The following is a 72,089-nucleotide window of genomic DNA, read 5'->3' as shown; positions in this document are numbered from 1 at the left end:
TACCCAAAATCCCTCTAAGGACAATAAGAGCCCAGAGAGGAATAAGTCTGGCATTCAAACGCCAGAAAAGGGTGAAAAACTGGCGTTAAACTTCCAAGCGGAGCAGGATAAGCAATTTGCCAATTAATCAAAATAGGATCTCTTCGTTGCAAGTATAGTCTAGATCAACAACTAATTCCCAATCAAATTTAATTCCGAAAGATGTCACAATATAAAACAATTATTATTAACCGAGAGTATTTAACTCCCGGGTCGTCTTCCCTAGGAGTTACAAATGAATGTCATATTATTGAATATGAGAGGAGAGCATAGGGGTTGTGAATTCAAGAGAGAGCAAGGAATTAAAATGGCAAGAAATTAGAGTGCAAGAAGATAACTTAGCATGCAAGAAATTAAAGGTCAAAGCAATTAAAGGCAAGAAGGGAAAATTAAATGCTAAAAAGAATTCTTGGCAAGAAATGGGTAGTTAAGGATTCCTATTCTAGTTGTGGACCACAAACATGGTAATTGTGTGTGAATTAATCCCAACTAGTCAACCCTACATCGAGGATAAGTCAATTAGGCATAATTAACCTCAATCCCTAAGTCCTAAGTCAACATTAAAGGGGTCACATAGATTCTAGGGAAACCAAATTAATTAACAACCCTCACACAATGTGGAATGGACATCCACCACTCAAGTTCACCCAAACACCCAAATTCCCAACCAAGAGTGAGAAAGACTAAGCAAAATCCCAACCAAGCATTTTGTCAAACACTTGGTGGGTGTGAAAACAAAGCATGGTAAAATGACAAGAAATAATAAATGCTACAACTACTAAGCAAGGAAAATAAAGATAGCAACTCAATAAAGCAATAAATGACATGAAAACATAAATTGCATCAAATGTAAATTGAAATGACAAGAGTGTTCATAAGCATAAAAAGCAACAAAATGAGAAATTAACATGATAAACTAAAGAGATTAAGACAACAAGAAAAGAAAGGTAGAAGAAACTAGATCAAAACAAGGATTAAACATAGAAATTACAAGGAAGTTAAACTAAAAACCCTAGGTTCTAGAGAGAAGGGGGAGCTTCTCTCTCTAGAAAATGAACTACATGACTAAAATCTAACCCTAATTGCTTCCCCCTTCAAATGGAGTGAGGCCTTGTCTAATATAGGAAGAATCAGCTTCAGAAGGTCCAAAAATTGGGCTCTGGAGGCCCAGAAATCGCCCCCAGCGATTTGCATTAATGAGGTCACGCACTGGGACGTGTGCGGACGCACAGGTGTGTGCGTCCGCACACATGCTGATTTTCCGCTTGTGCGTACGCACACATGATTTTGCGGCTTTTGTGTGTACCCACAAGTGGTTGTGCGCACGCACACTCCAATGTGTGCTTCTCTTTTGTTTTCTTCATGTTTTCTCCCTTTGTGCATGCTTTTCCATCACTTCTTCCATCCATATTAGCCTTGTAATCCTGAAATCACTCATCAATCACATCAAGGCATCGATTGGAATAAAAGTGAAATAAAATTAGCTATTTTAAGGCCTAAAAAGCATGTTTTCACAATTAAGCACATATCCAGGTAGAATTCCAAAACTATGCTATTTAAAGGAATAAGTGTAGGAAAAGTTGATGAAATCCACCCAAATAGAGCAAATAAATATCATAAAATGTGGATTCATCACTCCTCAACATAGCTTTGAACCACCATACTCACAAGCCCCCTACTACCAAACACCCTCATATGATCTTAACCCATATCTACCATACCAACCATCTTATTAGCCATATGAACCATATATAGAACCACCCCAATTCCAACCCAATTACTCCCAAGAACCACCACCTCCATATACACCATTTTCATATCCATCAACCCAAGAGTCATATGATCCTAATCATGCAATCCGAGCGGAACAAGAATCAAATGATCATCTCAAGGAAATAATGGATCGATTTCAAGCAACCATTCATCAATTGGAGCGAGTGGTATGCCAAAGAGCACACGAAGCTCTTATGGTTAAAGAATCTCAACTTGAAAACAAGGAACTGAAGTGTGTTGTGCAACAAGTAGAAAAGATGGAGAGTGATGAACCACCACATCCTTATTATGATGAACCACCCTCTTATCATGAACCTTTCCTCCCAAGTAATGAGCCCTCATATCCACCTCAATCTTCAATGCATGACACTCTTAGTGTTCTTCTTCAAGGGCAAAGAGAGATGAAAAGGGAAGTACTAGAATTCACGGCTGCCTTAACCGAGGTAGTAAATCGATTAGCTTCCCAACATTTGGACACTCAAAGTACCCATGGCTACATGTAGAGAATCAATAGAAGAGCCTAGCATAAAGGAGACACTAGAAACTCCGGTGGACAATGAGAAATGTGGCTTTGTATTGGAACAAGTGGAGGAAGCCGTAATAGTTGAAGAGGAAGAAGTGGTTGAAGACTTAGGAGATGTTGAACCTTCATGGGAATCTAGAGTTGCGAAGTATTCTTCCAAGAAGATTGAAATTGATGTCAAGGAGGCCAGTGCACAACCTCTATGGCATATTCCTTATGAAGACTTGGATGGGATAGATCAAGAAGCAAGTTCCCTTGGTGATGAGGGTCATGAATCAAGTCCTCCTAGTGATGAATCTACATCCGCAAATGAACTCCTTGAATATGAAGACTCTTCTCTGATTGAGTCTGAGAATGATGTGGAAGCGGAAGTCCTTTGCAAGGGTCGGACGGGAGTTAAGTACGCTCTGTCAAGAACGTTGGAGACTTCTCCACTTAGGTTGCCATCTACTCCTTCATTTGAGTGGGTAAGGCTTGTCTCTATTCGCCTTACCGTTCCACTTGAATACGGTATTCTTGAAACGGATGGCCAACTTAGGAGGCTTTGTGGCATTAAGCGTAAGAGAAGGATGTTTAGTGGTTGGAGTTGCAAATCAAGACTCATCAAGGTCGATACTTCAAAATCTAGATGCAAGGGTGGAACTAGTGAATATTTGGTTGGATCTAAGAGAAGAGTTTGGTATTGCATAGAGAATTCAGACTGTCTGTCACTTGGTTGGAACAACGATGTTCAACTTACAGATGGGTGTAGAAAAAAGATTCGGGATCCAGAAAAATATGAGGATCAACTTTGGGAGCTCAAAGCATGTGAAGAACTCCATCAAAGCTTGGGGAATTTACTTGGAATAGATAGAGCTTATTGGAAGTCCAAGTACTGGTGGTAGTTTCAAGATGAGTTCAAGCACAAGTCACCATGACAAGGAGCCCACCAAATGTCCAACTTAAGGACAATAACTAAAAGTGCTAGGTGGGAGACAACCCACCATGGTACGATCTTTCATTTTTATTATTAGTTTTATTTTATTTTATTTTTATCAGTGTCCATTCATAATTTCTGCATCATCACCTGCATTTTGTGTAAAAAAAAAAAGGAGCAACCCACGCGTACGCGTACGCGACGCGTAGGCGTCGATGCAAATCTCACTCCCCCATCCAACGAACAGAAAGTTGTGATGGAATCGCGCGGCTGGTGTGCAAAAAGCATAATTTGACCCACGCGCAGGCGTCCACGACGCGTCCGTGTCATCTTCAATTCTAGCACACCACGCGTGGGCGTGCCTGACGCGTACGCGTCGCACGTAAATGCTGCCCCATTCAATCTGAACAGAGAGTTGCACAAAAACGACGCTGGAATTGTGCGTTTTGCACAAATTTGGCCGACGCGTATGCGTGCGTCACGCATACGCATCATCTTCATTAAGCTCTCTTCACGCGTTTGTGTCTATGACGCTTACGCGTCGATGCATTTTTATCTCGTCCACGCTCAAGCGTGATCCACGCGTATGCGTCGATTTGATTTCATTAACCCCAGACGCGAGAACCCTACCCCTTCGCGTGCCCTCTCTTCTCCTCTTCCCTCCAACGTCTCCTTCTATTCCCTCTCTTCCCTCCATTGCAACATTCACTACTCACCACCATCACCCCCACACCGCTGCTCAGTTCGGCAACCCCGAACCGCGGCCGACCACACATCCCTCTCCTTCCTCTCTTCTTCTCCTTCTTCTCTATTCTCTCGACCCTTCCCGCCTTCACCAAGCACTGCCGCAGACAGCCACTGTGCCACTGTGCCGCCGCCATCTCTAAGCAGCACTACCCTTTCCCTTCCTTTCCAATTCTGTTACTGCACCACCCAAGTTCCCCTGTCTTCCTTTGTATTTCTTTTCTTGCTTTATCATTCTGTTTAGGTAGTTTTGTTAGCTTTGTTTAAATTTTGCTTAGTTTAGTTAGATTAGAGATGCATGTTCTTATTTAATTTTAGGTGGTTAGGTAGCTAGGATGTGGTTAGTGGATTTAGGTCTGATAATTGCTCTGTTCTTGCTGTCTGGGAATGGTTAATTCTTCTTTGTTTGTGGTGCTGTTTAACCCTGTGCTTAATCGATTTATTGATGCTACTGGCTGCTCTTTGGAATACACAAAGTCTGAATTGTGTTTGCAGTAATGATGATGTTGATATTCTGTAATTCTTTCCATGCTGCATATGCTTGATTGGTTATGGAATAAATGCTTATTGCTGTCTTGTTGGCTCATTTGCTTAATTCTTATAAATTTACATATGGTTTTGATGTTTTTAATTGTTAATGAATTCATAGAAAATCCGAATTGTTTAATTGAGTTTGAGAAATAGCAAATTCGCTACTATGCTGATATGGGCTGTTCTATTCTGCTTGATGATGCTCGAGTCACATGAATTTCCTTGTTCTTCATGCTAATTGACATATATTAAAATTCATGCGTTTGAAATTGCTACTACTGATTGAAATTGCTAGCTTATTGAATGGTTCATGTTGCTGTTCTTCTGGAATTTACTTTGAATCATCAATTGCTCCATTTCAAATTCCATTTCAATTCTGCACTTAAGTGTTTGAACTCAACCGTACTTGCTGTTGATTAACTCAGTGTTTTGATGCTGTTTTGGTTTATAATCTACATTGAGTTTATGGATTGAAATTTCTGCTCATGTCTGAAAATACACCCTTTTGTTTATATGACATTATAGTTGCTGGTTTTGCACAAATTGTTCTGAGATTCATATGAGTTGCTGATTCTGTTTGAAATCAAGCCTGAATTGTTGATTTGCTGCTGTTTATTTACTCCGGGAACGCTCACATTACTGCCGGAATGCTGCCTAATTTTTCTGAAAACTGTTTTACTCAACTTCCACTCATGAATTGACTTTAGTACTTTTGAATTGTGATATTATTTGGTTTAAACCAAAGCCAATTCATGGGATGATGGGTTAGCATTTCCATTCCTTTTGGTTTCCTTTCTATTTGAAATGCATTGTTGATGATTTTAATTCTATTTATGCTTCTTTCATTACATGTTTTATCATCAATGACTTGCATTGTATGCTTGAATGTGAGCTTGCTTGTTCTTAAACCTTTTGAACTTATTTTAGTTAGGAACTACATTACCATGCCACTAATTCTAACCTACTTCTCTAACTTTTAACTAAATTGACTTTCTCACTTTTCTTTTTCATTTTCACCCTTTTTCAAACTAACTCTTTTAATTCCTTTCGAGGCATGATACCTGTTGTTTTTTAACAAACAAGCAATCTAGATTTCATTGTATAAATTATTGGATTGTGATTTCTGATTGACTTCTTTGAATCCTACCTTTCTTTCATTCCAAGGATTTATCTCTTTATGACTCACTGCTTGCTTTGGCTTTCACTCCTCTGTTGCCTATCGCCTGTTTGTTTTGCTTACATATTGCCTATCTTCATGCTTTAGCTTAATTTGATAATCTGTATCCTAAAAATTCTATTTTTCAGGATGTCTGATAGGAAAGGAAAAGGCAAGGCTAAGGCCAGCTCTGGTAAGAGGAAGAGAGGACAGTCATCCGTTGCTCTATCGGATGTTTTATCAGATGAATCTTGGCGTGAAAAGAACTTTACTGATCAAGAAAAAGCCGATCAACTTGTGCCTGCTACTGACCCAGTTAAATTTGCAAATCTTTACTCTGAACTCAAGTTTCCGGTCTTTGCGGAAAAAGGGCACCTCTATTTGGAAAGGACGCATAAAATACCAACCGAATTAAGGAAGTACACTGAATATCAGATCAAACAGAGAGGTTGGGTGTTTCTGGATAGAGATCTGACAGAGGTAAACGCATCATGGGTCCGTGAGTTCTATTGTAACTATTATAAGACGACCCTTGATGTAGTGCAGCTTAGGAGAAAGCAGATCTTAGTCACAGAGGAGGCGATAGAGGATATCCTCCACTTTCAGCCTAAAACAGATGATACAGATGGTTTTCAGAAGGCCGAGGAGTCTATTAGATTCATGAGTTTTGTTTGAGATGCTGTCCGACGTACCATAGCCATTGATCCTGATGTTCCGTGGGCTATGGGAAAGTCAAAGTTAACTCCACGGGGTATAAAGATTATTTATCTCAATGATGAGGCTAGGCTGTGGCAACAAATACTGAGTAATTATGTTATGCCTAGTACTCACGAGTCAGAAGTGCCAGCTGCCATGATCATCCTTATTTGGTGCGTCATGGAAGGAAAGGACCTATACCTTCCAAGACTCATCAGAAAGTACATGTCTAGAGTTCATGTCAGAGGCACCCTGCCATTTCCTTATTTAATCACCCAGATGAAATTGATGAAATTTCCAAGGAATGTATCTTTTTCTTAAAACAGGCATTTAAGATTCACATTGATTTGAGTTAAAACTTTTTTCTTAAAACTTTTTGTGGAATATGGTTTTTGAGCTAAGAACACACAACCCGTGAGTTTTTGAGCTTAATTGCATGGTTATATTATTTAACCATGATTTTTTTATTCTTGTGTGTTTCTTCTCTATGATTGCAATCTTTGGTTTGTTCCATTCTATATGTCCATTATTTAGTGTATGTTCATGCTTATATGTGATTGAGGCCATCATTTGATATTAGCTCACTTATCCCAAATAGCTTACCATTCCATTTATCTTTGTTTGCCACTTTGAGCCTTCTTAACCCCTTTTTGCTCTTTATATTACCACATCACTAGCCTTAAGCGAAAAAACAATTAATTAACCTATTTGAATCTTTGGTTAGCTTAAGATAGAGATTGTGTGTCAACTAAGTGTGGGAAAATATTGGACCTATGGTTAATGACAATGTGTTTTTGCTTATATTGACAAATATTGGGAATTTGGGTGCCTACTCATGTAAAATTAGAGAAACATATGCATTGATATATTATGCTTTCATAAAAAAAAGGAATAAATGAATAGGGGAATAAAATAACCCCAATGTTAAGTTCAATAAAAAGATCAATGCATATGTAATGAAATTAAAAAATTGATACATGAGTGTATGAAAATATGTAAAAGTGAGATTTTGGGTAGCTAAGCTTAATTTTAGAATTGTATAGAGTATGTGTATGTGTTAGGTGAGAACTTAGGTTAGTCAAAGATTCATATGATAGCTCACTTGGCCATATATATATATACACTCACCCTTACCTTAGCCCCATTACAACCTTGAAAAGCCCTCATGATATTTGCATTTGTACACTTGATAATTGTTGATTGGTTAGATGAAGAATAAAGTTCTAGAAAGCATGACTAGAGGATATTTGAGTTGTTTAACCCCAAACACTTGAGTGATTAGAGTGCACATACAAATTCAGTGAGGGTTCAATTGCTCATTTCAATATGTCCATATTTGATCATTGCTTGTCTTGCAAGTTTGTAAACTCTTCTGATTAACTCAACTCAATTGTGAATGTGACTTGATATGATTGACTTTAGTCCTTGATCGTGTATATATGAATTCTTGATAATTTAACTCACTTTGACCACTATATATATATATACATACAGATAGATAGTACTTAGAATAGCATGATGCATGTAGGTAGCTTGCATCTAAATAGGTTGTATTGCATAAGTTCCACCATTCTGCCTTCACTCTTTTGGTTCTCTTGAGCTTAGCATGAGGACATGCTAATGTGCAAGTGTGGGGAGATTGATAAAACCCAGGGTTTATCTTGTGCTTAATTTGTAGATTTTATCCATTACTCTCACACTTATGCATATAAATTGCGTGTTTTACATTTTCCTTCCTAATTCTGTGATATAGTTGAAAACATATTTCCTGGACTTTTAAACTGTCAATTTTAATTACCCTTTATTACCATTCGATGTCGTGATCTGTGTGTTAAGTGTTTTCAGGCTTTATAGGGCAGGAATGTCTTAGAGGATGGAAAGGAAACATGCAAAAGTGGAAGGAACGCGAGAAAATGAAGTTTTGAGAAGCTGACAGCGACGCGTACGCGTGACTGGCGCAGAAGGAGATTGACGCGTACGCGTGACCTATGCGTACGCATGACATGCGCCACGTGCAGAAATTGCAAAAAGCGCTGGGGCAATTTCTGGGCTACTTTTGGGCCCAGTTCCAATCCCGAGAACACAGAATAGAGGCTGCAAAGTGGGGGAAACATTCATTCATTCATACAACATTCATTCACATAATTTTAGGTTTGAGATGTAGTTTCTAGAGAGAGAGGCTCCTCTCTCTCTCTAGGTTTTAGGATTCTTAGGTTTAGCTATTCTCAATTTCAGATTTCTATCTTAATTTAATTAGTTTCTCTTCTACTTTTATTTGTCTTAGCATTCTAGTTTATTTATTTTCTTTGTTGATTACTTTATGTTGCCAATTCAGTTTATGAATTCTCATGTTAGATCTGATTTTCTATTTAATGCAATTTGAGGTATTTCATATTTATGATTGCTCTCTTCAATTTATGTTATTGATACTTTCAATTGGTTGTTTAGATTTTATATTCTCTTATTGTTTTTCTATGTTTTTATGTTATGCCTTCCAAGTATTTGATAAAATGCTTGGTTGGATTTTAGTGTAGATTCCTCTCCTTTTGGCCTTGGTTGAGTAATTAGAGACTCTTGAGTTATCAAACTCCTTTGTTGATTGATAATTGAAAGTTGCTAGTTGATTTGGATCCCTCTAAAGCTAGTCTTTCCTTAGGAGTTGACTAGGACTTAAGGAATCAATTTTTTTTTGTGACTACTTAAGGAATCAAATTGATTCATCCACTTGAATTTCCTTCATAGTTAGAGGTTAACTAAGTGGGAGCAATGGACATTTGATGTCACAATTGATAAGGATATCTAGGATAGGACTTCTAATTCTCATACCTTGCCAAGAGCTTTATTAGCTATTAGTTTAATTCTTGCAATTTACTTTTCTTGTTCCTTATTCAAGACCCCAAAAAGATACTTTTTCATAACCAATAATAACTACACTTCCCTGCAATTCTTTGAGAGACGACCCGAGGTTTGAATACTTCGGTTATTATTTTTATAGGGGTTTGTTACTTGTGACAACCAAATTTTTGCATGAAAGGATTATTTGTTGGTTTAGAAACTATACTTGCAACGAGAATTCATTGAGAAATTCTAAACCGTCAAAAATCCGTTCATCAGTGCCTATCCTACCTCTACCACTCCTGCGACCACGTCCGCGAGTCGACATCTGGTCCCTATATACACCAAACAAGTGATATTATGTTGATCAGTCTCAATATTGCAGGTCTAATGCTTTAAGTTCCAAATACATGCTCACAAATGTATATGCCATATATATCAGTCAGATATCCTAATAGCACATAAACACATATATAGAGAATGCACAAAAGCATAATCAGTCCGTCTTTTAGGCTCTATAGGAATGAACAGCTCTGATACCATAATGTAACACCCTATTACACTGAGCTTTACGCATAAGTCGTAAAATAGAGGTGGTGTGGTATTACGACCTCTAAAATAAAATGTGTACATATAATAGCAGAAAGATTGTAATATACTAGGAGCCTTGAAGAATAGGAGAAATAAAAATCGCGAAATAAAAGCGCAACGCTCAAGAAACGAGTTATCTTGCATGCTAAGAAAGCTATAACCATCAAACATAAGATTATAAAAGTAGGAATAGAGTGCCAAAGATATAAAATAACAAGCTCCTAACTCAGCCCGCGAAGTCAAGACTGGCCAGATAATATTTACACACATATATATACATATCAAAAATCCAAATGTACATAAACAAAATCTTGCCACTCCATAAACCTCTAAAAGGATAAAAAAGAATAAGTTATGCAGAGAGAAAGCTAAGTACATCTATATACATCACTGCACAACAAAATAACCCAGTAACAACTTCGTCTCAGGGGTCCAGACGCCTAACGAGATGCCTCTCGACCTGTATCTGAAAAAAAATAACAACATAGTATGGAATGAGAACCGGAGGTTCTTAGTATAGTAAAGGTGCCACACACATAAGATATAAGGTCTTGGAAATGCCTGAGGCAATCCTAGAATGCCGACACTCAGATTATATAGCTTAAAGTATTAAACAGAAGCCATAAAAGGTGGTTTTCTAAGAGTATCTAAACCTGACTTAACTTAACCTTAAATTTAAATCCCATATTACCATTCCTCCATACCTCCATCTCCATCAGTATTTCACAGACAGTTAAACAGATAAAGCAAGCACAAGAAGGTTACAAATACAGCAGGTAATAGTTATACATTTAGAATGGTAAATACACTTAGGCACACCCAGTTAATGCACAAACAAGTAATTCAAGTAGAGTGCATATGATGCATGCCTGTCCTATGGCTGATGAGGCTCATCTGTCGGTTATCCAGCCAACCCAACAAGTCCGAAAACCTTAAACTGTCCCTCGACGTGCATCCCCAAGAGTCTATGCATAGATTTTTCTCAAATAATCAATATTGCTCAATGGGGATTAACATTTCCGGGAATTTATAAGTGCCCGATCACCCTTACGTCGTAGGGTCAACAGAGTATCGAGATGTCAACCTGATACACATGGTGACAAGCCACTGTACTTTATCCAGGGAATCTCGTCTCTCAGATCATTTAATCATTCAAGCAAAGTATCATACATGATCATTCATTTAATTATCAAGTCAAGTATCATACATGATCATCTGTAACATTTCATTGTCATTTCATCACTTTTCAGCTTTACTTCAACTCCAAGTTAACCCCATTTCCTAACTTCATCCGAATATCAGGTTTAAGACCATTACTAATGACTAAAAGAATGAAAATAGAGGTTTAGAAGTTTGAAATACAGTTTAAAACATTGAAAATCATGTTTGCTGGAATCGGGGCCACGCGTACGCGTGGGAATGTACAAATGCAGCTTGCACGCGCGCGTCTTCTTATTACGCATATGCGTAGGTGGATACCTCATGTCAAGCGTACGCGTGGGCATGCTTGCTGGTCCATCACGCGTATGCATAGGGCTACTCGCGTCGCGCAACCAAAATTTCCATTCCATGCGTAAGCGTGGACGTACATTTTTCCAAAAACAATAGCAGATCAACCAGAGAGTTGCAAACCCATGAAATCCTGCTGCATAATCACATATTTTCATCCAAACTTCCGACGGCGATAACTCAATCGTTTTAAATCATTTTCCTTCTGTTCTTCGAACGGCATAAACTTCACGAATCCAATTTTCATTTAAACTAAGTTAGAATCAATTTGGAGTTTCAGAAACCAAGTTATAGCCCGCCAAAGTTCGGCCCAAAACCAAAGTTTTGCAAATTTTTCAAAACCCTATTTTCATTTAATATTTTCATTCCATACATTTCCAACCTATCAATATCAACTCAAAATGCCAACAACAATACTCAATATACTATACATCATTTCATCAACCACCATTCAATAGTATTACACAATTTCATATTTCAATAAATCCATCAAGCTTTCCTTTAATATACCTATAATCATATAACTAATAATTCAACCATGATTCTTTCCAAATTAACATAATAAAAATCTCCTTCCATAATCAATCACTTATTATCCAACAAACACCAACCAAATATATTCATCACAGATTGCTAAACATTAAACATGCACCTGCATTCCAACTTATCCTATGGTCATCTAGCCTAAGTTTTCATAGAACATTATATATTAAATGCAAGAAACCTAAACCATACCTTGACTGATTTCCACGTAGCGACCAAAGCAATTTATTTAAAACTAAGGCAGCCCCCTCAAAACTTAATAAACTATAGGCTCAGCTTCCTCCAAGTTCCAATATTCACAATTGCAAGCTCCAATTATTTATTCTCAACCTAATACACATTTATAACACATATATATCCAATTTAATACTCAAAGCTCAAGTTTAATGAAATTAAAATAGAATTATCGTATCTTTACCTTACCTAAGCTTCACATAAGCAAGAGTAAATATTTTTCTCAAGCTAATTGGATCCTAAAATATCAAAAAGCAAAGAAATTCAATACCCGTATCATACTTCCAAGAATTGGGGGAAAGGAGTGGCTGGGAGTAATTAATGGCTTACCTATGAAATTATTCCGGTAGAAACGTAGAGCTTGACGCGGTGTCGCATGGCCGCAAACGGTGCGGCGATGAGAGCTCGGACGGAGGAGTTACGACGGGTTGAAATTTGCCGGAAGGGTTTGGGAGTGTTTCTCTTCTCCCTGGAGCTTCAGCTGCGTTTCTGCTGAAATGAGGGAGAAGAAAGGCTTGGGTTCATTTAATAGGTTGGTCCGGTCGGACCGACGGCCCAGTTCGGTCCACTCGGTCTAATTTCAGACCGATTTCTTCGAAATTAGTGTCAAAATTCTCGTTTCGATGAGCTCTATCTTAATTTAATATAATATTCGCATTTCTAATCTTCCTTATTAAAAACTAATTTATTGACTAATTATTTACTAATTTAATAGGATTTACAACTGTCTCTACAAATGCACAAACATCAGCTAACAAGACATTCAGGTCAAATTCTGGGAAAAAAGATGGAGTGAAAATTGTGTAGTAGTTGTTTGGTGTTGAACTTTTTATTAACAAGTCTCTAATTTAATGTTATTAGGTGTTAGTGTGAAGTAGTGTAGTTTAGTCCTTAGAGATCATTATTAGTAGTTGAAAATATATATTTAAAGAAGATATACAATGCATGTAAGCATGTTCATGTACTACATAAACATATATATTAAAGCTTATTTTCCATGTCTACTATATTGTGTTGTACTGTAATGCTTTGCTTCCTATAAATTAATATAGGTTACTTATATTCAACTTGCTTTAAATTAATTTACTAGTGTTGTTAGTTGAAGTTTTTGACTTTTGGAAGAAAGTTAAGATGAAAGTGTATTAAAACTACAATTTTTTTTACTGAAATCCATGATTATTTGTTGAAATAAGTATTATTTAAATTGACCATATTCAAGGAACCATCATCTCTTTATAAGTTTAGCTCCTATGTACATTATGATAGATTATGCTTTTGATGTAAGGATGCTATACTATGCAAGTAATAATGCAATTCAGGGTTAATCAAATTATTTAACTTTGTGTATATCTGGTCACAAAACCACTATCAAAACTACATTTTATGGAAACCTGTTTTTGAATGGAGAATAAGTGACATCGCTGGACTAACATTATATATTGAGAATGGCTATAAAAGACTTTGGTGTTAATCTGTTAGGTTAGTTTTCTTCAATGTAGTTGGTTTCTTTGACATGTGTTTTATTTGTTCAACAAACAATATAACTTGCACGATTGACCGGCTAAACTGTTATTGATTTTATTTGAGAATAGTTTTACTGAATATTTTTTCATCCAAGCACATTTTCTTAATCAATTGACAAAATTAATTACAAATAAATTTAGAAACCAAAGTTTTATATGATGTCGTGATTTTATGATATAGAAAAGGTATGAAAAAAAGGCTTATCGGAAGATAGTGAATTTTAAGAAGAATAGATCTACAGATGTACCTGAACAAACTAATGTAAAAAATCATAGCTCAAATGAGTATCATTATGATACACATGTGAAGTGTGTTTTATATTGTTATCATAATTTTTTGAAGCATTCTCTAAATTATGCATTATTAAATAAAGGTTTAGTTACTCTGTTGATCCCTATAGTTTTATGAAAATTTTAATTAGGTCCATGTATTTTTTTTCTTTTTAATTGAATCCTTGCACCAATTTTTTTTTTAATTTGGTCCTTACACTTTTTTTTTCTTTTATTTGGATCCCTGCACTAATTTTTTTTTAGTTGGGTCCCTATAAAATTAAGCCAATTACTGCCAAAAGGGACTTGATTAAAAAAAAATTGGTACAGAGACCCAATTAAAAGAAAAAAAAAGTATAGGGACCTAATTAGAAATTTCGTGAAACTATAGGGACCAATAGAATAATTAAACCTTAAATAAATTCTCAATTGTTATTAATATAAATGCATCCATTAATCAGGATGCAAGGTATATATTCATCACAAATTTCTCATGTATGAGAATGGTGGAAATGGTAGCTTAATGACATATTTAAGAACATTTCATAGTTACTAATGAAACAACAAATAAATGTTTGGGTATAGCCAAATAAAATTCGCTCAGTGTTGTTAGTACATCATCAAGTCATACATAATTAGAATTATTAATAACAGTGAAAATCTAGGTACCCGAGACAAATTTTGCTACATAATACATTACAAGGACAAAGTAGTGGTTTGAAATACATAATAAAATTGTAACTATGCCGATGCATATGATTTGAAAGGTTGTTAATCCAAGGAGAAAAATACAACATCCCTTGAAATTATGGTAAGGTTGAGAGACTACTTTAAATAATTGAAGTAAATGGTTCTGAATGAAAACTTACAATTTGTTTCAAATTATCCTTGCATATAATTAGTATGGCTTAATCCATAAAGCCCTTTAATAGCACATTAAGCAGAAATTTTGTGCTTTAATATTAATCTATTAATTTAAGCCTCACGAAAGAAAACATTTTTATATTGAACAATTTTTTCTGCATCAAGGTAGAAGCCATCTCCTGCTAAATTTTTTTATGCAACATCAAATTATTTCACTTTGTTCATCCTTAAAAGGCTTCATTAATTAGTGTAAATAAGTTTCATTTTTGTTGTTTATATCAAGATGCAAACAAGATATGATTTGCATGCCATCCTTTAGAAAAGTAAATTTACATGATGTTGATTTTAAATATTTAATTCATGACTTCCAATATAAGTGGGCTCATATACATAAACTTTATTACGAATAATGTCATAATGGAAAGTCAAGAATTGTTTTAAGTTAATTTTACATATAATTAGTTTGGCTTAATCCTTGAAGCCCTGAGATAGCATGCTATGCAGAAATTTTGAATACTATATTAGTCTATCAATTTAAGCCTAATTAAAGCAAGTATTTTTGTATTGAAGAATTTTTAATGCATGAAAGTTGAAGCCACCTACTACATGAAGGAGTTAATCTATATTAACCATTACGGAATGATAAGTATTGTAAATAGGCAGATCAAATGTGTGACCCTCTTTAAAGAGTGCATACTTTGAACAATAAATAAGTCTTAACTAATAGCTTGATTTTTTTTGTAATACTCAAATAAAAAATTTATTACCGAAATTTATAATGCTTGATAAAAAAATATGGTAAGTAATTGTGAAACAAATCTTAGTCGTTGAGATTTATATTATCAATATTGAAATTCACCAACAACTAAATTCCTAAAGTTTTCTTGACATATAAATTTAGACTGAATTTTGAACCAACAAAAAATTATCTAAAAAAATAAACTAATTCTAAAATAAAGCAACTAAATAAGTGTCTGAAAATAAAGAAGTATGTCAACTTAGTAAAATAGAAGATATGTTACTATTTTAAATTACAAAATTTTAAGTGACATAGTGTAAAATATTACAAAAGATGAGGAATTATTTTAATCTAAAATGAATTTTACAATTGAATTATATATATTTACAAAAACATTCACCATCAATCTAGCATCGACAAGAAATACTAACACTGGCTAGGGTGAAATAACTACTTTGAAATAAACAACTATTGTTGGGATATTCTGTTTTTTGTTTGGAAAGCTAGAATCAACGATGAGCCAAAGACAATAACACTAGCTGTAGAAAAGCATAAAATAAAAATTAAATAAATTAGTTGCTGAAATTGTCTTATTTTTTCACCAGAATGTATCATATAACTGTAATAAATATGTAATGATAATTAAAGTAAAACAACAAGAACTTATTCTACATTATACCTTGATGAAAAAAATTATTAAAGTAAAAGAGTATGCCAAAATTTAGTCACACTGACTAGGTAAAATAGCTACCTACAACTAAAATACTGTTCCTGAAACATTTTAATGAATAGATATAGATAACATGTTATAGTTAATATTTTATATAAAATTTCTAATTACATAACATTAGTTACCCTATTATCTACTATCCAAGAATTTTATTCTATTGAAAAATTTTTAAATACATCTACTAATTATGTATCTATTAGTTACATAAATGATGTCAAATTTTTACTAAATTATTCTAACTTAGTGGATACATTTAGCTAGGTGGACAATATGATAGAGATATTTACATATTCTGACTTTTAAATTATGCTAACTAAAAGAAGGTATAAGAATAATGCAATCTTGATTTTTCAAATGTCTTAGTTGTGGTTTAAATATTGAGTTTCAATAATGACCTTGCATAGATAATCTAAATGAAGTTTGCTACAGAGTGACTGAACGAAAAATTCATACAAGTCATTTTAAATATATTGGTGTAGGAACTATAACTTACTTAACGGGTATATTGTAACTCACTTGAAGATGTTCATTTTACTACTACATTTTAGATTTTAGTAACATTTACCTGTAATATTTATTAAAATGTTAGTAATTATCATAAAATTAAATATTAAGTAACATTTATACTCAAATGTTAGTAAATACATTTAATTTTTTGAAAAACTTACAAAAAGTATTGCCTATTCTCAACTAGATCTCAAAATCCAAACACGGATTTTCATTCCCAGTTTCTAACTCTCGCTCTTAGTGCTCTGAAATAGTGAAACTATCTCTCCATCCTCCTCAATTTCTTGCTTTGCCTCTTCAATCTGTCGCTCCCCTCATCGATCTCATGGTTCGCAAATAGAAATCACAAATCACGTGCTCTACTCTGAATCCACCTCTTCATTCTCTCATTTGCTATTTTCATCGAAGTCGTCGCCATCGTCACCTCCATTGTGATTATAGGAAAGGATATATCGAATTCAATTTGAAATCTCTGCTCTAGAATCTAAATTGGAAACTCTCGAGATACATAGATCTTAACCTATTATTTCATAACAAATAGAAGAGAAATTATTGAAATTACTTCTCTTATCTTTTTCTGAAGTAGTAATTGCATGAAAAATGAAAATAGTATCTTGTGCAGATTGATAGTAACTAATTAATTGCATTTATCAGTCAAATGATTAAAACTTCTCATGATCGTAATTGAAATTACTCATTTCGATTTGAATTGTATGATGTTGAAGCTTCTTATTGCAGAATGAAGAAGAAAAACTTCAATTGCACAAGTAAGTTCTCTTATCTTTCACTGAATTTGTTTTTTCATTTGGCTTCTCAATTATAGCTAAAAAATTATACTTAAGGATTTTCATTGTTATGCGAATGAATATATATTTTGTGTTTGACAATGTATCCTAAAATTTTTTTAGTATAAATTTTTTTTATGAAAGTTCTTTGAGTTTTTGGGAATGCATTTAAGGTGTTTGAAGAAATATCTCAAAAAACTATTATTATATATCTTAGAGGAACATAGACATAGTACAATTTAAGGAAGTTTGCTTTACCTTAAAATTTAAGATCAAAGTATAGTACAATATTACTATCTTGATTTTACAGTCAGAGATTCTGATCAATATAATGCATATTTTTTATTTGGAAGGTGAGGATATAGATGCGTTAACAATCAATATTTGTATAATCTTCTATTAATAATAATATTTTTAAGTTTACTTTGCTCACCAAAATTGTGCATTTAAAGCGTGCTCACTTTTCTATATGTATTCATCTATTAATTTGCTACTCAAATCAAATTACTTGAGACTCAAATAATGGTTATTTTCATAAACTAAATAGAAAAGTTATCTATCTAGGAGCAATCAGAACATAGAAGAATAGGGCTCGGCTATGATGATCACTTTGATAGAAGTGAATACATATCTTTTGTTTGTAGCACTTATTACTGAATTGAATTGGAGCAGCAGAACCCAAAAATCATATCATAAAACTTATATATATATATAATAACATTTTTTTGGTTTGTTTAAATACCATATCAAGTAATCAATATAGATTAGTTTTTAGTTTGACATTGTTGTGGAGCACTAGTGATGAGATCAGTTGTAGCTCAGGAACAAAAGTATATTTGCAAGGCACTGCATACACTACAAGATTTTTACTATTTGGTGGAGGTTTTATCGTAGAAGTTTTTGAAAACCTCCCCAACATCATTTATTTGTAGCAATTTACAAAACCCCCCAAATAAATTTGCACATCTTAAAACAGCACACACCCAAGGTCTACCCAAACACTCAAAGCCCACACTAAAGATGCAAAATAGGGCTAGCTTTGAGTGAGAGGGGGAGTGAACAAGATCTACTTATCGAAACCCTAAATTATAGTCGACGATGTCGCCACCGCCGCTTTCATCGCCATCGCCACCGCCACAGCCATTCATCTCCTTGCCGCTAGCGCCAATGCCATCACGTGCTTCGACAATCTCTGTTCCTAGCCCGTTGTCTCTTCTATCGTCGCGTCACTTGAGGTCGCGTTACGGTATCTTTTGAGATTTTCTTCTGTATTCTTTTGTGCATTCCTATGGAAGCTTTTTTTTGTTAATTTTGTTATTTTCTCAACATTTATTTAGTTTGATTGATTATTCCTTTGATTTTGGATTTGGCTTGTTACTTTTACGATTATTCAATAACTTGATAGCGATACAATTAGTATTGATATTTTTTATAATGGTTTGAATCTCATATGAGTTGAACAGACCTTAATTGCGACATGCTCTCATGTTTAAATTGCTAATGCAATCTCCTGAAAAATGAAAACTGTATCCAATCCAAAGGGCTGAAATTTTCTAATTGGGTCACTGTCTGAAGTTATCAGTTTGAAAGATATGCCTTTGAAATTCAGAAAAATCAGTCGTTACATTGGTGTAGCCAATGCACTTAACCCACTTATTGTAGCTTAATATATGACAAAATGAAATTTAAGAAGAAATTTTTGTCTTATTGATTTGAATTAAGAAGCTAGCTTTAATGTAAGAGGAGAAGTAATAAAAAGCTATTNAACATAAGAAATTTATAATAAATAATCAATTAAATCTTTCTATATCAATACTAATTTTTAGCATTAAAACATTTCTATATAACACAGAAGTGTTATATGGCTTTTCTTTAATTCTTGCTCATTTTTTATGTTAGGAGTGATTATTAGTTATTTTGTTTTGGTTGGTTGATATGTATTTTGTATTTGTATTTTATGTTCTTATTTTTTAAGTTTGACTTATAAAATATGATTAAAATCAATTAACATTTTTTACTATGTATGCGACTTAGGCTTTTTTAGGTGAATGTTCATCTTCACAGAAAAATATTATAATTCTGCTATATTAGTTTATTTTTCAATGGAATATATTTCATTAAAAAACAAAAAAGTCATAATTTCAGCCTCTATAACTTTAATTTTCTGGATGTTTTCTTTTTCATGGTTCTCAATCAGAACTGCAACAACTATCAGATGACAATCCTCAAAAGTGAGTCTTTGTTCTTTAGATGATAACGCTTACCACTTTTTTTTATTAATGTGGATTTGGATTCGGATTGAGTCTTCAATAGATTAATGGTGATGTTGTGTTGTCTTTTAAATTATGCAAATTCAGTATTGTTATTTTTGTGGCTCCTAATGAATATTAGGTTTACTTTCTAAACATAGTTGTTGATGGTCATCCAACTGTAGTTAAAAGTATTGTATAAAAGTTTGCAGTATTTCAGTTATAGCAAGTGCTACTGCTGCATACAAAAACTTTATTTTATCTATTTAAACTATGTTGAATCAGCTAACTGTGAATATGTGATTGCTTACTATGTTTAAGCTATATAGTCAATCATCATACTTTACTTCTTCCCCTTCTTCCTCTTTTTTTTCTTATATGCTGTTATGGTTTGGTTTCAAATTCTGCTGAGCTTTATAAAGATCATGCTATATTGTTTATACCTTTTGCAATTGCTTGAGCAACAGTCCAGCCAGTAATAGTTGTTTGTAAGGTCACAATTTCAATTGTAAAATTACATGTTTCAGAAGAGTGTAAATTTTTGTTTTGCAATGTAGGTACCTTCCTCTCCTCTTGTCTTTGCAATATCATATCACAATTTCTTTTATTCACTTGTACAAAAAATAAAAAGTTTTCTTTTTGCTACATAATCCTTTATTTTCAGCTTTAATTTGGATCAGAATAGAATAGAGCTATTTCCTCTATATTAATTATTCTCTTTCATTTTTTTATTTTTATTTTACAAATTAAACTCACTCGTGGATTTAATTTCTGGTTTTATTAGGCATTTGCTTGGGTTTCTTCTATTTCTGGGATTGACTCTCACTAATTTGATGAAGCTTAGTGTCGTCGATCACCAATTTCCAGGTAATTTTCTTCATTTTCTTTCCTTACTTCAAAAATTTACAAGATGCTCATCCATGGTCAAAGAGGAGGACAAGTGAATGATATTTTGTTTTTGTTTAAAATGGTGGCTTTTAATCTTAATTACATTTTTTTAAAATTCAAACCAGGTTTTATTTTTTATTTATTTGTTTAACTAAACGCCTAAACCTTTAAGTAATAATGGTTGTATGTATACATCATTGTATTATTGCATAACTGCACTATGTCGCTGTATTATTGGCTAATAATAATGCTGTTGGTCCTTCTTCTTCTTTTTTTTCCTCTTTCTTCTTCATCTTCTTGTAGACAAGGTGTTTGATAAAATGTTGAGATTATGAATGGGGTATCTGAAGCTGGTGGAACTGTTTGTGAGCTCTTTAGTTCATTTGCTTTATGAATTCTACATTTTCAGCTCAGTTGTTGCTGGATATTTATCTGAATCGCTCAATAAAATTCTGTACCAAAAGCCTAAGAAGATTGTTGACGTCGTCAATGAGGTCAATGAGAAGAGAATAATTTATACTGATGAAGGATACAATGCTGTTTCTACCAATGAAATTCTTGTTCATGGGATTTTTGGATTTGTCAAAGGGGTAAGATTTACCAAGTACCAAGTACCCAGTACTAATCTCCTTTTCTTTTTCTGCTTCAAAGTTACACTTTTTTTTTAGCTTTTGTTGGGTTGGGCTAAGTTTTTCTATCTTCTAATGAATAATAATATGATAAATTAATAATATAATTTGATTTTAATTTCTTTGCTGGATTTTTTATTATACATAATTGTTGTTTTCTCTTTTAGAAATTAGGTGCTTTGTCATACTATGCTGGGGTAGAGAAGAAAGATGAGAGAATTCTGGTTCCAGATTTGGTATCTTTAACCAACGTCCATGATAGGTGGGGTTTTAAGGCTTAAGAGAAAATAAAATAATAATTAGGGTTTTTTATTATACATAATTGTTGTTTTCTCTTTTAGAAATTAGGTGCTTTGTCATACTATGCTGGGGTAGAGAAGAAAGATGAAAGGATTTTGGTTCCAGATTTGGTATCTTTAACCAACGTCCATGATAGGTGGGGTTTTAAGGCTTAAGAGAAAATAAAATAATAATTTATTTCTGATGTTCATTCATGGGTTTTCCTCTTAATCGGTTTGTGTGTGATTTTTCAACAAATTTCTTTTTTAATTCTCATTACTTATTTATTTATTTTTATTTCAGGACACAAGAATTGTTCTATTATTTGAAGGGTGGCCAAGTGAATTATGGAGAAGAGCACAGCAAGGCTTGTGGACACTCTCAATTTGGAAGAATCTATGAACAAGGTTTGAAAGATCATTCATTCATTCAATGCTTTCAGTTTGTTCTTGTTTTGTTGCACCGCACCCTATTTTGCTTCCTTTGTATTTTTCCATAGAGTTTCAATGGTGCATTTGTTGTGTTATTGGGATGGTTGTGCACTAACCTGAATGGGACGAGATCACCCTATTCACTTGTAGTTAGATAGAACAATACCATATATAATTATCTTTGGAACTATTGACATTGAGATTTTTTTTATATATAGAGTTATGTCTTATATTGAGGAATTGTGTTATAAAAAATTTAGTTTTTAAATTTTGATATTAGAAAATAAATTTCTAATTTGAGAGTATGTAAATGAGATGAGATTAATGAATGATTTGAAATTAAAAATAAATAAATAATTATAGAGTTTATGGAGGTTTGAAAATCTCATAAAATAGTTTATTTTTGTTAAATTAAAAAAATCAATTTATGAGAGTTTTAAATTGTCACAAAAGTGATTTAAAACCGTCACAAAAGTCTAATATAAAACCCCCACTAAATACACACAAAACCTCCCACAAAAGACCTCGTGGCACCTCAAATTTTGGGGGCTTTAGAAACCCTCACAAACTATTTGGTGGGGGTTATAAACCTCCACAAATAAGAGAAAAAACTTCCACAAATAAACAAAAACCTTGTAGTGATATATACCACTTATTTCTTGCTTTTGGGTTTATTGTGCAATTAAATGGGGTTTTATGTATATTAGCATTCAAAAATTGAATTACTATGCTAATTGTTCTGGTGCCAGTTACATAATAGATGGCTTTTTATTTTTAAAATTTTAATTTTTATTATACAGTTGAGTTGCAAGGTTGACATTCTCAATTCTTATAGATGGATAATTGCTCAATTATTTATTTGATTCGTCTTTAATTACTTATTGACCTCTATTATTTTCTGAATACAATGTGGATTCACCATAAGGTATCATTTTTATTTTTTGTTTACTTTTTCTTTAATAAAAAATTTGAATCTACCGTATATACTAAACTTAATCGAAGAGGGAGATTCAAATGAACTATTCCATGAGGTAAGTGAAATTGTTAGCTCTTTGTTTTTTTCTTTGTTTTTCTATTTATGTAGATATTCTTTGATGTTCTTTCTTATTTCAGTTATTCGAGGTTATGTTGGTTAATGGCAGGATGTTCGATCCTCTAGAAAACCAAAATTTATAATTGACTAAGAAGAGGAGGAGAGTGACAAGTCCGATGGTGAACTTGACATCAATGTTGGGCAAAGTGTTGGTTATGATATTGTTTGTACAATTCGTGACATTGGTGATAAAATACATTCGTATGTCTTCTCAATACAAGTTCAAGGTTATAAGGACTTCATTATTTTTCTCCCCATCTTTTATATATTGCTAAGAAATTAGGCCATTTTTACATTTGTTTTATTGAACTAGTTACTTTTGTTTCAATAATTCAGTTGTGAAGGAAGATTCTTAAGATCCTTCCATCCAACTATAGAGAATAGTAAAGATTCATTTTGTGATTCTCTTGGATTTACTAAAACTCAAGTTACAGTAAGTAACTATCACATATCTTCAGTTGTTCTAAGAATAAATATAACTTGAGCCATATTTGGATGTATTTTCTCATAAGGAATGAAAAAAAGAGAGTAAATGGGAGCCAATTATCTTGGTTCTCCTCTTCGGTTATACTATATAATAAAGTATTTCAAATTGAATAAAAACTAAGATTTTTTACTAGCAGTTTTGAAAGTAAGTGATGCTGAATACTTTGCTTGAAACTTCCTATTGCTCAAACTCAGAGTTAGCAATATATTTCTCTACTTCCAATTGTAGTTTTATAAGACGAAATCTAAACTTTGCAGGCCTTTTCGATCCATCATGAAGCATGAGTGTTGATTAGCACGCGTAATGAAGATCAAGTTGAATTAAATAATAATTATGCTTTTAATTTTGTATTTAATCATGTAAACATATTGAAGAAATAGGAAAAGTGACTTATTGTATCAATTTTAATGTTTAAATATCTTGGGTTTAATTTGTAAAGTGGGTGTAGAATATGTAATTGAAGAAAAAGATTTTTAATTCAATATTTTGTTCATTTAAATGTTACTAAAGATCTATTGTAATATTTTTTGTTGTTAGCAAAAAAAATATTTTGTAACATTTATTTGAATATTGTTATAGAATATTGTAACATTTTTAAATGTTACAAAAAATATCTATGGTAATATTTTTTTAAATGTTACAAAAATTATCTATGGTGACATTTTCTAAGTGTTATAAAAAATATCTATTGTAATATTTCTCTAAGTGTTACTATGAAGGATCTATTGTAACATTTCTCATAATATTACTATATAATATCTTTTGTAACATTTTTACTAAATGTTATTAAATCTTTAGAAGAATGTTAGTAAAACTCTTTAGTAACATAGAGTATATTTAATATTTGTTAAAATGTTACTAATATACATAGGTAATATTTTAAAATAATTTTGTAACATTTTTTAAATATTAGTAAAAATCAAGTATGTAATAGTGTTTATAGCGGTGTCATTAAAGAAGTAATGATTTATGTATCTTGCAATAAGATTTTAAAATCACTTATTCTATATGTATAGTCATATTTAACCAATCCCTTCACAAATTTATTATGGAAGCATGCCGCTCGATAAGGGAAGGTTTGGCTGTTTATGTCAAATGAACAAATGAAGGGATAATTTTGTTAATAAATGTAATTAGCTTTTTGGTAAAACATTGAATAATCTAATTTTTCAAATGAAATAATTAGAAAAAAAGAAGAGAAAATGGATATACTCTATTATACATGGATTCAAAGCCATTCCAGCATTAATGCTGAATCTCCTATCAGATTAATTTTTAGCTAATTGTAACTCCACTTAAAACTTGCCTCTATTGTAACAAAATATGTCTTAGAAATGCTTCCTATTTTCTCCTTGCTATGACATATGCGAGGCCCTTACTACCTATCCGCTCATTTTGCCATCCCATAATTCGAGATCAATGCCTTTAATGAGGTACCAAATGTTCCCTCTCTCTCTCTCTCTCTCTCTCTCTCTATGCAAATCGGATTTCTTAGCTGAGGTGGAACATACCAAAACAATATTCCTCTGTGGGTTATTAGGAAATTTCGAATATTTACTAAAAAAGAAGTAAATAATATTTTTTTAGGCCTCTTTCTATTTAAGTTGGAGTATAAATACCCATTGAATATAGCAGCTGAATCATTAATAAGCTACCCTTCTATAAATAAAGACAAGTTATCATACCAGATCAACATATATCCTCACCCATAAAGCTCATACTCCTAACTCTCATATTTTTCTACTCTCAATTCCTTTAATAGTGCATCTTATATTTTACCTAGAATGAGTGATATTCCTTCTCACTCCATTTCTCTCCCTGAATTACCTAATGAACTTCTCCTAGATATATTTCATAGCTATGATGCTTTAATAATTTTGAATTCTCGCATGACGTCTCGCTATTGGAGAGAATAACTCAGTAGCTATCAATTTGTGAAACATGTTGCTGAGATGTGAAAAAATCATGCTTGCACAATAATGCTACATTTCTGCTATTCATCCTCTTTCATGAGCTCTCTTGAAAATAGAGTCGTTTGTATTGGATACTCTTCCATGGAAAAAAAGTTACTTGCTAGCTTGGAATCCAATTAGCAGGAGGTCCAAACTCATCCCAGATCCTGTCTACATTTTTGAACCTCAAATGGCTTATGTGTATACTTTTTTATACTATCCTTACACTCTCGACTATGCTATGGTGTATGTATTCTAACACAGCGACAAAACTACTGCTTGCACACTCACCATGTATACCAGCACCACAAGAAGTAGGGATGTGGTTTTGCCATGTCCATCATATGTGCAAAGGTTAGATTCAAGTTAGGTTACACTTGATGGAGTTATTTATTAGCTAACACGCTCACTTGAGGATGTTGAGCAAATATCTCCATATATTGTATGCTTTTATATATTATCCCAAACCTTTCAACAAATTTTTGTCCCTCAACAAACTTTAGGACATTGTTACATGCTACTGATTCTTAACCAAGAACTTTGTCTTCATCTAACCATAATAAAAAAGAGTTCAACACTGCTCTTTGGCATATCAATGCTACCGAGAACGGGCCAACTTGGACTAGGTTATTTATGTATAATGGCAATGATCCTCTATTTACTCCTATCATCTTTGTTGCTGAAGATATCATACAAATCAAAGAGAGATATTTTGAAGTTAATGGAGTGGATGATTCAAATTTTTCACACTTCCATATCTGTTGGTATACTCCTATGAACAACACAAGGAGAACCCTTCATTGGAAAGAATATGAAGATGAAGTTAGACTCACGTCACTGCATGTGTACCATAACACATTGTATCTATCCAGTGTAACTTTGAGCTTTCACATACGATCTAAAGATTGTGCAAGGTTACAAGAAGTTATATTGTGATGGGTCTGAATTAGTGCAGTGTTATTTGTAGGAATTTTTGTTTCACATTTAAGGATAATGCATGTATTCTGCTCTATGTTGTTGTTCTGTGGTTTAGGTTAAATCCTATGATCTAAGTGGTCATTATTAGTCGTTGAAAATATATATTAAAAGAAGATATGCAGTGCATGTTCATGGAATGCATGAACATATATATTAAAGCTGATTATCCGTGTATATTATGTTGTGTTGTACTATAACGTTTTGCTTCCTATAAATTAATATAGGTTACATATATTTAACTTGCTTTAAATTAATTTACCAGTATTTTTAGTTGAAGTTTCTGACTTTTGGATGAAAGCTAAGATGAAGATGTGTTACAATTACACTTTCTTTACTGAAGTCCATGATTATTTGTTGAAGTATCATTCAAATTGATCATGTTTAAGGAACCATCATCTCGTAATAAGTTTAGCTTTTATATACATTATGGTTAGACTCTGCTTTTTTATGTAAGGATGCTATGCTATGTAAGTAACAATGCAATTCAGGGTTAATCAAATTGTTTAACTTTGTGGATATCTGGTCATGAAACCACTATTAAAACTGCATTTTATGGAAACTTTCTTTTGAATGGAGAATAAGTAGCATTGCTGGACTGATATTATATATGAGAATCACTATAAAAGAATTTGGTGTTGATCTGTTAAGTTAGTTTTCTTCAAAGTGGTTGGTTTCGTTGACATGTATATTTGTTCAACAAATAATATAACTTGCACGATTGATCGGATAAACTGTTACTGATTTTGTTTGGGAATAGTTTACTGAATATTTTTTTATCGAGGCACATTTTCTTAATCAATTAACAAAATTAACTACAAAGAAATTAAGAAATCGAAGTTTTATATCAGCTATATGAGTAGCAGTAAAAATCAATAATAGTAAACTAGTCATGCTTATTTCTGTTTAGTTTTCTAATGATGATGTCGTAATTTTATGATATAGAAAAGGTATGAAAAAATGCTTATTGGAAGATAGTTAATTCTAAGAAGAATAGCTCTACAAATGTGTCTGAACAAACTAACGCAGAAATCATAACTCAAACGAGTATCATTATGATACACATGTGAAGTGTGTTTTACATTGTTATCAAAATATTTTGAAGCATTCTCTAAACTATGTATTATTAAATGAATTCTCAATTGTTAATAATATAAATGCATCCATTAATTAGGATGCAAAGCATATATTCATCACAAGTTTCTCATGTAAGAGAATGGTGGAAACGATAGCTTGATGACAAATTTAAGAACATTTCATAGTAACTAATGAAATAGTAAATAAATGTTTGGGTGCAGCCAATTAGAATCCGCTTAGTGTTGTTAGTACATCATCAAGTTATACATAATTAGAATTATTAACAGCAATGCGAATCTAGATACCCGAGGCAAGTTTTGCTACATAATGCATTACAAGGACAAAGTGGTGGTTTGAAATACATCATAAAATTGTAACTATGCTGATGCATATTATTTGAAGGGTTGTTAATCAAAGGAAAAAAAGACAATATCCTTTAAAATTATGGTAAAGTCGAGAGACTACATCAAATGATTGAAGTAAATGGTTATGAATGGAAACTTATGATTTGTTTCAAATTATCCTTGCATATAATTAGTATGGCTAAATCCATAAATTCCTTTATTGGCACATTAAGCAGAAATTTTGTGCTTTAACATTAGTCTATCAATTTAAGCCTCATAAAAACAAATATTTTTACATTGAAAAAATTTTTGTGCATTAAAGTAGAAGCCACCTCCTGCTAAATTTTTTTTATGCAACATCAAATTATTTCACTTTGTTCATCCTTAAAATACTTCATTAATTAGTGTAAATAAGTTTCATTTTCATTGTTTATGTCAAGATACAAACAAAATATAATTTTTGTGTCATCCTTTGGAAAAGTATATTTACATCACATGCTTAAGTTGACTTCAAATATTATGACTTCCAGTATAAGTGGGCTCATATACATAGACTTTGTTACAAATAAGTCATAATGGAAAGTCATGATTTGTTTTAAGTTACTCTTGCATATAATTCATATGGCTTAATCCATGAAGCCCTAAGATAGCACATTATGTAAAAATTTTGAATACTACATTAGCCTATCAATTTAAGCTTAACTGAAGCAACCATTTTTGGATTAAAGAAATCTTTTATGCATAAAGGTTAAAGTTGCCTACTACAAGAAGGAGTTAATCCATGTTAGCCATTACGGGATGATAAGTATTGTGAATTGGCAGATCAAATGTGTGACCCTCTTCAAAGGGTGCACACTTTGAACAATAAATTATTCTCAAATCTCTGGTTCTCATTCCATACATATTTTGTTGTTTTTAGATGTAGGTCGAAAGGCACCTTGCTGAGCATTTTGGAGATCCTGTGGAAGCAAAGAACTATTTTAGGGCTTGAGATTTTGTATTTTGTTTATGTATATATATATGTTTTCTCCGCCCTGTATATATTGTGTATGTCCCTCCTAGAGGTCGACTTGGAAAAACATATGTTTATTTTGTAGTTTGAGATTTGTCTTTTGGGATATATATATATACTCTGGCTGGCCTTAGCTTTGCAGATCGAGTCTAGAGCTTGATATTTGTATCTTTTGATACTCTAATCTTTAAGTATGTTTTACCCTTCTTCTCAATCTTGTGTATCCATTTTACATTTATCTAGATAAGTGTGATGCAATTTTCTGTTTTAAATTTGATTAACTTCTTCTTCAAGGCTCCTAGTTATAATTTCTTTCAACTATATTTATATGTCTTTTCTTTTAGAGGTCGTAGCACCACACCACCGTTGATTTACGACCTAGGCGTAAAGCTCTGTGTGGTACGGTGTTACAGTGTGAGTACAGCTTTATCTATATCAGAAATTGAAGCCTCAAATTTCATGACAATGGATACATGTAAAATAAAAAACTCTCAAACAACCTCCCTAAAAATGAAATAGTGGTAGAGTTCTTTGATGCCATTGTTACCACAACAACCACTCCTTCACCATTGAAAGGCTAAAATGAATCGGCCAGAGCAAAGTTTTCATAATGCAAAAGAAGCAAGGAACAATAGATTTTTGAAGCTAGCTGGAAAAAATAAAAAGAAAGCTCAATGATTCTACCCGCAAAGGTGCTTACAAAACATATCTTTAGAGTTTGGATGAATCAATTTTCATGCTGCCTTCATAATGTGTGTGGGCATTAACAAGACTTCTCTTATCTTATATGATGCATTGTAGAGAACTCTGAGGTGGGACATGTAACACCCTACCACATAAAGCTTTACGCTTAAGTCGTAAAACAGAGGTGATGTGGTATTACGACCTCTAAAATAAAATGAGTACATATGATAGCAGAAGAATTATAATATGCTAGGAGCCTTGAAGAATAGAGGAAATAAAAATCGCAAAATAAAAGCGCAACGCTCAAGGAATGAGTTGACTTGCATGCTAAGAAAACCATAACTACTAGCAAGTGTTCAACCTGGTACACGTGGTGGCAAGCCACGGCACTTAATCCAGGGAACCTCGTATCTCAGATCATTAAATTATTCTAGCCATATAAATAATTCAATTATAATTCATCAACATCCACATCATTCTCAATTGCATCTCATTCATCATCATACATCAATCATATTCAATCCTTATCTTTCATTATCACACCTCCCATTCTGTCCATCAATAGTTTCAATTCAAAACATAATTCATTCTTTTCTAAATGAATCAAACTTAAAACATGCTCATTTTCTTAATAACTCAAAATCAAACCATATAACCTTTGAATCTAAATCTTTTTAAATAATCATCTAAACAAAATCTCTAATTTTTATAAAATGTCGGCAGCATCTCCTCTAAAACTCGGACTTTGCCACCCTTTTCGGGTCCAAACCTGCATTCTTTCCAATTCAACATACCCTTCCTCATCATCATAACAATCACCATAATAAATCTACCTCAGATCAACAATTATACTGATACAATATTCAAATCCAACAACCAAAATTTAACTAAAAATCAAAGTTCACAAATCCTAGGCTTTTAACACAAAATACCTCATTTTTCATTAAAAAATTTCCATTCCAATTATTTTCAAACCTATTACCACCAATCCAAATTGCCAACAATAATCCTCAACAAGCTCCATATCTTTTCATCAATCATCATTCAACCAAACCAAAATATAGCCATATATTCAACAATTCAATCACATATCCTTTCAAAGATCCAACTAGCAACCAATATCATCTTACAAACAAATCACCAAACCAAACCAAGCATATTCATCAACCCATTACTAAACATTAAATATACACCTGCATTCCAACTTATCCTATGGTCATCTAGCCTAAGTTTTTACAGAACATTATATATTGAATGCAAGAAACCTAAACCATACCTTAGCCGATTCCCAAATATTATTCCAAGACAATTTCCCTAAAGAATACAGCCCTCAAAACTTCAACTAATCCGCTTCCTCCAAGTTTCAATATTCACAATTTTGAGCTCTAATTATTTATTTTTAACCTAATACACATTCATAACACATATATATCCAATTTAATACTCAAAGCTCAAATTCAATTAAATTAAAATAAAATTATCATATCCTCACCTTACCCAAGCTTCACATAAGCAAGAGTGAATATTTTTCTCAAGCTAATTGGATCCTAAAATATCAAAGAACAAAGAAATTCAATATCTCCACTAATTTTCCAAAAATTGGGGAAGAAGAGGCTGAGATAAAATAGAGGGTTACCTATAAAATTGTTCTGATAGAAACGTAGAGCTCGACACGGTGAACGCGTGGCCGTAAACGGTGCGGCGATTGGAGCTCGGACGGAGAAGTTATGGGACTTTGAGTTTTACCGTAAGGGTTCGCATGGCTTCTCTTCTCCTTATTATGCTTCAGCCTGATTCTACTGATTGAGGAAGAAGAGAGGTTTTAATTCATTTAGTTGCTGGGCCGGTTGGGCCCACGGGCCCGGTTTGGGTCCGGTTCAACCAGTTCAGCCAGTTCGATCCAATCTTGGACCGATTTCTTCGAAATTAGTGTCAAAATTATCGTTTCGATGAGCTCTACCCTAATTTGATATAATATTCACGTTTCTAATCTTTCTTATTTAAAGCTAATTTATTGACTAATTATCTACTAATTTAACCGGAGTTTACATCCTACCCACCTAATAAAGAATTTCGCCTTCAAAATTCAAATTCAATTACCTGAAAAGAGATGTGGGTAGTCCTTTCGCATATTTGATTCGAGTTCTCCAGTGTGTTCCTTAATACCAGCTCGACTCCACATTACTCTTACCAATAATATTCCTCTCCTATGTAATCGTTTAATGCTGGTGTCTTCAATCCTTACCGGAATTATTGGAAGTGTTAGATCTTTCCTTACTTGAATCGGTTCCGGTTCCAGAACATGACTTGCGTTAGGAGTATATCTCCGAAGCTGTGACACATGAAACACGTCGTGCAAATTTGAAAGACATAATGGTAAGGCAATTCTATAGGCTACCGGCCCAATTCTCTTCAGGATCTCAAACGGTCCAATATAACGGGGATTTAATTTCTTAGTCCTAATAGCTCTTCCCACTCCAGCGGTTGGTGTAACTTTCAGAAAGACATGTTCTCCTTCTTCAAACTCCCAAGGCTTTCGCCTCTGATCAGCATAGCTCTTGTGGCGGCTTTGGGCTATAAGCATTCGGTTACGAATCTTCTTTATCTGTTCAGTAGTTTCAGCTATCATCTCAGGCCCTAACAAACTTCTTTCTCCAGTTTCATACCAACACAACGAAGATTGACATTTTCTGCCATACAGAGCATCATATGGAGCCATTCCAATGCTTGCATGATAGCTATTATTATAAGCAAATTCTATTAATGGCATATACCGATCCTAGCTCGTAGGCTGGTCCAAAACACAAGCCCTTAGCATATCCTCCAAGGTCTGAATAGTTCTCTCTGACTGACCATCTGTCTGAGGGTGATACACAGTACTCAAGCTTAACTGAGTCCCAAATGCACGCTGAAAAGCTCCCCAGAACCTTGATGTAAAACAAGGATCCCTGTCAGATATAATGGTAGAAGGCACGCCATGTAACCTAACAATCTCTTTGATATACATTTGAGCCAATTCCTCCATTGTGCAACTTATTCGGATAGGAAGAAAGTGAGCTGATTTCGTCAGTCGATCCACAACCACCCAAATAGTGTCACAACCAGACCGGGTTCTAGGCAAACCTATCACAAAATCTATTGCGATACTCTCCCATTTCCATTGTGGAATCTCTAAAGACTGAAGGGTCCCTGATGGTCTCTGATGCCCAATCTTAACCTTCTGACACGTTAAACATTTAGATACGTGCAATGCCACATCATTCTTCATACCTGGCCACCAGAACATCACTTTCAGATCCTGATACATTTTAGTACTCCCTAGATGAATTGAAAATCCGCTCTTATGAGCTTCCTTTAAGATACTCTGTCGTAGGTCTCTAATATCTGGCACAACAATCCGGTTCTTGAACCTCCACAAACCATCCTGTCCTTCTGACACTCTCCACTGTTTTTCCTGTTCAACTGCTGGTAATACCTTACGTAATGCTTCACTGTCTCGATGAGCCTTCAGAAATTGTGATTTAAAATCACTTGAAATCTGCAACTGACTCAAACACAAAATTTCAGATTCTTCTCTAATTCCCAAATTCAAACCTTGAAATGCCCTTAGTAATTCTTCTTCCCGTAGCATCATCCAAGCTGCATATAAAAACTTCTAACTCAAAGCCTCCGCCACAACGTTCACTTTTTCTAGATAATAATTCAATTCAAAATCATAATCTTTCAGAAGCTCCATCCACCTCCTCTGACGCATATTCAACTCTTTCTGCTAAAAAAGATACTTCAAACTTTTATGGTCTGAGAAAACATGAAATTTAACGCCATAGAGGTAGTGCCTCCAGATCTTTAAAGCAAACACAACAGCAGTAAGTTTTAAATCATGTGTCGAATAGTTCATCTCGTAGCCTTAATTGCCATGAGGCGTATGCTACAACATTCTGGTGCTGCATTAGAACGCACCCCAAGCCCTTCAACGATGCATCACAGTACACTTCAAACGGCTCACTTGGTTCAGACAATACTAACACGGGTGCAGTAGTCAATCTGTGCTTTATTGATCAAAAACTGTCTTCACACTTTGGGTCCAAATAAAAAAGCGTATCCTTCCTAGTCAACTTAGTTAAAGGTAAGGCGAGTTATGAAAGTCCCTTAATGAATCTCCGATACTATCCCGCCAAACTTAGGAAACTTCTAATCTCTATTACTGAAGTTAATCACTCCCATTTCATCACTGCTTCTACCTTAGCAGGATCCATGGCTATTCCCTGCTTACTCACCATATGACCGAGAAACTTTACCTCACTCTTCCAAAACTCGCATTTAGATAACTTAGCGTATAACTTCATGTTTCTCAGAATTTGTAATACAGTTCGTAAGTGATCAGCATGCTCCTCTTCAGTCTTAGAATAAACAAGAATATCATCAATGAAGACAATAACAAACTTGTCCAAATACAGCCAAAAAATCCTGTTCATATAATCCATAAATACTTCCGGGGCATTAGTTAACCCGAAAGACATCATTGTATACTCATAATGACCGTAACGTGTCCTGAAAGCAGTTTTCGGAATATCCTCGTCTCTAACTCTTATCTGATGATACCCGAATCGCAGATCAATCTTAGAAAACACACCAGCACCTTGTAACTGATCCATTAGGTCATCGATTCTAGGTAACGGATATTTGTTCTTCATAATGTTCTTATTCAATTGCCGATAATCAACACACAAGCGCATACTCCCATCCTTCTTCTTTACTAGTAATACTGACGTTCCCTACGGAGAAACACTTGGTCAGATAAAATACTTACCCAACAGATCCTCTAGCTGAGCTTTCAGTTCAGCCATTTCTAAAGGTGACATCCTGTAAGGAATAATCGAAATCAGACCGGCTCCAGGCACCAACTCAATTGCAAATTCAACTTCCCGGTTAGGTGGAAATTCATTAATATCATTCGGAAACACATCTGGAAATTCACATACAATCATAATCTGCTCTAAGCTCTGATCATCACCTGATACTCCCGCAGTTAATAACAAAATACCCTGACATTCAGTTCCAGAACATTTTACTATCATAGAGTTCAAATAGTAACTATTCACCACAATCGGCGCTTCTGACCCTTCCGGCATAAATTGTACTGACTTCTCATAACAATCAAGCAAAACATGGTTCTTAAATAACCAATCTCCCGACTATCACAGCGTCACCTGCCTACAGGATACATTGTGTCCCCTGTCACCAATACTGAGCCTCACTTTGCAGTTGATAAGTTCCAAATTCAACCCATTGCTTGTCAGGAACCTGTTGGGCCTGCAACGACCGTTCCATAGCTTGAATCCAATTATCTGTGTCAGTGGGATTTGAGGTTCCCCTGAAGGTCGGAGGGTAAACTTTCAGAATATATCAAGTGTCATAGGACCGTCCTCATCATTATTGTTCCCATGATTACCCTGATTTATCTGATTACCCAGTGCCTCAGTTGTTGCCTGCATAGCCACAACCATATTTCCCAGAGCAGCCATAAAGTCTAATGGACCATTTCCTACCGGGCAAAGAGTAACGGTACTTATTCTATCTCTATCTCACCCGCGACCGCATCTGCGAGTCGACATCTGGTTCTCATACACATTAAATAAGTGATATTAAGTTGATCAGTCTTAATATCGCAAGTCTAATGCTTTAAGTTCCAAATACATGCTCACAAACGTTTATGCCATATATATCAGTCAGATATCCTAATAGCACATAAACACATATACAGAGAATGCACAGAAGCACAATCAGTCCGTCTTTCAGGCTCTATAGGAACGAACTGCTCTGACGGAGAAGTTACGGGACTTTGAGTTTTACCATAAGGGTTCGCATGGCTTCTCTTCTCCTTATTATGCTTCAGTGTGATTCTGATGATTGAGGAAGAAGAGAGGTTTTAATTCATTTAGTTGCTGGGCCGGTTGGGCCCACGGGCCCAGTTTGGGTCCGCTTCAATCGGTTCGGTCCGTTCAGTCCAATCTTGGACTGATTTCTTTGAAATTAGTGTCAAAATTCTCGTTTCGATGAGCTCTACCCTAATTTGATATAATATTCGCGTTTTTAATCTTCCTTATTAAAATCTAATTTATTTTCTAATTATCTACTAATTTAACCGGGGTTTACAGGACATCCCATGTGTCAACAACAACATATTGTCACAAAGCATTAACTTCAACATTATGCATGCCAATAATTTGAGCATAGAACACCTTTAAAGGAGTTGCCTGTACCCCTATTACAAGGTATCTGACATAAATGGTTGATATTTTTACTTAAAAATACCTTTCATGCAAGATAAAAAAAAAATTATATTCAAACTTTTTACCATAACACTTGTGTAAACCTGCTTATTTTTGTCAACAATCTTCATTGTTGTATTTATAGTCATTGTTCCTGCTTTAACACTTTGCTGCCCCAAGTAATTAAACGAACATGTCATGTGGAATTAGAGAAAATATGGATTATGGTTGATATTATACCTGGCTATTTAAACATATTAACATTAACTATGTTTAAGGACACAAAACACCATGCATGTTATTCGATCTCCAGCTCACTCCCACTACCATGCCAAAAAGCATTCAACAAGTGTAACTCTATGACGCCACATATTGAGTCCATCTTCACATACCATCAACCATGTTCAATCATCCCAGCTAGCATCGAATACATTTCTACTCCCAGGTCAAAGTGCTAATTTTCTTCCATTCTTATTCAATGTTATTGAATAATTCTTATCCATATTCATGTTACTGTGTTAGCATAATCATAATAATAAAGAAATTCATTGAAGGTCTATAACTTTTTAGGTGTGACCACTTTTCACAATCTTATCTCAAATAAAAGTGCAAGTGTGCAACTCATGACGTTGCTCCAGGCCATTCTAGGCATCAAACTCCCAGATGGCAGTCTCTAAGTGCATCTTGGCCTGACACAATCAATTTAGAATCAATCCCTATGCATAACACCACCACATTTCATACAAATCAAGGTTGTGAGAACCGAACCGGTCAACGAACCGATAGAGTAACTGGTTCACTAGTTTAGTGGTTCGACCGGGTTCAACCAGGGTTCAACTGGTTTAATTAAATGTTAAATAAAATAATTAAAAATTAAATATATAATTTCAAATATTAAAAAAAAACATAATCAATCATCAATAAAACCACATGTTTTAGTCTATGCCAACATTGTTCCAAGCAGGTACTTCATGGCTACAAAGGGTCTTTATGGATGCTCCAATCTCAGTTGACAACAAAACCACCATAGCAATATTCCAATACAAAGGCATCTCAAATACTGATCCTTTCTCTTCCTCAACTTCAACTTTCTGCTAGAAATGACTCAGCTTTTGCACAGAATCTCAACAAGAAACTCAGAAGCCTAAACTTTGATCAATACCCTGCTCTTGTTCCTCTCAAAGCTAATAGAAACCTCGTCTACACTAGTAAAACTCAGCAAACTCCACAAACTCCACAAACTGTATGAAGGTACATCCAATGTAAGACCCAGAATCTTTGAAAAGTCTTTTTATGATCAAGTCTCAAATCATATAGTTATTTATAGCCTTAATTTCAGAAATTATTTTATTAAAGATAATTAAGGCAAGTTTTGATTTATTGAATTTGAGATAAGTTATGGTTATTATCCAATTTCACAATTATTGGATTATTTTCTATATTCAGAGTATAAAGTTGGTAGTTGCAAAATAATAAGGATTTCTATATGATTTGAATTAAATAATTAATATTTTCAATATTAATACTGCTACTTTGGAAAATAAAGGATTTAATTATACTACTCCTAATTATTTGATTTGGATATTTTATTGAAAATAATTTGTGAAATTGGTGAGCAAATAGTATTTTCTATATATAATTAGTGTTGGATTTAATTTGGATTTCAATTATTATATTGTTTCCAATTTTTAATTGAAATTACTAAACTAACCCTATCCCTAATTTTCACCCAACATTTTACCCTTTCTCCCTAACCCTCAGCCGCACCCCCTACCCTGTTTCTCCCCTCTCACCCCAATGATCACACACACAGAGAGAACGGGGGAGGAGCTCAGAAAAGGAAATCAGAGACGCGAGGGGGAAGAAGGTCGCGCCGGAGTGCTGGGCTTCGCCGCTACCATCTCGTCACAATCGCCATCCAGCCGCCTCGCCACCACCGACGCGTCCTGCCGTCGCCGCCACCATGAAGTCGCAGATCTAGCCTGAGTAAGAGAGAGAGAGGTCGAAACGGAGAGCTAAGCGAGGAAGGGGGTGGTCGTGGGTCGTCGTTGTCGGGGCTTCCGTCATGTCTTGCCGCTCGCCGACGCCAACCGATGGAGGAAGTGCAGCGCCGCCGCGGGTCCATTACCGTTGAACTCGAAGGAGGAGGAAGGCCGCCCAGTCACACCGAGCAGGAGAGACAGAGTTGAGGCGAGCTGGGAGTCTGACCACCAGGCATAGCAATAAATTGGCTGGTTCTGAATTGAACCGTGAGCCGGATGGCTGAGATGGATGGTGATCCATGGTTGAGTATAAATGCATGTATGCAATTGAATGAATTGTGAACTTAAGCCGGATGGCTGAGATGAATGTTGTATGCGAGTATGCTTGTGTTTTCTCTCTGGTTGTAAGGGTGACAGGGCACCGATACCCTCTAATGGCGACAGGTCACAGATACCCTCTAATGGCGACAGGGCGCAGATACCCTCTAATGGCGACAGGGCGCAGATACCCTCTAATGATAATAAAGCGTATGTGTATATATATATGGAAGTACTCTTTATGAGCTTTTGTAAGTTGTATGGTATTTGTGGATGTACGTTATCGAACGAAAGTATTTTTGGGAACGGTATTGCGGTTTAAAGTTTTAAACAGGCTCATATTCTAGTATTAAATAATATAAGTGTCGTCGTAAAGTCCGAGCTATCAGAGTCGCGCAGCCGGAAGCGTGAGCTTTGGTAGTTAGGGTGTTACATTATGGTATCAGAGCAGTCCTTCCTGTAGAGCCTGAGGAATGGACCGACTATGCTTTAGTTGCATACTCTGAGTGTTTGTCATGTATTAGGTCTTGTCGAATGACGAGAATTAGAGCTTTATGCACATGACAGTCTATTGATTAACGCTGTTAGTCTTGCATTGCATAATTCTTGGTATAAAGTTTGGCCGGCTTAATACTAGTGAATTATGTATATGAAAGCACTGATAGCTTATCATAGATGAAATCCGAGTTTTGAGTAAAGCGAATCGCGGGTTTTGGAAAAGTTGGAAACTATTTCTCGAGGCTATTCAGTTGTGTGTCTTGAATTTTGTTCGAGTCGACCTGTTCTTTTATATCCTAACTTGAAGTTCTTGTTTGCTAGTCCTTTTTGAAAAGTAGTTTGATTTTTCAACTATATTCCTCTATCCATATGCATTCTTGTTTGACCTTAAGTGCATATGCTGGTTTAAGATCCTTGTTGCATCTATCTTCCTCTGTTTGAGTTCTTCTTGATTCAAGTATTCTTTGATATAGTCTTGAACTTGTCTTAATGTGCTGTGACTTTTAACTCTGGGTTCCGAGTTCATTCTTAGAGAACTTGTTGATTCAGTTTTCCTCTTATTTGACAGTGATTACAGCTAATTTTGAGATTTTTATAAAAATTGTTGTTGACTAGATATACACTTATCTATATGTGGAACTTTGGAAATTTCTTATACAGTTTAACAACTATTTATTTCTAATACATCACCTGTACTTTTACTGGTTTGCGGAACTGCATTTACTTCAAATACAATTTGACCTTCTAGTAATTTTACTATAGTGCCAACGCACATCTTCATTTGATTGTGTATTTGGGGTATTTTTCAAAATTCTGGAAAGAAAGGGGATTATAAATGTTATACACGCTTGTTTGAATATGGACTTTGGAAATTTTTGAACAAGCATTTGATTTCTCTTCCAAGTTTTATGATTGCTTTTGGTTGAGTTGTGCACCTAGTTATCCTTCTAAAATATTTGAGGAGATATTTTAGCCTTTAGCCAAGCTTGTGTGCACCTTGTTTTTTTTTAAATTCTACATGGTCTGTTTCAACATGAAATTGTATTACAGCAAAGCCACGTTTATACTTTTGTTACTCTCTTGAAGAATGTTTATTACTTAACTTTCTTCTAAGCTGCGAAGTGATATTCCTGCAAGTTTTCGATTCTTTTATGAATAATATATTCGGAAGTGTTTTTAATCGTGCTTTTGAAGTTCTGTGAGTTTTGTCTTGGGTTTGAGAGATTCTTCTCTATAAACCTCATATTTCTTCGACTCAGCTTGAATTTGTTTCAAACTAATGCGCTGATTCTCCTTCCTATTGATCCTATTGAATTTCCTTGATCCAAGGATTATCTTGAAGTTGTCAATTGAATTGAGTCTAGCAAACTTCATTTCTTGAGTGTCCTTGTTTATTTGGAATTGGATACATTCTCTCAAGTATTACCCTTGACAATTGCCTCTCCGTTCTAAATCTGGTATCCTTCTGAATAGACTCAAGAATTGTTTTGATATCACGTGCGACTTGTAGACATAGTAATGCGATGCATTAGTTCTTTAAGACATGATGTGTGTATACGGAAGTTGAAGCGGTAGGTGTGCAACGTTATGAGTTGTGGGCGTTTTGTTCCTTGTGAACGGGTTTGCGGTTGTAAGGCTTGTGATCGAGTATGGGATTGTAAAATGCTTGATGGAGTTGGAAAGTTGAAACCTTGAGGTAGATATGAGATTAGTGTGCGAATATTGAGCACATCGTTTTAACTCCATCCTGTTTTATAGCCTTTGATGCTTTGCCCTACTATCACATGATTGACCCATGTTATCTTTTGTATCGAGCCTACCTTGTAACGTTTGCTTTGCAATCACACTCCTACCTTTACATCCTTATGCTTATGACAATCAAAGTATTTGAAAATCGTATATATGTTTATATGTTGAGATATTTTACTTCTTCCATAAATGTGTTCAAGGGTGAACTATTATGGAATTTCTTTCGTTTTGTATCAATTTTCGAGGGCAAAAATTTTTATAAGGTGGGTAGAATGTAAGACCCAGAATCTTTGAAAAGTCTTTTTATGATCAAGTCTCAAATCATATAGTTATTTATAGCCTTAATTTCAGAAATTATTTTATTAAAGATAATTAAGGCAAGTTTTGATTTATTGAATTTGAGATAAGTTATGGTTATTATCCAATTTCACAATTATTAGATTATTTTCTATATTCAGAGTATAAAGTTGGTAGTTGCAAAATAATAAGGATTTCTATATGATTTGAATTAAATAATTAATATTTTCAATATTAATACTGCTACTTTAGAAAATAAAGGATTTAATTATACTACTCCTAATTATTTGATTTGGATATTTTATTGAAAATAATTTGTGAAATTGGTGAGCAAATAGTATTTTCTATATATAATTAGTGTTGGATTTAATTTGGATTTCTGATGTGAGAAAATGTGTATTTGGTGATTGTATCGGCCTTATGTATTATTTGATTGACTCGAATGTTTATGAATGTTGGTTTGGCTGAGTTGTTGTGCGGCTTTGTGAAATGTAATGTTTTGATGCTGATTCTTTAAATATTTGAAATCTGAGTTTAATCCGTTGAGGATTGATTTGAATTGAATTGATTATTTTGATGATGTGAAAGATAGAATACCCTTGAAATTCAGCCTGGGTTGCTTTAATTGATTTGGTTTTGATAAATTATTTATTGCTGAAATGATTCTTTAAAGCTTTGGAAATGAGTTAAATCGGTTGATATTGAGTTGACTTTGAAATGGTTTTCTCGAGATATGCCACTGAGGCGACTGTTGGAATTTAGCTTGCTTTGAATTGGTTACCTATGTGATTAATTGCTAACTGTTCTACTTGTAATAATTGTTTGTTTGTGCTTGAACTTCCTATCTGTGTTTGCATCTAGGACTCTGTTGGATTGTGGTGATTGGTTGTTGGTTGGATTGTTTGGGCCTAGGGCCGTGGTTGAATTGAGATGGACCGATGTGATGTTCTCACCCCCCTACATTTTTCCCCTTTCAGGATATGGGCGCAGAAGTCACGAAGAGTTTATTTAGTTGTGGTTGAAATGCTCTGTATTGCTTTAGACTATTATTTGTACCCTCGCCTTTATCTTGAGATATTCTGTAAGAGGGATAGGAATTGTATTGTCTAATGCTTGTAATATTATTTATATATATATGTGTATATATATATGGATGTACTCTTTATGAGCTTTTGTAAGTTGTATGGTATTTGTGGATGTACGTTATCGAACGAAAGTATTTTTGGGAACGGTATTGCGGTTTAAAGTTTTAAACAGGCTCATATTCTAGTATTAAATAATATAAGTGTCGTCGTAATGTCCGAGCTATCAGAGTCGCGCAGCCGGAAGCGTGAGCTTTGGTAGTTAGGGTGTTACATCCAACATAAGATACTATCTTATGTAACTTTGCTACCCTCACTCGAAGTATATAAAAACTTTAAGTCGCCAGGAGAATGCCTTCAAATCGTGCATATGGCTCCGAACTTTTTGACTGTATTGCTCCAAAGTATGTGCCTGCTCAATTACTAAACCAGCAAACAATAACCTCAGTAACCAAATCATGAATAGAATAACAAATTAAATAAATTAATAACCTCAGCAAACACTTACTAAACTAACAAACAATAACCTCAGCAAACAATAACCTCAGCAACAAAATCATGAATAGAATAACAAATAGATTAATAACCTTAGCAAACAAGTACTAACCCAGCAAAAAAAATCATGAACACTTGAACATAAAATCAGAACAGAAAAAAATAACCTCAGCAAACAATAACCTCAGCAAAAAAAATCATGAACACTTGAACAGAAAATCAGAACAGAAAATAAAAAAAATGGAACAGAGCTGGAAGCAGATGCCGAGGAGATGGCTGCGAAGTGCGAAACATGGAACACAGTATTACTTACCGGCGGCAAGCAACGGCAACGACAGAGGACGTGACACCGGCGAACACAGAGAAGCGAGCTCCGCTATGACAACGACGCGGTGGGGCTGCGGTGATCAAACCCGTCGCTATGGTGGCTGCGGGATACGGTGGCGGCGGGCTGTAGTGGCGGCGCGATTGGTGGCTGCGCGATCCTCAGAGAAGAGAGGAGAGATGAGTTTGGGAAGAAGATGGATTACGGCCTTACAGGGATTGATTTAGGTCTTTGGGATTCACTTCAGTTTTTCCGTTTTTCACTTTATCCATTTTTTTAAAAAAAAAAAAAGATAAAACGGCGCCGTTTGGAAGTTTTATTTCGAACCGGAAACTCTCCAAAAAATCAGACGGTTTTACCAGTTCACTGGTTAACCACCGGTTTGACCGATTCCGTAACCAATTTTCTACCAGACGGTTTATAAACTCACCCGGACCGGCTTGGTAACCGATTCTCGGTTAATCGAATTGAACCTGCCAGTCCAGTTTGGTTTTCAGAACTGTGATACAAATAGAGGTAATAGATAATTATTGCTTTTGAAATAGTGTAATGAATTATCTCCCAATGTGTATATGCCTTTCAAAATGGATTTGCACCTTTTACATCAATAGAATTATTTTCTTCAGACCCTATAGGTCATCCAAATACAGTCAATAGAAATAATACAAGTGAGTATGAGACTAACACAATTGGTAATTTCACTTTTACTGAACATTAAAATCCTATAGTGGCTACTTCAGGTAATAGAATAAAAAATTTGTTTGATTATATTATTTGTTGAGTTTGAAGAATTAACAACATAGTATAGATGATGACTAAACATTATTATTGGATTAAAAGCCAATTATATTTATGACTTGTTTGTTTAGTATGCAGGAAATTAAACTAATCAACATTGGCCCAAGAAGCACTACCACAAATATGGGCTTTAGCAATGCCAAAATTTGTAACGCCTTAAACCGTTCTCTTAGATGGTTTTAGACAACGGTTTTTTAAAGTGTTACTATTGAAGTTCAATTTTTCATTACGCTATAGCAACAAAATAAAATCATTCTCTTTGACTATTTTAAAGAACGGTTTTATAACCGTTACAATGATTTGTTTTTAGGCAACGGTTTTTTATTGTTGTTTAAATATTTGTACAAAGGATACGCATAAAAACCGTTGCCAATGTTGTAACACTTTAAAACCGTTCTATTAGATGATCTTAGAGAACGATTTTTACAATGTTGCTGTTGAAGTTCAATTTTTCAATACTTTATAGCAACAAAATAAAACCGTTCTCTTTGACTATTTTAAAGAACAGTTTTCTAACAATTACATCAATTGTTTTATTAAGAAATAATTTTCTAATATTGTTTAAATAATTTAACAAATATTATTTATGGAAAAAATAAATTTAAAACAAATATTAGTTTTTGTTCCATTCAATTTCCACTCTAAAATTTTACATATAATATTTTTTTATACTTAAAGAAAAATAAAAAAAATAATCAGAACCCTAACGCAAACATCTCGCGAGTTCCTTTTCCCTCCCTCTAGCGAGCCCTAACCCACCACCATAACCCGCTATTCATCATCTTCCCTCCCTCTACTAGCAAGCCCTAACCCACCACCATAACCCACCATTCATCATCGTATGTTAGCCATCATCGCCTAACTTCACGCAGCCTTCCCCATACCATCGAGTCCCAACCCACCGTCGAAACAAGCAGTTTGTGGTGTTTAAATTAGTTTTAAAAGTAATTAAATTAGTTTTATTAATATTTAGAGTTAAGTTAATTAATATTGTTGTGTATTTTTTATAATTAGTTATTTCACATAATTTGAAATTAAAAATTCAGTAATGAAAGAACTATATATAATTTGATTTAAATAATTTCTATTATGAATAAATTATTTGAGCTCATTGATATATTGATAAATAAAATTTTTTATTCTAAAAATAATTTTTACAATATTATATTTAAATTCTAAATTGTTATTCTATCTCAAATATTTTATAAAATTATTATATTACTCGTATATATTTTTCCCTAACTCTAAATTCCCAAATAAAATCCTAATTTAACAATCCCTAACCCTAACATAATGTAAACATACACACATAGTCACATATAGAAGGGGAAAAGAGAGAAGGGGAAACAGAGAAGGGGGAAACGAGAGAAGAGTGCGAGCTCGAAAAAGAGGGGATCAGAGAACAGGAAGGAGAGGAGAGGGAAAAACGAGAGTGAGTGAGAGACACGCATAGAACGCGCGACACGAGGAAGAGAAGGATCTCGTCTTCATTGCCACCGCTACCGTTGTTGGAAGTCGCCATTGTCGCTGGAAGGAACCAAACAAGGAGAGGAGATCGATGTTGATGCTGCCGCAGAGAGGAAGGAAGGGACGCGTGTGAGAAAGTGACGCAACAGAGGAGGAGCTGTTCTTCTGCCGCTGCCGTCGGAACTCCTGGTTGCCGCCGTCATTCATGTTGAGTTGGTTGTGCCCTAGCTACCAGAACAACCATTTCTGAACTTTTATTGCTCTGTAACAATCCTATAGCTCAGGCAAGTCAATTTTTCATTGTGAATCCTTTTTTCAAATTGTGTTCTGTGTAGCTTGTAGACTGGTTATAGTTATTACTATTATATTCATTGTTATCTGTATGAAGTTAAGTATATATATATTCTTGTATTGATTACTATACTTAGTTCGAAAGGATAATTCCTCTCTATCTCTCTCTCTTGTGTATCAAAGAAAGAGACCAATATATATATAGGATAATTCCTCTCTATCTCTCTCTCGATAAAAGGTAAAAAAGGATTAAATGAGAGGTTGCAGTTGAAGCTAGCATTCAGTTATTATTTTCATGTGTTAATTAATAGTTCGAATAAAAATAAAACATTAATAACTATTTTGGTTGATGGATGAAAGACCCGCATACTGCGCTTTTAGCCATCACAGCATCAGTGATAACTTGTGAACAAGTTCAACTCTACAATCATTCATTCATTCATATCACTCTCTTTCTTTCTCTCCACCGTACCAACCAAATGCACTACACTCTTAATTTTCCTGCCAGTAGCTTCCTAAGTAGAGTGCTATATATATTTACAGCAGCCTTCTAAGTAGACCAATCCATCTTAAATTCATTGTTATAGTCAATTATCCTTTCATTGTGAATCATCTTAATTGTGAATCCTATAGCCATTAGACTGGTTATAGTTATTGCTATTTTTATTCCTGTGGATTTTCCATTTTGGTAATTACTGATTGATAGAATTTTCTCCTTCATGTGTGCTACAGTGGCCAGCATGTTCAATGATGCAACAAGCGAGTTTGATGTTCTAGTGGCCTGTGATGTCATCGGAATGGGTCTTAATTTAAACATATCTAGGATCATATTTTCAACCTTGAAAAAGTTTGATGGTTTTGAATTTCGGGACTTGACTGTACCTGAAATAAAACAAATTGCAGGTAACACAAGATTCAACTATAAGTAGATAGACACCTTTTTGAAAAAAAATAAAGTCAAGAATTGTATTTTATGTTGTTATTAGAAATTAATCAAATTATATTTTTATATTCTATTCAAATTTGGAAACTTGAATATTTGAATCTTATTTTATTCTGGGGTTTTTGAATGCAAACTATTGTAGGGAGAGCTGGTAGATATGGGTCAAATTTTTCTGTTGGAGAAGTAACATGCATAAATGCAGGGGATCTATTTCAAGCCTATTGTTGATAACTTGATATGAATAAATTTCTTTATTTCAAGACTTCTATTTTGATGATTTATGTTTAACACTTAATCTGATGTAGTGTGCTGGATTACTTCCTACTTCACACTTTTGCTATTTTTTGTTTTGTTTACAGGAAACCATGTTAAAGGGAAAAACGAACTTAATTAAGGTCACAAATTTTGAAGAGCAAATGTTAGCGAGTAAAAGTCATGAACTTGTAGACATGATGATGATAAACCTACTTGCTACTTAGCTATTTAAACTCTCTTTTGTTATTGTATTTTTTACAAAATTAGATGATATAGTTCGAGGTTGTTATGACTTAGACTAGTATTATGGTATTTTGAAAAATGATGATGATAATTAGAAGTAGTTATGACTTAGACTAGTATTATGGTATTTTGTAATGATGATATAATGTGATTGTGGATCTTACATAATACTTTATAAATCAAATTTGATGGTAAATGATCAATTAGTTTTCTTTAGTAATTTGATTCAAATAATTAAGGTTATTTATTAACACTAAATTAAAAAAATAGTTGAAACTAATTTCAATGCAACATGAGAAAACTATTGTAAATAAAAAATTATATAATTACAAAAAACCGTTGTTAAAAGTTACAAAAGACAATTGTGTTAAAACTGTTGCCAAAGGCAGCTACAAAATGACAATGGTATTAAAATTTTTGCAAAAAAACAACACCGAAGGCGACGCTTTTAAACCGTTGCCTTTGTGAATAATAAAACTACAACAGCTTAAAACCGTTGCCTATTCAGTTATGGTTTTAAATTGTTACATCATGAAAGAGAACGGTTCTAAACCGTTGTCTATCCAATAACGGTTCCAAACTGTTCTTTAAAAATGGCAGTTAAAACCGTTGTCTATGCCAGTAACTATGACAACAGTTTTTTTGGTTGTCGTTACCTTAGTTAAAAAACTGTTGCCTATGTACATTGGCAACGGCCGCATATACCACAGGTAGAAAACCGTTGCCAAACCATTGCCTAAAGTTTTAGGAATGGTTTTTTGATCTATGACAACGGTTTTTGACCGTTGCAAAAATCCTTATTTATTGTAGTGAAGCAAGAAAACAGGCCCACACATATATACACTCAAACTCAAGGAAAGAATTGTTGATTACAACAACAAATTCCTAATTTGAAACAAAGAAATGCTTTAGGCCTAGCCCAATTGATGGTCCAAGTCCAATCATTCACTTGGTTTCCAACTAAGAAAATGAGTTCCATTTGTATATGAACCAAAACAACACACCGCTGAAACTAAACTCTCTTTTCTCTTTTTTTCCATCACCCATGTGATTTCTCAAAAGAAAAAACAAGAAAAAGAGAAAAGCTCTGAGCTAGGACAAAATCAAAGAACAAAAGGAGGGTTACCAATTTAATCAAAGAAGAAGGAAGTCAAAGAGGCTAGGGCTAAAAGCAAACATCACTTCCGAAGCATCATCAGAGACATATTTCCACATTTATGCTTCATTGAAGCTTGGTGAAGAAATCTTCTCCTTGTATGCACAGAAGTGGAAAGTTGAAGGTGTTGAAGATAATAAAACTCCACTTTGAATCAACGCTCAAGAATCAAACATAGAGCCAAAGCACGAATGCATAGTTCAGATTCAAGAAGCAATTTGAAAAAGGATGAAAGAGAAGATAGAAGGTATGGATGCATGTATGATTCAGTCATTATTTCTACTATATCTCTCCTCTGTGATGCCGCTGCTGCTATTGATTTTTTGGGAGAAGATGTCCAATGTACTGAAGTAAAGTTTCAAGTTTTGGAAGCTTCACTCCTCTATTAAATGGGTGAACGGCCAAGGGTTGAAGTAAGGAGTGAGAGCACAACGTTTAGGTTCCCATAGCTTGCAGAGCTATTGCCATTCTTCACCTTCATGGTTCTCTTTGAATATCTTATTTTCAATCTAGTATTTCTTTGTTTTCAATGGTAAAAAGCATAACAGTGAGGAATGTCGTAAGAAAATTCATTGAGTGAAAAAAGACAAGAGAGTTAGACTTGGAGAAAAGCCAATGTTTATTTCAAAAATCCTTTTGTAAGTTTTTCTGTTTTGTTGTCATGATCCTAAGAGGATTTCCTTCCAAGTTGGGTAAGCACTTTACTGTTGAAAGTTAGGGTGAGTTCCTAATCAAATCTGGTTTGGTTAGAATCTAGATTTGTCCCAAATAGGATTGGGTAGAATCATAAGAAAAATTAGTAAGTGTAATCTTGTTCAAAGATAGTGAAATTCCGTCATAGTTGTGATGGAGACTAGATGTATGCTATATTGCACTGAGTAGCGGAACCAGGATATATGGCTGTATCACTTCTTATTCTCTACTCTATTTCTGGTGTGTCTATTTGGGAGACAAAATAAAATAATCTCCTACTTATTCTATCTTGTTAGACTACACACTTATATGCGTAGCATGAACTTCTGTTTTGGCTCCTCTTTCGATGAGAGACAAAATAAAATTCTGAAGTTTCATCTAATTTCAAGATTATTCAAGCAAAGTAAAAAGAGACCAAAATTCAACCCACTTCTCTTAGCCATTAATATCTATCATTATTACCAAAGTAAGAATATTGAAGTTCTATATAATTTTTTTATGCTCCAAAAAAGATTTTAGATCTTAGAAAAGTTTTTTTAAATAACATTTCTGATTCAATCTTTTGAATTGAACAAACTTCCAATGATTAACTACCAATGCACAATCGAACACAAGTGAGAGAGGATTGAACAGGTTTACTGCTAATATTGCTGATCCAAATTAGTTCTTTACGATTCTAATCTTCCCTTACCATACCTTTGTCTCTATTCATATCTACCATAAGAGATATCTAATTCTGAGTTGAGTGCTTTAATATTATAAATGGTTCCAAGATAACCATCTTTAGTTTTTTATTTTTTCGACTAGATTCATCTTAATATATAAAAATTAAATAGCTTTAAACTGCCCTTCGAATTATATCCATCATTCCATTTCTAGTTTCAATGCTTTATCAGATGAAGTCAGAAGATTAGATTTATCATAGTTCAAATGAATTTAACGAATATAACCCCCTTCCTCCTAGCCATACTTTGTGAACAAGTAGAATATCTAAATTGTGCTGATTTTGTGTTGTCTCTTTGACGGCTGAAAACTATTTAATAGGATGTGTAACAATGCAACACATGGCAACAATGAGGATTAATTAGTTAGACTCTTAGGTGCCAATATATCAATACTAAAGTATATTAGATTTAGACCCACGCAATTAAAAATTTAATACTATAGAATTTTTTGTACATAATTTTTCAGATAACTAAAATGATAACAAATAAGTTTTTTTGTCTATAATTAGTTCTGAAATATAAATTTGATTTAAAAAAATATATAAATACAAAGTAATACATCACATTCAAACAAAGTTTGACTCGTATAAATTCTACTTCGAAATGTGGCTGATTTTTTTCTATATGAAAAAAAGAAACATGAAGTGCAATGAAATGGAGGAATGGAAAGAAATTTCACTGGTATGGTATCAGAGTAAAATGTAAGTTACGTTTTACAAATTTCAATAGTTTAATTTTTTTTTATTTGTCTAAACTAACAAAACGTAGCCTCCGTTTTAAAAATTTAAGGTTTTTTAATTTTTTTTTAATTTTTTTCAGCCCAAACGCATCCTACGTTTTATGGATGAGCAAAAAAATTTTTTTTTCGAAACAACAAACGCAACCTGCGTTTTTTGGGCTGTCAGAATTTATTTTTGAAGGGAGCAAAATGCAACCTGCGTTTTTCAGGTGTCATAAACTTTTTTTTGGAAAACATAAAATGTAGGTTGCGTTTTTTGCGAAAAAATTATTTTAATCCATATGGTTGCCTATATATACGATCCGGAGTTCATTTGGAGTCCTTCACTTCACTTCTTCTCCTATTCCTCTCTCTTCTGTATGTGTTAGAGTTGTGAGGATTTTTTTGACAGTTTTCTGTGTCAAAAAAGTCGAGTTAGGTAAGGTTGAAATTATGAAAGGTGTCGCAAATTTGCGAGTATATTATAATGGAGAGATTATACCCAACACACACGAAGGAGTGACTTTTTTTTGTGAATATCCGTTTTCATTTGCTATTCCATGTACCTTGAATTTTGTAGAGTTGCAAAATGGTATTTGTGATAACATACAAAGTCACATTTAAAAAAGGGTGAGCAGTATTTTATACAGAAATCCTGTACAAGTATTTGGTGGGCAGATACAGTTTCAAATAATATCCATCACTGACAACGCAAGTATGCAGTAGATGTTCTATATTTATCAGCAAACCCGATTTCACGTGCCGATGATAGAGTTGTACGTGGAGTTCGAACAGCAGTCGGGGCTGGACGCGGTTGGCGAGGTCAATATTGATGAGCTCGGGGATATAGATTGGGAAGAAGATAACAACGACAGTGAAGAGGAGTTCGAAGCCAACTACGAAGTTGACGACGAAAACGATGACAGAGACTTGGCAGGCAATCTGGCGGTAGAAAATGAAGCGGAGGCGATTGTAAGCCAGCACCCCTTTGGTGTTCCGTCTTTTATGCGGACTCTAGATCTCGAAGCCATGCATGCCTCGGAATTTCCTGAGTATGCGAATATCGGTATGTTATGATTATTCATTCAATTTACCACTAGTGTGCATTTTATTTGCCTTGTCTAACAGATGGTGGTGCGCATGTCATAGGTGAAGGCAACGCTGCGGCGGAAGATGGCGAGTTTAGTGTTAGAATGGAATTTGGTTCAAGAGAGTCGGTGATATCTGCAATCAAAAGCTACACTATCTCTAGAGGAGTTAATTACACTGTGTATGAGTCTGAGCCGCAGATATTCTATGCGAAATGCAAGGGGTATGGTGCAAGGTGCGATTGGCTTATCTAAGCTAGCTTGATTAGAAAGAAAGCATGTTGGGAGATCAGGAGATACAATGGAAAGCACACATGCACCATGGGCACGATTTCACAAGATTATGCGAAGTTGGACTCGGACACAATTGTAGATGCCATTAGGCCGTTGGTCGAAGCAGACCCTTCGATAAAGGTGAAAAAGTCTGTTATTGGAGAAGTTCAATCCATGTTCAACTACACAGTGAGTTATCGCAAGACTTGGTTGGCAAAGCAGAAAGCTGTCGCAAAGGTTTTCGGTGATTGGAAAGTTTCTTACCAAACTCTGCCAGTATGGTTGAAAGCAATGACTGTGAAGATGCCGAGGTCTCGTGTTTAAATTAAAATTCTCCCCGTTTACCGTGAGAGTGAGGAGGTTCAAGGTGTAAGAGTTCTGCACCACGTTTTTTGGAGCTTCTATCCGTGTATTGTAACATTCAGACACTATAAGCCGCTGGTCCAGGTTGATGGCACGCACCTGTACGGAAAATATAAAGGTGCACTTCTGGTTGCGGTTGCACAAGATGGGAACAAAAACATTATGCCTATTGCATTTGCGATAGTCGAGGGCGAGACGGCAGACGCATGAGAGTTTTTCCTAACCAATTTGCGGAGATATGTCGTTACCGTCGATGGTGTGGGTATTATTTCTGAATAAAAACATTGGACATTAATGGTTACAACTTACATCGTCAACTCCCATGTCGTCGAGTCCCCGCCTAAAATGCGCAGTAGGTCGCCGTATATATCTTGTATGTCGGCGCCAATGACTCCACCTAACAAAGAACAGAATAATAATATTAATAAGACTAACAAATTAATAATAATAACAATAATAGTAACAACAAAGACAGTAATAATAATAATAGTAATAATAATAACAATAACAACAAAAGCCAATACCGTCGCGCGAGTGGAATATCAACATCGCCGAGCTGATCGCGGGGTATATGTGCCAAGAGCGGCATACGCTCCCACGCCCAAACAAAAAACAGTATCATTGGGCCATCCATCTCTTTGCAGTTGTATCGTGATGCATGACAAAACGATCTGTATATGTGTGCTAGACTGGCTGCTCCCCAACTGTATCCGGTGAAAATCCCGAAGTAGCAGTAGAAACTTCGAGTTCAATGAAGTGGTCGACTTATCCGGAAACACAACTGTTCCGAGCACGCAGAAATATGCGCCCAGACGTACCGCTCAACAGATTCCTGAGTGTCACAAGGCTCGGTGTCTCTGCACCGCCGGACCCAGACAATATTAACCTTCCCCAACATGTGATCTTCTGGACTGGGCTCTTGACCAAAACACGCAATGCAGTTCTCTGCCAAAAACTGGTGACTGTTGTCTGATCTACCCGTAACAGCCTCCCCATTAATCGGGAGACCAAGAATATAGCTCACATCTTCCAGCATCACCGTCACTTCACCGACCGGAGGATGAAATGTGTGAGTCTCCGGTCTCTAGCGTTCCACCAAGGCACTCAGCAGTGCAGAATGACATCTCATTTCGCCTACTCGCGAAACGTGTTCAAACCCGGTCAATGCCAGTGACACTGTAGCTACCTCGTTAAAGGTATCGGGCGGATCGAGTTTTCTGGGCAACAAATTCCGGTTAGCCTGAAAAAAAAAGGTTTAATTACTCTGTTGGTCCCTATAGTTTCGTGAAATTTTCAATTAGGTCCCTATACTTTTTTTCTTTTTAATTGAGTCCCTGCACTAAATTTTTTTTTTTTCAATTAAGTCCTTCTTAGTAGTAATTGGCTTAATTTTATAGGGACCCAACTAAAAAAAAATTGGTATAGAGACCTAAATAAAAGGAAAAAAAAGTGTAGGGACCCAATTAAAAAAAATTGATGCAAGGACTCAATTAAAAGAAAAAAAAGTATAGGAACCTAATTGAAAATTTCGCAAAACTATAGAGACCAACAGAGTAATTAAACAAAAAAATAATAATGATTAAATTATTATTAATACTAATTAATAATTTATTCAAAAAAAATAACAATAACAACATTAATAATAATAGCAATAATAGTAACAGTAATCACAATAATAATAATAATAACAATAATAATAATATTAAAATTAACAATAACACTATCAAAATAAAAAAAAAAAATATTTATCCATTGAAATGATCAAGATATTTAATAATGTGTTCTTCCGGTTTGATAAAATTATGAACCATTTTTTATTTTTTTACCGTATACTTTTTTTTTCTCCCACACTTCTTCACTTTTACTTCTTCAATTTTTCTTCTTACTGGTTTCACTTCCGTTACTCCTATCTACGTTTAGTCTTCGTTTATATAAACAAATTTACCACCCAAAATGACGCGTGTCACGCATGCAGCGAAGGTGGCTGCCAAACGCAACCTCCGATTTGCTCTGGCAGACTGACAAACGCAACCTGCGTTTTGCCTTCTCCAATGCTGGTCAAAAGTGAAGCAGTTTGCATGCAGGGGACACAGGGTCACGTTTCGTCCTTTGGTTGCCTGGGCCTGCCAAACGCAGGCTACGTTTTACAGCTTGCTCCTCTTCCTTATTTTTCGTCCCAGCCAAAACGCAACTTACATTTTGTGCTCTCTGAAAAATGTCAGCTCCACATTTATGCATAAGACACCATACATCCATTTTTTACCAATTCACCATTTTCTAATCCATTTATAAATTTCTTTCAATAGATATATATATACTTCAATAAAATTTTATAACCATTATGAAACGAGAGACAGCTAGGTGGGTATGCACTAGAAAAAACTTAGAGATAAGGTGGTACACAAAAACCTATAAAAAAAACTCAATATTCTAATTTAAGGCATTTTTTAGTTAATGAGTCAAATAAAATTAGATTTGTTTTAATGCTAATATTTATTTTTTCTGTTTACACGATTAAATTTATGTTATGTTTGGTCCAATAATATCTTTTAACTTTAACTATTTACGTTAATATTTTTCTTTTAACATATTATTCGAGAAGTTTTTAAAAAATAAAAAGTTTAATTTATTCAACTAAGTCTATTTTCCTGTTATTGTATCCCGTTAAGTTTAATTGTGACGTTAATTTATTTCACTTAAGCTTAATTAAATTGAATCTCATTATAGTTGATTAAGGTTCAGTTTGAGAAAATAGCTTACTTAAGTTATTTTTAAAAACATAACTTAAATAATAAATGATTATATTAAAAATAGCTTATAAATAAGTTATTTCGTATTTAGTTTTTTAGTTTTAAAAGTATTTATTTTATAAAAATGTGATAAAAAAGTAGTAGTATTATGAGAAAAGTCATTTTTTTTTTTAACTTTTCTATAAACTCCTAAATAGTTTCTTAAAAAACTGTAATTTAATTTTAAAAATTATATCAGACATTAATACTACTACTTTTCATAAAAAAAAAATTCAAACAAACTATTTTTAAAATTTTTCAAACAGACCCTAAATACACAATCAACAAAATCCAAATCATTTTGAAGGTGCACTCCCCAATTGGCTAGGTTAGTTTACACTTCTTTTTTGGTTGCATTCTCGGTGCAATTAATCTTTTTTACTATAGAACCATCATAAATAAAAATAATTTTTCTGTTGTCAGGTGATAATATCTGCAATAATTCTGAAGTAGCTAATGATGGTATATTATATCCTTAGCTCGCAACACTTGCAATAATGCAAATTTGCTATGCTTTTTTTTGTGTGTGATGCATATAACACATCACTTTTTTATTTTTTTATTTTTTTTTGTAACTTACTGAAATATCGGCGGTCCAAAATTTCTATGCCAACTGTGGAACTCTATTCTAGTATGATAAGTGTATAGAAAAGCATTATAATGCCAAATTTCCAAATTTCACTCTGTGTTGCCGGTGAGATCAAGTTCAACTTCCTTTGATGCAAGCACCATCTAAATCGTTGCAGAAACTTTATTTTGACGGCAATGAGCCAATGACAAATCATATCACTTTCGATTGAATATAAAAATTTGCACAATTATATATATATGATACTCAAAATGAGATACAAAATTAGATCACTGCTGTGAGATAATTTACATACCATTTTTTTAATTCTCAACCAAAAATAGGTTAAATTTTAATTCAAAGTCACGACACTCATCCGTATTTATATGATTTCAACTTATTTTTTCCAGCTCAAGGGAAAAATTGAACAACCTTTATGCGAATATTGTCTCTATTCTCAAAATTATGCTTGATGATCATAACTTGCTTGTAAAATTATTTCAGCTTCTTGGGATGCACTTGCTGCTGCTGATTCTATTTGGCTATGTCTCATAGGTAAGAGAGGAAAGATGGATGCAGATATAATTTGCCTTCGGTTTCTGAAGTTGTTGCCTTAGTTGTTGGTGATTTTGATGGATCTACAATAGAGTGAGATATTATTGTCGAGGATAAATCAGGGTCACTTCAAAGAATAATTGAGTTGCACCCTTCCTATCTAGGCTAACAATATCGACTTTTATTCCCTTACCGTGAAGATGGGTGGAGAAGATATTCCATTGAACAAAATTAAAAAAGGACAAACAGCTGAAGACAAATATGTCACAATGTGAGACTTTTATTTCATTCTGAATCCAAGATCGACCTTCACACAATGGTTGATGCATTCTAAATGGTTGAAAGCGCTAGGTTAAAATATGTTTACACCCACTAAAATGACTTTAGAACTGAGATAGACAATGGCCTTCGAGATGCCATTTTCAATGGCGAGACAAATGCTACCTCAAAAGGAAAGAGAATTATACTCCCAGCAATATTTACTAGTGGGGCAAGATACATGATACAAAATTATCAAGACACAATGACGCGGTTATCCAAATTTGTTTATCACTTTTACTTGCAGTCCACAATGGGATGAAATACAATGATACTATGCAAAGCACAAGGTCAAACCAGAAGACAGGCCATACATCATTTGCAGACTATTCAAAGTTAAAGTAGACAAGATGATTAAGGATCTTAAATACAACAAATTATTTGGTTCTACTAACGTAGGTACCTAATTTACATACAAGCTTCGAAAATTTTTTTCCTATGTCGTTCATAGCTGCTTCCTTATTCTAAGTTAGACATGTTAATACCATTCAGCTGCTATTTTTTTCTAGTTATTTATACAATAGAGTTCCAAAGGAGAGGACTTCCACATGCATATATGTTGTTGTTCTTACATGAGCAAGATAAGTATCCAACCCCAGCAGACATAGACAAAATCATCTGTGCTAAGATTCTCGATCCTAATGTTAATAATGCATACTATGAAGCTATCAAGAGTTTTATGCTGCATGGTCCATGTGGTCTTATTAGCAGACCAACTTCGCCTTGCATGGAAGAAGGACATTGTATACGTCATTTCTCTAAGAAATTCTATGAAGTTACTACAGTTGACGAAGATGGTTACCCAAGTTATAGGCATCGAGATAATGGACGCATGGTGAAATTGTCTGGAATTCATCTTAACAACAGATATGTCGTGCCACTTAATAAATTATTGTTACTAAAATACTGTGTTCACATTAATGTGGAATGGTGCAACCAATCAAGATCTATCAAGTATTTGTTCAAATATGTAAACAAAGGGAGTGATCGTGTCACAGCCTCATTTTACACAAACTCCACCAGTGATAATTCAAGTATAAAAGTTGATGAAGTGAAAATGTTTTATGATTGTTGATATATATCTTCTTGTGAAGCTTTCTGGAGGATATTTTTCTATGACATTCACTATAGAAATCCATATGTTGAGAGGCTTAGTTTTCATTTACCATATCAACAACCTGTTGTATTTATAGATAATGAATCATTAGTTGAAGCTATTGTAAAAGAGTCTATTTCTAGCTTGGTTTGCAGCTAACAAAATATATGCAGAAGCTAGAGAACTAACATATATTGAGTTTCCAGCCAAGTTTGTTTAGAAACCTTCACCTCGAGCTTGGGAACCCAGGAAAAGTCATCAAGTCATTGGAAGGATGATCTTCGTTCCACCATCATCTGGTGAGTTATATTACTTAAGAATGTTGTTAAATATTGTAAAGGAACTAACAATCTATGCATATATTCAAACCTACAATGTGGACTACTTGATGATGACAAAGAATATATTGATGCCATTAAGGAAGCAAGTCATTGGGGCTCAGGTCATTATTTGCAAAAATTGTTTGTGACTCTATTGTGATCTAACTCAATGGTGCGACTTGAAGCTGTATGGGAAGAAACTGCCATGAAATTATGTGATGGAATTTTGCATAATCACAGAGCCATGTTTGGCCTATCTGGTAAGCAAACAACTGCAATGAACAACCTTCTATTAAATTTCTATCTTTAAAATGTTGCTTATATGTTTTCATAGTAATTCTTTCATCTACCATATATTTTCCATAATTACAGAAAATAATATTTTTACTTTGTCAACATTTTAGATTTGGTGATCAGCGATGAAGAATTAAAGGACCTAACATTGATTGAGATTGAACAAATCTTGAACAGTAATGCAAAAAGCTTGCCGAATTATCCGACCTTACAATTTCCATCAAAGGATACCAACCATCTTAGTACATGAAACAAGATGATCTTTGATGAGTTAAATTATGATAATGTTGAATTAGAAAGGCAACACATTGAATGCCTCTCCAAATTAACAATATAGCAAAGGAGAGTATATGATAAGATCATGAACGCTACAAAAAGTTAACATGGACGTGTGTTCTTTTTTTTTATGGCCATGGAGGTACAAGAAAGATTTTTCTTTGAAAAACTTTAGCTTTAGCACTGAGATCAAAAGGACAAATAGTCCTAACTATTGCATCTAGCAGCATTGCCTCTCTATTGTTACCTGGAGGTCGGACTGCACATGCTAGATTTGCCATACTATTAACCCCAGATGAATTCTCTACTTGCAATATCAAGCAGGAAAGTCCATTGGCAGAGTTAATTGTAAAAGCAAAGCTAATAATCTGGGACGAAATCCTATGATGAGAAAATTTTGCTTCGAAGCGCTAGATAAGACCATGAAAGATTTGATGAAGTGCAAAGATAATGAAAGCCCACAGTTGCCATTCGGAGGGAAAACAATAGTCTTCAGTGGAGATTTCAGGCAAATCTTGCCAGTGATTCCAAAGGAAACAAGACAAGATATTATAAATGCGTCTTTGAATTCGTCATATTTATGGCAACATTGTGAAATACTAAAGTTGACTATAAATATGCGACTGCAATCCATGGCTGCAGATAGTGGCATACAAGATTTGAAGCAATTTGGTGAATGGATTCTTCAGGTCGGCAATGGAATATCGGAAGGAGTAGGGAACGAGAGCAATTTGATTAGTATATCTCATGAATTCCTTATCACCTATTATAATGATCCAATTCAAGCAATGGTTGAAGCAATCTATTCTAATTATATTTCTGGCATGGATAACCAAGGTCATTTGAAATTAAAGATGAGGTGAATGATTACATGACCGAACTCAACTACAATGAACGCAAGACTTATATTAGTTCCAATAAATGTTTGTTTGAAGGAGGTAGAAATGAAATTGAAGGCACACACTAGAGTTTTTAGCGACAATTAAATGTTCTGAGGTTCCAAATCATGAATTGAAGTTAAAGATTGGTTGCCTTGTTATGCTAATTAGAAATATTAATAACTCTTTAGGGCTTTGCAATGGTACTAGATTGATAATTACAAGACTTGGAGATAAAGTTATCGAGGCAAGATTATTAAATTCCAACAACTGTCTCGATAAGGTCTTTATTCTTAAAATGACACTCACACCAACTGATGTCAGGCTACCATTTATATTCCAAAGGAGATAATTCCTTCTTATGCTATCTTATGCAATAACCATAAACAAAAGCCAAAAACAATTATTAGACAACGTCAGATTATTATTAAAAAATTTGTCTTCACACACGGTAAACTATATGTTACCATCTCAAGAGTCACTAATAAAAAAGAATTAAAAATTTTAATTGCTTATGATAAAAACACTGACAAAAAAAATGTTATCTACCCAAAAATATTTAGAAATGTATGAAAAAATCTTTAATATTAGTTATTTCTTAATTATTATCTCAGATATATCTATTTGGTTTGTAAAAAACTTATTTTTCTTTGTTTACATTAGTCTAACTTTAATAATACATAAATAATTTTTATATCTCAAAATTGTTCAAGAATTAAATATTATTTTCGAAAAAAATTTTTCTAGTGTCAGATCTAATAGAATTGACTTGAGAAGAGTAAGGTGGGTCAGAGATTTAAATTTTCGAATAAAATTAGGATGAAACTTAATCCTATTATATACTACCTATAGCTACTCTTAGAAATGGCCAAAATTAGACAAAGAGACATGTATGTATATAACAAAAAGTGTATAATACATAATACATAAATACAACATAACATAATAACGTCGTTAATTTTTGCAATTGTTAAACACAACTTGATCATTGAGTATTACTATATAGTAATAACATTTTTAAAAGAATACAAATAAAAAAGGTATAGAAAGGCAAATGCAGAAAATAGGAGCCATCAATAGTGCGTGAAGGAAAAGCTATCAAAAAATTAATAATCTACAAAACTAAAAGGGCAAAAGTAATAATTGAATGTAGACCTTAATCATATATCACTTGTTAGTTTAAATTGAAAGTACCTATAAAATAGATTCATATGTACGCATTAGATTAGCTTAATACATAAAATAGATTCCACTAAAAAAAATATGTTCACTACCGTTAGATTTATCGGTAGAATTATTTAAAAAATTTGCTAATAATATATTTACTATTGAAATAAATTTAATGGTATAAATTTTATCGGTAATTATTTATTAGCGAAATTTTTTGTTTGTCACTAATAATTTTCGACAAATTTAGCGACAAATATTAACTTTTAATTGGCAAAATTTTAGAGCTTGTTACTATTGGATTTATCTCCTGATAAATTCGATGGTAATCTTAAATTTTATTTTTGTTAAAAAAAAGTTGTTTAAAAATTCAATATATAATTTTAAATGTTTAAATTCAATAATTTTTAAGATAACAACTAACAAAATTTTATAATTTTTTATAATAATTTGTCTATAATTTTCCGTTAAAAGTCCACAAATAAGTTCACACATCAAAATTTAAGAATAAAGAAAAAAAATAATAATTACTCGTGTACGAAAAAAAGTACATATACTCTAAATCCAGAAAAGATGAACTTACATAAGGTTCGATATGAAAAATAAGATACCTCATGATGGCTAAGTAAATTGTATAGTTGAAATTCTCTAGACAATAAAATATTGAAAAAAATTAATTATACAAATAGTATATCTATTTAAGATTTCAAGTAATTTACTAACATACATATGTATATGTCTCTCAAATGGTATATCTATTTAAGCTTATACAATTTTAGCAACTTATAAACCTAGTTGAAAGTTTTACATCATAAACCTACTGTCTACAAGCACATTTTCTGGAATAACAAGCTGTACACCTTCAATTGCAAACTATAAACATAATCAACATACAAATTATAATTAAACAAGCAAATTAAAGTTCATATATTCAAATGAATAAATTGCAACAAACTTAGTAAAATAACAACAATCAACTCAGTGAAATTAATTCAGAAAATAATTAACTTAGACAATAATAAAATCAGAAAATTAACAACAATCAACAATAAGTCAATAATTAACTTAAAAAATTAATAAGCTAAAATTAACTCAGAAAATTACAAACAATCAACAATTATTAACTCAGAAAATAATTAACTCAAACAACAATAAACTCAGAAAATTAACAATCACCCAAAACACCATCAACTCAAAGTAAACCCTAATGGCTTAAATTACACCCTACCTAAGCTAACATTATTTAATTTCTAATTATACTAAATTAATATAACAAACCCTAATCACACACTTTATTAAAAAAATTAATCAATAATTCAATAAAATACCTAACAAAATCCTAAACAAATAAAAAAATCTAAAAAATACAAAAATTATAGAAAAATTATCTCTGATAGTGGCTGCAGAATAGTGAAAGCGTGGTGGTGATAGGAAGCAACAGTGAAACCTATAGTGGTGGAGTTAGGGTTTAGTAACATAACAAACAACCAAAAGAAAAAAATAGACAACAACCTTACCTTGGCGCGGTGGACCAACCACGATGATAGCGACAAGGCGACGATATCCAATTGACGGCAAGGGACACCAACAGCGGCGGCACGACGGAGGCTTTCCACGGAGACTCCAGCAGCAGTGATGAGGATGTGCTAATCTGCAACGACAATGTGGCTTACCGGCAGCTCCAGGTGGTGGTGGCGCAACCTTCTTCAATTCAAAGACCAGAGGGAGAGAGATGAGAGAGAGACGAGAGAGAGAAGAAGAGAAGAGAGAGAGAGAGTTTGCAGAAGTGAGGGAGAAGGGCTTCACATTTGAATTTTATCCCAAATTTACCGTCGGATTTATCGACAGAAAAATCTACGGTAAGTATTCGTCATTGCCTAAATGACGCATTTCACTAAATCTTGTTACTGTCAGAATTTTTAGATGGAAGATCTCGTAAAATCTGACGATAAATTCGGCGCTAATAAAATTAATTTTCGTGCCTCTATTTATCGTCGGATTTAGCGGTAGAATTTTAAATCTGACGGTAACTTATTCGAATGACGAATTTTTACTCATAATCGTCCAAAAATCTGCCGCTAAATTTGTCGATAACGTCCATCACTAAATCTGACGATAAATCCGACTATAAATCCGATGTTATTCAGCGTATTTTTTATAGAGTTCCATCTATATCTAGTTTATATTTTTTGCTTTATATCCCAATAGAATTAGTAATATCAGATTGAGCTGAATTATCAATTTTTGAATCTCGTTAATATTTTTGCAAAACTAACCACAAAACTAACCTTTAGGGCTCTTCATTTTTCTTTTTAAGATCATTATTTCCCTCCGTTAATAAATGCTCCTTTATTTTTCACACTAAATAAGATCCTAGCTACGTATTACCTTTACATTATCATTGTCTTCATTTATTTTGCTCACTCGATGTGAGGGTATCTTGCTAATTAGTACTGAAAGGCCATGACCCATGATGGATACTCACAGGCCTGAATTTGAATCCCCTAAAATTAAAAATAATATATTAAAGAATTAACTAATATTAATAAAAAATATTGACCTCCTAACATTTTTTATTATGAAAAATTGGTGTGTTTGAATCATGTTATGCTTTGATGTTGTTCGTCCGTAATTATATTCAGCTAAAATTGTGAGCTTCGAAATTCAGCTCTTGTTCTTGTGCATGCAGAGCTTAATACTTTAGAATAATTGGTTACATTATGAGACAATATTATTCATTAATCGACGTATATTTTAAGATGAATTATGCAATTATGGTAACTCCATCCTTAAAAGAGTGTTATCATTTTATGGTTGTTCTGAGAGCTTGTAACCTTTTTCTCTTAGTGATATTATTATACTCATTATTGTGTAGATAAATTATAGGATTCAATTTCACTTCTCACGCTCAAAAGAAAATGACGAGAAAATGCGAAATGGTCGATCCTAAAACAAATACCGGATTGTCTGATGTGACCAAGAAACGGAATCATCCACTGCTCCATAGGATCTTTGTATTCAATCAATTTCATTATGAACGGCATTGACAAGGTTTGTTTGAAACATTTGCAATGGGATACTCTAAAAATGTAAAGATAAAACAAAGTTTGATTGATCTACACTCAACCATTTTCAACTCCATCATCTAAATATAACGTACATATTTATAAGATTTTCAGGTACAAATGAGTACTACAAAATAAGCATCTCATTCTATTATTCTGTATACTACATGATATACAGAATCAAAGGCACACCAAGAAAACCTGTAGCTTTTAGTTTTATTAGCAACATCTTTTGTTGTTGGAAACATTGAACATGCAACTTGTGCAGCACAGAAACGTTGGATTTATCAACAACTATCCCCTGACAATGATGCAGTGGAAAAGTCTGTTGCGGATCTTGGAGGAGATGACATAGTTGGTTTTGGTGGCATTTCCATAGACTCCATGCTACCTTCCAACATGTCAATCACTCTGCTTATGGTTGGTCTTTGAGAGGGAATTGTCTGAATGCACCACAAACCCACCATAATCATTTTCTTCGCCAACTCATTTTCTTCTGTGCTCATCACCCCATCAAGCCCCAAATCACTCCCAACCTCAAGCTTCTTGTAAATCACCAATTGTGGAAAGTATATCTCGCTCGAGCGACTCGCTTCAACATTCGCATTCTTCTGCCCTCCAACCATTTCTAGCAGCATCATTCCGTAGCTATAAACATCAGATTTATGAGATACACCTCCGAAACTCTTGTTGCACATCTCCGGAGCCACATATCCAACTGTGCCTCTAGCATATGACATTGACATAATGCTCTCATCCTTTGTGCCGAGTTTAGCTAGTCCAAAATCTGATATTTTTGGACGATAATTTTCGTCCAAAAGAATATTATGAGGCTTAATATCAAAATGCACAATCTTAGTGTTGCATCCTTTGTGCAAGTACTCCAATCCTTTAGCTATTCCGATTGCAATCTGGTACAACTTGTCCCAACTCAGGGCCGGAGTGCTTTGATCGGCCTTTTTGTGAACAAATTTTTCGAGAGAACCATTAGGCATGAATTCATAGACGAGAGCTTTTCTGCTTCCTTCGAGGCAAAATCCGACAAGAGTGACAACATTAACATGAGATGTTTTGCTAATGCTGGCAACTTCATTGACGAATTCTTCGCCGTTATTCCTTTTGGAGTCATTGAGCATCTTTACAGCCACAGAGGAACCATTGGGTAATTTTCCCTTGTAAACAGAACCATAACCTCCTTCTCCGAGTTTGACTTTGAAGGAGTTGGTCATTTTCTTCACGTCAGAGAAATTATATCTTTTTATACCAAGTGGACCTTGGCTTTCTAGAAAGGCTTCTATATTTCGATCATGCTTATTCATCAATCCTAATTGATTCTTTATGAACTTCCACACCTTAGCTTTATTGCGGCATATGATCACAGCAATCAGAGGTAGTCCAATTCCAGTTCCTAGGAAACCTGTCAGTACAATTCAGCATCAGCAAATCTAATTCCAAACTTGATTCATATTATTAGGTAACAAATTTATTTGAAAAAACTTGTACCTAAAACTAGCTTCAAGACTTTGTGCTTCGAACTACCTGCCAAGAGGGGGGAAAATTAATCATAATTAGATGAGTAGTGTGGAGAAGTGATTGTCAAATGGGAAAATATTTCACTTTTTGAGTTTTACAACTTTAGATATAAAAAAAGTAGAGAATGTTACAGCTACTTTCCTTAAAAAGAAATATTCAATGCTAAATAAAGCATGCGTTACACGATATCTGCTGATAGTATCCGTCACACCACAGCATCATGTAGGATGCATTAAATTACGGAGAAAGGTAGTGACAAGTCAACAACTGTGGGGAACTAGGTGACAATTTAGACATGTTAAATTTGTTCCTATGTGACAATGTCAATCATCTTTATTATTTTAATATCTCTTTCACTAATTAAGCTAATTGGCAATGTTTATCCCATCAGATTTATTATTTCACAGCTGCAGAGAGTATGCATTTTTATAAACACGGAAAATAGGGGCATTGTTAGGTGGGAACGTCTTTAAGTCAATTTTAATACGCTAGAAAAAAGGTATGTGCTATAATTTAAGAGTATCTTAAGGAGCAATCATTGCAATGGAGAATTGGAGATCCCATTTATATGTAACCAAATCCATCTCTGTTCTCATGACACACATGCTATATTAATTTATTTAGTACAGTAGAGAGGTTAGACACCTAAGTCAATGTGAACACAAGAAAATTAGTCATAGTTGGTTTTTCGATACTAGTAGTGATGGTGCTCTTCTGCTTTTAGCTTTTGGTATAAGATTATAATATAGGGAATAAAAAGACCATTTGGTAATTGGATTTTATTTATTATTATTGTTAGATGAATTTTGACTCTCTTTCTGTTGTTTTTGGACTACGATTGGCATAACTCCGATCCCATTGCATTCCTCTTCACACATTTGAACTTAATCCAAAGGCTAATTGAGAAGTCCCTTAAGACTAATTATTATAAAAAATCAAGATAATTATACATTTGTGTTGTAGAGTTTAGATAAATGTTTATTTTTTTTAATTTTTACAATATTTTCAATCAAATAAGTTATGTACTAATTTGTCATGAATCTGAATTTTATTTAAGAATTTATGATGGTTAATAAATTGTTTTATAATCCATATATAAGACAGAATTATTTAAATTTCTAATACTTATTTAAGCCGATAAGTGAACTCATTGCTAATTCATCCAAACTTAGATAAACTTAAATGGTAAATTTGCAAGAGAAAATTAAAAGAGAACATACTTTTATGAGAAGAACAAGCAGAAGCATGAGTTCCAGTGGGGCAATAACATGAAAACTGAGAGGAATCAGTTTCGTTATTGGTGCCACATACTCCTCCAGATTCCGTGCATGTTTTGCACTTTGAAGACAAGTCTGCATCATACTGAACATCAAACCCTTCATCCAATGCTCCCTTGAGATTATTCCCTACAGAACCTGAAACTTGCACTTGAACACTAACCCCACAGTTCCGAAACTGCTGAGCCTGAGTTCCATTGACAGCATAGAAACCACGTTTGCTGCTATCATTCTGGCACGTAAAATTGTTGGTGTAATGACTCCCAGATGGACAATCGTAGAATATAGTGATATTGTGAAGAGTGTTTGGGAGAAAATGAAAGGGACTTCCATTGAGAGAAGTGTTGGTGAGGTTGGAAGAACAGCGATCATAGACAAAGTCTGTTCTGACGAGTCTCATGGTACTCTGAGTTTGGTTTATGGCAAGTACATGGAACTTTTGCAAACCAATTTGAAGTGAAGTAGTGTTGTTGGTGCAGGTGAGTTTGAAACCATTGGTTCCACAAAACTGGGGTCTGTTCCCTCCCCAGAAAGGGTACGATGCGTTGGTGATGCGTGTTCCGCAGCTGAATGGTTTGCTGCAAATGGAGTATGAGGTGTCATTGTTTTCAGAGTAGGATTGCTGCAGAGTTATAAAGAAGAAGAAAAAGAAAACAAGAATGGTGTTACTCATGATTCTATGCAGAGAATGAAACAAGGTTATGGTCTTATGGAGATGGAGGAGCTCTTATTAGTTATTATTACTGTTGAGGAGCTCTTATTAATAAATAATAATGACTCGGAGAAGCTAATAAAGAGAGTTTCTTAGTTGTTTCACTTTCAGGGAATAGAGGAAAACAACAAATTAATCACGCGAAAAATTTGGACTTGGACTTTGGCTAGACTTTTCTTGGAAGCGGCGGGCTACTACATAATATTTTATAGAAAAATCGTTAAAAGTTTTATTTACTTAAAATTTCTTTAGTCCATACCGTTTAAATTTTATTCATTTAAATAACTAACGTATATAAATAAATTGAATTGGATTAGTAGTTAGTTTATTAGTCTATTTAAATAAGTATTAAGAATTTAAATTCTATTTTATGTATAAAATAACTAATTACGACTAATGATAAATTCTTAAATAAAATTTTTAATGACAAATTAATTTTTCACATGTTAGATTGGGGAGATACTGTGGAAAAAAAAAATCTAAAGCATATATAATATTATATATTGTGTAGACTAAAGTGATTAGTGATAAGCGTGTTCATTTGAAAATTCTAGGAGGAGAAGATAAGAGAGCGATAGATTCATGTTTGGTTAAACAAGATCGATGGCATAGTGCTGAAATGAAACCCATGATTCAAGACTTTTTGGACGTAAAAGGAGTAGCTTGAAAGTGAAATTTCATCGGAGCCAGGTGTACCAAGACTATTATACTAAACGTTTTTATATTTTTAAATAGGGTTAAGTACTGAAATCGTCCCTAAGGTCTGGGGTGAAAATCAAAATCGTCCCCACCCTTTTTTTGTTATTAAAATCATCCCCAACGTTACAAAATGTTATAAAATCGTCCTTTTGTCCATAAATAAAATTTTTCGGACAATTTTACCCTTATACAAAAATTAAAAAGTTTCTCCCCCTTCACCACTAACCTCTGTATTATCATCAACCCTCTGCATTATCATCATCACCACCATCGCTACACCATAACCACCAACAATCCAGCAACACCAACAGCAACAATCAAAATCAAATCAACAAAAATTTTAAATTAAACAATTCATCAATCATTAACTATAATTTCAGATCCAAAATTAACAACAACATAATTAAAAAATTTTAAAAAAGAAGTACAGGATGAACAAGAACCCACCACCACCACCACCATTATCATCATGGTCATCATCATCATCATCATCATCATCATCATCATCAGAATAACAAGAAACCAGAAACCACAAGAAACCACAACAAATCAGAAACCAGAAACCACAAGAAACCAGAAACCACAAGAAATCAGAAACCAGAAACCGGCGAGGAGCAGCGGTGGCGGCGGCAGCGAAGAGCGGCGGCGTCCGTGAAACCCTTCGCGTTCCCGAAACCCTTCCCCCTCTTCTTCCCGAAACCCTCCCTCCCCCCTCTTCTCCCTTCGCGTTCCCTTCCCCCTTTCCCCGAGAAGTATTGAAAAATCGGAAAAAATATTTTTACAATAAAATAAACAAGCATATACATAAACAAAACTCCTTACCCAAGTGACTTATACATGTTATATACATACAAATCATATAACTCCTATCCCTCCTACATAATTATAAAATTAATGGCGAGGGAAGAATAAATAATAACTGAACTAATACATCCATATCGCATAAGCTAAACTTAAAAATTTTTCATAAGCTTCTTCGTCCGTTTCCTGAAAAGAAAGTCTATAGGAGAGTGAGAACATTGTTCTCGAAAGGGTTCTTAGTAGAGGATTTTTAAGAATTATTGTAAGAAGCTATTATAGTTAATTAAAAACTATTTTCAAAACATAATGATTATCAATTTGTTATTCAAATCTAAAATTCGAATAACGGCGACGAAGGCGCGACAATGGCTCCAGTGGCAGCTCCCTTATATGTGTGTGTGGATGGTGTTACGCGTGTGTGTATATGGAAAAGATGGGGTGTGACGGTGGTGAGGCGGTGGCTAGGGATTAATGGGTTCAATTTGGGGATTAGGGTTTTGTGTATGAAGTTGGAGATTTTGGGCAATTTAGTAATTTTAATAAAATTAAAGGGTAATATAGTAATTAAAAACTAATTTTGAATCCAATAGTAATATTTATACAATTATCATTTAATTATCAATTTACAAATTATTTTCAACTCAATACTCTAATTCAATATTTTGAGATAATCATATTAGTTTTTTTTTAATTATAAAATAGAGCTAAAAATCTATTATTCAAATTAAAGCATATAAAATTCTTATTATTATTCAATTACTAAAACTTTAAATCATATATAAGAAATTTCTTAATTGATATATAAAATTTCTTAAAAATATAATTTTAATTAAATATAATAAATTATAAATAAATTTTTATTTAATTATTGTTATAATAAAATAAGTTTAAACTTAAATTAAAGAAAATAGAATCTATGAATAGAAGTATAGGCATTGTCAAGGATGAATATTTAAAAGGGTCAAGTAAGCAATCAGATTCACAGGCAAGCAAAGGTATACAAGAAAAAATAAGTATGGTTGGAAAACATTCGAAACAAAGAATTCCAAAGAAAACAATGAAGAAAGAGATGGCACAAGTTCGCGTGGCACAAATAAAGATTATACATCAACCCGAAACTAACTCCATAACTTCTAACGCTCCCAAATCCCGTAATTCTCATTACATATTACTTCTATTTCGTCAATGACAACCCATTAGTGTTCCCATGTACATAAATCATTAGTATTAAGTTGGCCAGACCTAATACCATGAAGTATGCAATGGTAGACTAACAGCGTTAATCATCAGACAGTCATGCATATAAAACTCGAACTCTTGTTATCAGAACAAGTCATAAATCATGACAGACTCTCAGAGTATGCAGTGAAGCATAGTCAGTTCATTCCTCAGGCTCTATAGGAAAGACTACTTTGATACCATAATGTAACACCATCACTATCAGAATATCACGCTTCCAGATGCGCCACTCTAATAGCAAGAGGTATTACGATGACTTCATGTACTTAATAATAAAATATGAGCCCTTGACTTGAAACCGTGTCGCTTTTTTATTTGAAAAATCGGGAAAAAATACTTTTACAATAAAAAAAACAAGCATATACATAAACAAAACTCCTTACTCAAGTAACTTATACATATTATATACATACAAATCATACAACTCCTATCCCTTTTACATAATTATAATATTAATGGGGAGAAAAGAATAAATAATAACTGAATTAATACATCCATATCGCATAAGCTAAACTTAAAAATTCTTCATAAGCTTCTTCGTCCGTTTCCTGAAAAGAAAGTCTGTAGGGGAGTGAGAACATCGTCCTCGAAAGGGTTCTTAGTAGAGGTTTTTTAAGAATTAATGTAAGAAGATATTATAGTTAAAAATTATTTTCAAAACATAATGATTATCAATTTGTTATTCAAATCTAAAATTCGAATAACGGCGACGAAGGCGCGACAATGGCTCCAGTGGCAGCTCCCTCACAAGCTCCTCTCTTTTCCCTTTCTTTCTTCAGCGTCTCTGTGTGTGTGAGTGGTGTTGTGTGTGTGTGGATGGTGTTACGCGTGTGTGTATATGGAAAAAGATTAGTTGTGGCGGTGGTGAGGCGGTGGCTAAGGGTTAATGGGTTCAATTTGGGGATTAGGTTTTGTGTATGAAGTTGGAGATTTTGGGCAATTTAGTAATTTTAATAAAATTAAAGGTTAATATAGTAATTGAAAACTAATTTTGAATCCAATAGTAATATTTATACAATTATCATTTAATCATCAATTTACAAATTATTTTCAACTCAACACTCTAATTCAATATTTGGAGATTTGAAGTTTTCTTTAAATTATAAAATAGAGCTAAAAATCTGTTATTCAAATTAAAGCATATAAAATTCTTATTAGCATTCAATTACTAAAGCTTTAAATCATATATAAGAAATTACTTAATTGATATATAAAATTTCTTAAAAATATAATTTTAATTAAATAATAAATTATAAATAAATTTCTTATTTAATTTTTATAAATCAGAGAAATACAAAAAGATCATATATGAAATGTTATTATTAAAATAGGGTGACAATATCATCATTCTACACTATTTTTTATAAATAAATATTTGTAATTTTATAAGTAAAACACAAAATATTGTAAATAAAAACACAAAACTTCTAAATTTTTTGTTTTATTATTTTGTTTATTCTTCTTTTTCTCCTACTTTTTTTTATTTCTATTACTCTTTAGTTTTTTCTTTTTTTGTTTATCCTCTAAAAAGTTAAAAATAAAAAGAAGACCCAGCATAAGAACAAAAAGACAAAGAATGAAAAAAAAAACAAAACAATAAAGATAAGAGCAACAACAATAATAAAAATATAAAAGAAGCATGAAATTCATACGGTGAATGGTGTAGATAAATTTTGAGTAAACATTCAATTCAGTCCTTTTAAATTCTCAATTAGGATAAGACAACTCATGTCAATAAAATACACCTGTTTTGGCCCTTATCCATGACTAACGTGAGTCACGGTGGTCCCTCTATTATCTCTCTTCGTCAAACTTAACGAAAGAATCCTACATTGTAGTTAACGACGCTAATGTGGACATTTAGTCAGAGTTAAGTGTCACGTTGGCTGAGCAAGAATAGACCGGGGTCTAACTGTCACATTGCATTCTTCAAAAACGACGTCATTTCTAAAACTACAAAATAAAACGTCGCACACACCCATATAACCCCCAACCCATAACCTTTATTTACAGAATAATCAGACCCTTGTAATATTCTTTGCGGGAAAAGAGAAATACTTGATGGAGTAGCTGGCGATGGTGCTGACAAGGCCCTAGACGACCCTTCTAATGGCGCAATTGACTAGAGAGGGTCCTTTTTGAGATGCTTTTTCAAAATCATAAAGTTGGTGTTAACTTACAAGATGGGACATGCACTTGCAATGTTTAACAATTGACTGGTAAGGTTTTAATATGCACATTTATGTTATGCTTGGTTTTATATATATGCAGGTTTCAATTATATGCACATTACAATTATAATTGGTTTTATAAATCTTGGTGTGTTTCTGATTATTCAATGTGTGCTTCTGAGTATATTTTGTTTTCTGATTGGATAATGTGTATAGGTATGTCTTGTAGACATGCAGTTGTAGCATTGGCTAAAATGGGCCTTAAAGCTTAGGACTTTGTCCATAAATAACTAACTATGGATGCCGTCAGATCAACATATTCATACTACATTAAGCCTGTCAATAGTTAATAGTACTGGACACCAACTGATTGTCCAAAGCCGCTGCCTCCCACAATAAAAAAAGCTACTCACAAACCCAAGTTGAAAAGAAGAGCTGACCTAGTTGAGAGAAAGATAGGCACAACTAAAGCAAAAAAAGACTTTCATTGTTACCTACTCTAAGTGTGGCCAAAAAGTCATTACTACAAGACATTCATTAATAAGCTATAAGACCCTAATTAGAAGTCCATGATTGAAAAGGAGAGAAAAACACAAAAGGAGATAACAAATCAAAATCCATCTACCATTTTCATGACTGATCAGGTACTACTCCATATGTCACATCCTACCACATAGAGCTTACGCTTAAGT

General features: G+C 33.8%; 2 protein-coding genes and 1 long non-coding RNA gene across 3 annotated transcripts; 1 reads left to right on the top strand and 2 right to left on the bottom strand.

Moving 5' to 3' along the window:
- On the bottom strand, positions 31,701-32,192 carry LOC107632995. Its single transcript, XM_016336629.1, has one exon. The coding sequence runs from the start codon at positions 32,190-32,192 to the stop codon at positions 31,701-31,703; it is 492 nt and encodes a 163-aa protein (XP_016192115.1).
- LOC110269663 lies at positions 44,709-60,459 on the top strand. Its single transcript, XR_002358425.1, has 4 exons — positions 44,709-45,103; positions 47,372-47,376; positions 48,332-48,335; positions 60,449-60,459. It is a non-coding gene; the product is annotated as an uncharacterized LOC110269663 (long non-coding RNA).
- LOC107630346 (LEAF RUST 10 DISEASE-RESISTANCE LOCUS RECEPTOR-LIKE PROTEIN KINASE-like 2.4) lies at positions 62,991-66,602 on the bottom strand. The gene is made up of 3 exons (XM_016333445.1): positions 65,719-66,602; positions 64,469-64,504; positions 62,991-64,382 (listed from the first exon to the last, which is right to left on the bottom strand). The coding sequence occupies exons 1-3, from the start codon at positions 66,446-66,448 to the stop codon at positions 63,253-63,255; spliced, it is 1,896 nt and encodes a 631-aa protein (XP_016188931.1). The 5' UTR covers positions 66,449-66,602; the 3' UTR covers positions 62,991-63,252.

Source organism: Arachis ipaensis, chromosome B03 (assembly GCF_000816755.2).
Source record: "Arachis ipaensis cultivar K30076 chromosome B03, Araip1.1, whole genome shotgun sequence".
Classification (NCBI taxonomy): domain Eukaryota; kingdom Viridiplantae; phylum Streptophyta; class Magnoliopsida; order Fabales; family Fabaceae; genus Arachis; species Arachis ipaensis.
This window is presented reverse-complemented; position numbering and strand designations above follow the sequence as displayed.

Bases quoted from the DNA above. Each gene is read 5' to 3' on its own strand.
- LOC107632995 (XM_016336629.1), bottom strand. From the start codon at position 32,192: ATGCTTATAGCCCAAAGCCGCCACAAGAGCTATGCTGATCAGAGGCGA.
- LOC107630346 (XM_016333445.1), bottom strand. From the start codon at position 66,448: ATGAGTAACACCATTCTTGTTTTCTTTTTCTTCTTCTTTATAACTCTG. The intron at 64,505-65,718 runs GTATGTTCTCTT...CCCTCTTGGCAG, and splicing joins TGCTTGTTCTTCTCATAAAA to GTAGTTCGAAGCACAAAGTC. The intron at 64,383-64,468 runs GTACAAGTTTTT...TTGTACTGACAG, and splicing joins AGTCTTGAAGCTAGTTTTAG to GTTTCCTAGGAACTGGAATT.